Source organism: Mirounga leonina, unplaced genomic scaffold (assembly GCF_011800145.1).
Source record: "Mirounga leonina isolate KUSES-001 unplaced genomic scaffold, KU_Mleo_1.0 Mir_153, whole genome shotgun sequence".
Classification (NCBI taxonomy): Eukaryota; Metazoa; Chordata; class Mammalia; order Carnivora; family Phocidae; genus Mirounga; species Mirounga leonina.
In genome coordinates, this window is record NW_023270387.1 from 25,653,371 (window position 1) to 25,725,459 (window position 72,089).

Genomic DNA, 72,089 nt, shown 5'->3' on the forward strand with positions numbered 1-72,089 from the left:
CTTAGATAAGCTGTTAGAGAAGGTCTGAAATAAAGAATCTTAAATCTGGGACCAAAGGATTTCCAAGATAATTTTAAAGAATTTGGATAGCAAGCAAGCCTTTCTCTTCATGGTAATTGCTTTCTTACAAATTTGTGTCTGGGGCAGGAAAGAGTTGATAAAATTTCCCAAAGATTTTTGTTTTGTTTTCTGATCCAGTAGGTAAAGGTGAGGAGTAGAGAGTAGACAGGGTATGTTGTGTATTTTCGTGACTGGAGGATTAAAAAAAAAAATAATCTTCAAATCGGGACTAATTTTCTTTAAAAAGCTTAGTTTTAGCACCTCACGGCCCACATACTTAGACTGCAAACAGTACTGTTATAAAATGGTGTGGATTTTGGCACAGGAAATATAAAAACCAACTTCTTTCATTTGATATTTGCTGCTGAACAGATATAAGGTCAGAAAAGCGAAAATGTGCTTTCCCCTTGTCCCTCTCACACATCTTCTGCCCCCAGTAAATTCATTGAATTTATTAACATATTTTACCTTCTAAAAGTTAATAAGCATAATCTCCTTTAACTAAGTGAACTTCAGCATTTATTTGTACCTACTATGCATTATGCATTAGGTGTGTCTATGGGAAGGTTGAGGACTAGGGTTATAATGGGAATAAAACAGATTGTATGTTCTTTGCCCTTGAAGAATTGGAATCTCTTACTGAGGACCCCATAAAATGCACATGGATTTTGATCACACTGACAGGCAGTGTAAAGTCACACAGAGGAAGGCACGGTCAGATAAAGCTCCATGGAGACGGTGAAACTTGAACTGGCCCTGACAGAGGGTGCCCACGTGTGCACAGCTGGAAGAACATGGGTCAAAGGAAAGAAGTAGGAAAGAGCAGGACGCAGGCCCCTAGATTTCAGGGAAACCATCTCATCCAACCTCCTGCAAAACCATCTCCATAACACATTCTGTCTCCCAGCAAAAGTCCTACTGCCCACCAAGCCTACGTGACTCTCCCTGAGACACAGGAAGGCTTAATGAAAGGTGCCCTCAGCATTCTTGAATTATTTGCATTTACAGGCAAACTTTTGACACAAGGACACAAAACTGGAAAGGAACTGGCTTGCCATTCTTTGAATTTGGATTCCATGTTAGTACAGGTAAAGAATGTAAACTCCAAAAGGGCTTTTTTTTTTTTTTTCTTAGTAAGGTCAATCCTCCCTAAAGGCAAGATACGAAATGCAGATATTTTGCTAAATCTTTGTTAATCTTTCCATTGCTACTGGGGCAGGATGATTCTCTAAGGAGCACAGGCGAAGGGCCGATGACCTGAGCCTGAAGGTCACTAAATCCAATTCAACCCAGAACAGCGAAGTCTCGGCTTCTGCAGACATACTAGAGCCTTTCTCTGCAATCACGGACTTTCGGTTTATCTAACTTGGCCTTTTCCCTCATTGATTAACGCCAAGTGTCTGAAAGTAATTATAGCCAGCTCTCCACTGCTTGTAACAGGCTGCAACAGTGACCGGCAGGGGCGGGGGGCGGGGAGAGGAGCCCAAGTATGGATTTAGATATAGGACACAGACTTAACTTCTTAATCATTACAACACCCTAATATTAAAATTAGCTTGCATTTCCTAAACAAAACTCTGGGGACAAAGTGGCCTATTTTGAGTTGAAAGGAGTAGATAATGTCACTTCAAGACATGTTTTCTAAGTTTGGATTTTGATACTATTTTTTCCCCTTTCATTTTTTTTTTTTTCCCTCCCAAACTTCCACATCTCAGCAACAGGGTGGTGGTGACTTCTACTGAAGCACTTGTAGGTGAGGTTTGAAGAGTCAAGATGTGGAGAGAAACCAGCTTTTGTCATGTGGAAGAGACATCAGAGACAGGAGTTCTCGGGATTCTGTCACATGCTTGTTTGCGCTTCCAAGAAAGCAGAGTTCAAATGTACTTTCAGGCCAGAGACAGGTGAGAGGTGTAGGGAGGCGGCAAGAAGGCTCAGCAAGTCTGAGAATTGCACAGCGTATCTGCCCAGGAGGCTGTGGTGCCCACATTTCCTTGGCTTCAAACCCTGTTGCTGTTGGGTCACAGCAGGCAACGGGCTCTGATGATTTTCACTTGCTTGACCCATTCTTCTGGGGTTTTGTCTTTCTTTTTAAAACGAGCCAGGGACGTCCTTGTGTAAGAAATACCGGGCGAGTCAGGACACGGAAGTAAGACTCGGTGGTCTCCCCTCACTGGCTCTTTTCTGAGAAACGGTTCTGTGCGAAGCAGCCGCTCTCGTGCCTTACGCCACAGAGGAGTGATGGAGGCTTGTGAGCGGAAGTGCACCCTGCAGCGGTTTCCCTCTCCTGCCCACAGAACCAGTGCAGGCAGCTACTGCCCAGTGAGTTCTGGCGCTCTCGGTGGAAAGGAAACGGAGATGCCAAGTTAGGGAAGAGCTCGCCCAGTCGGGCCTTGGGCTACAAGAGCATCATGGTTTCCTTTCCTCCCCTGGTTGGTTCGCATTCCCATCTGTATCCAGCAGGGTTGGCAACCTTCCTTTCCTCCTGGGAGAACACATATTGCTCCAGTGCAAAGGAAGACCAAGACAAACAGCAGGTTCTGAGAGGGCTGGGCAACCGGGGCTCGCCAGAGGACAGCTCAGCTGCATGGTTCCTGAAGCAAGGCATCTCCAGAACGGCAGGAGAATGCTGCCATGGACATTTTTATAGCATAGCACTTGCTATTTTATAAAGCTTGTTCTTACGATTCACTTCTCAAAACGGTCGTAATATATTTGTCCCTTTTTCTAAGAGAGAAATGTTAAGTCCCAATGAAGCTAAGTTACCTGACCACTTCCTCACAGCTGATTAAGTGGCAGAACTAGGGTTTCAATCAGGCTGTTATTGCTTCCAGCTCATTATACTCTATAGACGCTGAAGCCATCTCATATTTAAGAAACAATGGGAACAGACTTGAAGAAATTAAGGTGGGGGGGATCAGAAAGTGACTGAGACAGGTGTCAAATCCAACGGCTGTTTACATGTGCAATCGAACTCCCATGTTTCCCATAAGCAGGCACTGTTAACTTCAATGAAAAATACTCTTCAGGAAGGTTCCTCAACAATTCCCCACTGCGGAGAGGAAGAACAGTGCCAGCTTCCTTAGCACGCCGCCCCAGACAGGCCCCTCTCCCGGCCCTTGCCCCTCCTTCCCTGCAGCCTGTGCCTTGTAGTTCTCCACAGCTTTTATTCATTTTACATGTCTTGATTGTAGTACAATAAACAGAATCTACAATTCGCCATCTTAACTATTTTCAGTGTACAGCTCTGGAGTGTCACGTCTACTTACACGGTTGATAAAACAGGAATCTGTTTTCATTTGGCAAAATTGAAAACTCGGTACCCATTACATGCTCCCCATTCCCCTAATTCCCAACAACCACATTTCTACTGTTTCTGTGAGGTTGACCATGCTAGGTACTTCAGATATGTGGAATCATACAGTATTTGTCTTTCTGTGGCGACTCTGTCTTTGCACACATTGTTCACTGTTTCTCTGGACACCCTCCCCATGTTTTTACTGGTTAATTCTCATGAATCTTCCAGGAGTCAATTCACATATTATCACCTCAGGCTTTCCATGGCCCTCTACTCTCAATGAAGTGCCCTTCCTATATATTTAATAGTGTATTAATCACACTTGAGAGTTGTCTATGTTTTAACCCCTTGATACTCAAGGTGTGGTTGAAGATCTGTATTCTCATTGGCATACATCTGGGAGCTTGTTAGAAATGCAGCATATACTTTACCACGGTCCCAGGTAAATCACATGTACACTAAAGTTTGAAAAGCACTGTTCTAACTCCTTAGAAAGAGGCCTGCAAACAACTCATGGGCTAAATCTGGTCAGCTGCCGGTTTCTGCAAACACAGTTTTGTTGGAACACAGCCACAGTCATTGATCTATGTATTGTCTATGACTGCTTTCATGCTACAATGGAAGAGCTGAGTTGCAACAGAGACCACCACCATATGGCCAAGCCTGGACTATTTATTCTCTGCCCCTTTACCAAAAAAGTCTGCGAACTTCTGCACTAGATCGTGAGCTCCTTAAAAATGAGAACCTGATCTTGTATAATGGTTATTATGCATGTAGGCTTGAGGGTAGACTGGCAAGATTTGTATCCAGGCTCTGCCATTTCTTTGCAAGTGACTGTGGGCAACTCACAATCTCTCTGTGCCTTGTGTTCCTCATCTATGAAATGGGGATAGATAATAGGACCTACCTTACAGGGCTGTGTATGGGTTAAATGAGTTACTCCAGGTGAAGTGCTTCATGTGGTGCCTTCAGCAAATGTTCTTAGCCGATTCCAGGTATTTTTAGAGTACCATGGGGGATCTGTTGATGTTGTACAGATGATGTAACAGACATTGTCTATTAACACCCATCCTCTGCTTCTTCCTTGCTAACATCTAATTTTTTTAGGTATCTAACTTTCCTGGAGCGTGACCTCCTCTCTGTGGGGGAAGGGGGTAAATACTAGTGCAAGCCAACCAGGTAATGCCATTTTCAATAGATTGGCTTAAGGATGCACAGTTCTGGCCAATGAGTCATGAGAAGAGCATTCTTGAAGGGTTTCTGGAAAAAGGTTTCCTCATTCTTTAAAAGAAAACATGGAAGAGATGACTCTGTTCTTTCATACTGTTACATATGAATGTGATGCTCCGAACTGCAGCAACCAGGTAGGCAGTCTGAGAACCGGACAAGCATGTTTACACAAGCATGTTTACAACAGCAGAGGGGAAAGATGGGAAGAATCTGGGCCCTTTATGAGGTCGGAGTTGCTGAATCCATCCGCCCCTGGGGCTTACCTACTCAGGTACTCATTTTTGGAAGAAAACAAAATTCCCTTTGAGTTTTCCTTCAGTCCAAAGCATCCTGACTCATATAACCATATACACATATTTTTACTCCACCTAGGACCTAACAACTGTTGTTGGGTGCTATAAACAAAGAAAAGAGTAGCAACTGGAAATGAATGTGCTGGGTAGGGCCAAAGAAAAATCACGAACATTCTGGGTTAGTGCAGGCCCTATTCTTCATTGCCTTTTATCACTTCTCAGCTGGGAGCATCTTTTCTTAATACCTGTGGCTCTCTCCCAAGTGCTGATCTCCCTTGTTGTCTGTGCCTGCTACCCAAACTTGACTATTTCCTTGGCGATATCCATGATTTCCCTTCTAGACAGGAGGAAGGCCTGAGGACAGATTATGTTTTGGGGCACAGACCACAGAGGTGGCATCTCTTATGCAACATTAAATATAAGAAGTTTTCTTTGGGTTGGAAGTGTCAAAAAATTGCTCAGAATTTATAGCCACGGGGATTTTATGGTGCGTCAGTTTACGTACTGGCTCTGTGTGACATCTGAGCCCTAATAGCAGAGATTCAAAGCAATGTAGGTGGCTAAGTACATATGAGGGTAAAGTATCAGAAGAGAAGGGTAGTGGAAATGAGCTGGCTACTGCATCTATCCTGAAGAGCATCCTGGCCCGAGCTGAAAAAGGTGAAGGATCGGCTTCAGTAAGTGAGGCTGGATTCCCTGCAGTCCCACACTCCTGCAAATACTTACTAAAGCTAGAAATGCTGCGCTCCTTCTGCCTGTGAATGTCCGGGGTGGGAGAAGCTCTGAAGCCATAAAGTCGCTGTAAAAATCATATTTTAAGGCTAGAAGGTACCATGAGACATGATCTCATTCATCTTGTCCTTAGGCAGTAATCGCCTACCTAAAGCCTTCCAATCATAGCATAACACATTTTATGGGTAAAAGCCTCCAGAGGAGTATAAAAAGTGTAAGACTGCACAACTTTCTCCCATAAACCACTTTGTGTGCACATCATCTACATCAGAGTCTGAGAACCTGATGCCCATTCTAGACCCATCCCATGCTCATCAGTCTAAGTCCAGTCTAAGTCCAAGATCCCCCTTCAAATGGGAGGATCCATAATTCAGTGACAGAAGGGCACTAATAGGCAGGTGCAAAGCTAACGGGATGAGGGGCACAAGGCAAGGGTCTCCCATGACCTCCTTAAACCTTTTCTGTCAGCTACTCACATGCATTTAATGTATAGGACTTCCCTTGTCAACACTGTCTGCCTCCTTTCCTACCAACAAGTTCTCCTAATTGTTCTATTCTTCTAAGACACTACAGCCTGATATAGCACCTTCGCCTTCATCTTCAAGTGTTCTTAAAGACTCATTAGATCCTTAAAGAACAGGAAGTAAAAAGCTTTTTGTGGGTAATCAATTCCCTGCAGGTTTGCTAATATTATTGGTTCAGTTTAAAAGTCCCCTGCTGGAGACTTGTGAAGAGAGAAGCCCCACAGCCCCCTGGGTTTCCTACTCTTTGGGCATTCCCAGCCACGGAGCAAGCGTCTCCATTCCCTTTGGAAGCGCTGGGCTGAATAAGCAATCCGCCATGCGATTCTGAAGGGAGATAGAGGGAAGGTCATAAAGACCCAAACTCAACTGCTCTTGGAGAAGGGTTAGGAGGAAAGCGAATAAATAAAATCTGTGATGCAACTCTCTTTCAGGAAAGGGTGTGGAGAGTGGGGTGGATCTACCAAGAAGCTTTGGCAATCTGCTTTGAAGTCTTCTGCACAGAAAAAGTGTAGCCACCCAGGGAAGCAGCCTTCAGTGACATCCTCCATAGGGCTGATGTGTTGGAAAATAGTCAATCAACAAAAAGTCCCTTGAGAAATGTTTTCCTTCCTTCTTCTGGAATTGTTGGGAAACTAGATAGAACGTGGGGGGTCTGGCTTTCAAGAGTGGTCCTGAATGAATCTGCAGTTTCCTGGTGGGAACAGAGAGCTCTAGAAAATTGTCTGCTCCTCCAAGAAATCTGGCTATCAGTTTTCACTTGGTCTATCTACAGCTTGTGTGTTGGAGGATTAGGAACATGTATGCACAGGACCAGGCTCCTGGCAAACAATCTTAGGGAGGAGGGCAAAGGAGAGGCAAAAGGGGCTCATTCTTCTACCTTACAGATTCCTTTTCCAGGATCTACCCACCAGCAATAATCCAAACACCACAGAAAAAGTATGGAAATGGATATGCATATGATTGGTACATATTTCCCCCATCATCTGCTAGGTCGCCTGCTCTGTGGAGTAGAGCTGGGGGAGAACTGTGCCCCTGGGACCCGAGGTCTTCTGAGCTACAGTTCAGCTGCAGAGGGCACAGGTTCCTGACTGGTCGCGGGGTGGCAGAGCAACTCTCCTTTCCCAGCCTTCAAAGAATGGGTGAATAACCTATGGCTAAGGGGAGACACCCATTCTCTTGGGGTTGCCTGGGGTATCTGAGGCAGAGGTGGTTACGGCAGACTCCTCAACGGAGGCACTGAGATCCAAGAATTCCAGGATGATGTCCCAAAGGCAGTAAATCAAGTGCCTGAAACAAATGGACAAAACTTAGAGGAGGGTCTGGCTTAGTCAACAGACACCAGATCCTGTTTATGACATTTATTTTCCCTTCCCCTCCTTGCCCATTACTGATATCCTTAGTGAACTCTAAATTTCAGTAGCCAGATGAAGGCTCTGCCATGAAATAAAAGTTTGGTGACTAAAGGTTATGACCCCAATAAAGGTGCAAATAGAACTTGAGACTAGATTTTAGGAAATTCTACATTTATTTATATAGCTACCTTAGCACATCAGCACTGCCCTGAAGAACTGTGAGGGAGGGAAAAAATCCCTGTGATATCAACTTACTAAGAATTTTCAGAGCTTCTGACTATGGCTGTTTCTCGTAATTAATCGTCACAGATCCACAGGTGACAGGCAGTGAAGCAAAAGCCAGCACCCTTGGGTAGTGATGGTGAATAGATACAGTCTGCTTCGGGACAGGGTTTGAGAAAGGACTGCAAGTCCTGAATACTTTTCAGAAGCACTGTATCCCAAGGTACCAGCCAGGGAAATACCTACTTCCTCTGGATTATTCTAGCGGTGTTCACTCAGTTATTTCCAGTCCTTTTATCAGAGCTCAACCTCATTATCTTGTCTCCTTCCTATTAAACAAAGACAATTCCTGATTCTAACGCTAAATCAGCTTTGCTGTGAGGCCTTGAATGTTGAGCTGAAAATCATTATCCAGCCTGTGGTATACAGGCCAGGTATACACAGTGGTATACAGTGTTCACAGGGGCTGGCACATGTTGAAAGAAGTGTTAAGCGCACTGAATAAGCCTGGAGGGTGACAGGACGTTTTCAGTAGCTCACATGGGGGCCTGCATCGAGTTCTTCCACATGCCAACAGTGGCGGGCCCAACACCGGCTCACTGCTGCATGAGAACCTGCTCAGAAGCAGGCAGTGTGGGTTTTCCTTCGTGTGTGCGGACCCGGGCATCACACTCTGCAGTCAGGGCCCAGGGCAGAGAAAGACTGCAGTTCCATTCGTCTCAGTGTGCGCTGCTCACTTAGAAACCGTGGACACCTCTGAGACCAGAGACAGCTTCAGCTGTGGAGATGCTGCGTACATGCCTTTCAGCCTACCTGTTGATGAGGGGTTGCCGTAGCGACTCCAAGACGAGACTCCAGCTCAGCCGGCATCTGTTCACCCCAAGGATTTCTACCACAATATCTGAAGAGGAAAAATAAGCATGTGGTTGCAGTGTTACCACTGAAGCCTTAGATTCTAAGGAGATTATCTTGTGGTATCTGCTCTCTTTGTCCAAATTGGGTATTTCTGGCAAACTTCTGAACCACATAGCCAAACTAAAACAGGGAAAAGCTAAGAAAAATGTTTCTTAAGTGTTTAAATAAGAATGGACCTGAGGAAATAATTCTGTAACCTGTCACTGCAGGTACATCTGATGTAACAGTTTAGGGTGGAGAACGGGGGTTGATAAGAGTATATAAGGAACTAGAGGGTATTATGCTAAGTGAAATAAGCCAATCAGAAAAAAACAATTATCATATGATCTCACTCATATGTAGAATTTAAGAAACTAAACAGAGGAGCATATGGGAAGGGAGGGAAAAACAAAACAAGACGAAATTAGAGAGTGAGACAAACCATAAGAGACTCTTAATCATAGGAAACAAACTGAGAGTTGCTTGGGGGGTGGGGGGATGGGGCAACTGTCTGATGGGCATTAAGGAGGGCACGGGATGTAATGAGCACTGGGTGTTCTATGCAACTGATGACTCACTGAATTCCACATTTGAAACTAATAATACACTATATGTTAATTAGTTAAATTTAAATAAAAAAATAAATACAATAGAAAACAGAGAGTATATAACGTTGTCCTAAGAGCTAACAGTTCACTGCTGTACCCTCATTACTATAGCACAGCCACAGGTAACAAACTGCCTTCCCTACCTTCTAAAAATGTATAGAAAGTAAAGAAAAAAAAAATGCTCTTCAGAGTTTGTTTTTATCTACTGCTAAGGATGATATACCTTATTCAATGACCCCAATTTATCAAGGCTGAACTTCTGTGGGACATATCATTTTCTTCCTGGTCCAAATACCATGAGTTGGCAGAGAACCTGAAATCTTCCTCTGGTGGGAAGAGTTCTGAGACCTGCCTCTGTGGTGTAGGCAGAGCTGTTATTACTCTAAGTATCTGTAGGATTCTCACCTACTATTTATGGTGTGGTCATAGGGATCCTTTCCATTCCCTCAGCGTCACTTGAATGAGGGGTAAAAGAATCACAGCTCTGATCATTTACCTATTAGCCTGAGAAATGGTGGGTCGACAGGTTTTTGAGTCCAGGTTTTTGAGGGGTGTGGGGTAATGGTGGCAAAGCAGGATGGGAAAGGAATAATTATCAGTATAACCAATCTCATTGTGCAATTACCTGGCAAGATTCCCATGAGGCTCTGCAAGGCCTGTTTTTCAGCAGCCACTTTCTGCTCCTGGGTCCTCACAGGCCGTGGACACTTCGGTAAAATACCACCAGGCCAGATGGACTCCTGAAGAAGTCGGAGGTACTGCACCCAGCGCTGTGGACATGTTAGATTAGCCACCTGCACCTCTAGCCACCTGTGGTGGAAGAGAGGAGAAGGTCAGATAAATCTGAAGGCAAGACTGTGGCAAGGCAGGTGAGCAATCAGAACAGGGCAAAGCAAAGAGAGTGCCAACTCTCACAAGTGACATCAAGCCAATTCGACAATTTGGGACCAGAGAATTTGAAGATGAGTAATAATAATAATTTGTTATTTACTGTCTACTAGGAGCTCCATGTTGTATCAGGGGTTTCACAAAACAGAGCACTAGAAGGGCCCCTGTCTCTGGGCGGGACTGGAACTTGCCAACTATCCTCTGGTGGGAAGCACTGTCCTCTCAGCAATGTGCACACATAGCCTTCAGAGTTAAGGGTTTGGTGATTTTACACAAATCCTTCTGCTTTGCCACCCTGTCCATACCCAGCTGCTCTTCACGTCCCCATGAGCTGTTCTGAGAGTGCCCTTCATCTGTCCTTTGCTCATAAAAGTCCTCTCACTGACAAGGCCCTCTTCTTTCCAGTAGAAGTCTGCCATTCTCGCAAGACCTGTTGAGCCCCACCTCCTCCACAAAATTCTTCTTGATCATTCTAGCCAGAAGCGCTCCTCTTTCTCCCCTCAGACCTCCTCTGGCACTTAGTTCTATTGCACACGTTTGGAACTCATATTTCACTTTGGAATATAAATTATTTCCTCATATGTTTACCGCTCTACTTTTCCAACTAAATTATAAGCATCACAAGAATTCTAGGTCTTACACTTTTAAAAAGTTTCCCACAGTGCCTTGGTGCTCAAGAAATGTTTGTTGACTGACTAGCAATTGTTCTTATGACAATGAAAATTTCCTCCTTTATCTCACATTCAATAAATGAGGCAATAACTCTGAGGGGGCAAACATACCAAATCTGCAGTTCCTGCAAGGCATTTTCACTTTCATTCTTTATTTGTTCCTGCATGTTTTCAGAGTGATATGGTTACTAGCTGAGGTTCAAGGCTGCCCAGGCCTCTTTAGTACATAGCAGGGCTGAGACTGGCAGGGCTCTGCCTATAACGAACGGACCATCAACCATGTCTACTCTGTTTGGTACTGCACCACATGGCAGTCCATGCCATTGCTCCTATACCCGAGTTACTTGTCGCCCATCCAAGAGCAGAGGGGGCTGCCAAGGCAAACTTTATTTAACCTCCACTCTGCCAGACAGTCTGCATTCCTCTCAAGCTAGGCATTCCAGCCTTGGGGGCTGCAATCCCCCAAGCTGAGGGCTCACAAAGGATTCTAAGAATAGGAAGTCTGAAAGGTAATGGCAGGGCAGGAATGGCAGACACCGATGGAGATCAAGGGCGGCACAAAGCTGCTCTTGCCCAAAATAGCCATCAGGATCGTATTTGTTATTATTAGGGCCACATCTCCTTTTTATAGGGCTTTTCATTCAGGGAGCCTAAGACGCCTGATGAAAGGGATCCAGTAGCAAGAATTTCTGTTCCTGTTTATAGAAGAGGGTCAGCAAAGGGAGGTGGATGCGATGCCCTCATCAGATTCTCTGCAGGGGATCAAGTGACCCAACTCTCGTTCTTCATCTCAAGCCATAAATGCTTGTGTGACTTCTGCTAAGGTGAAGGATGTGTACCAGGGTCTCATCTGAGTGACTGGAGGGAGGGGGCGAACACCTGAAAGCCAAAATCTTGAACTCCTCCAAAAAGTCAGGAGAACCTTACACCAGAACCCTTCAGCTGGAATTAGTTCTAGCTCAGTTTCTCATTCGCATGTGCACATAAGCCAGTGTGCCCTGATTCTTGTCCTCTGGGGCCACTGACGCCTGTGACCCCACTCTTCAGAGGCACCTCAGCATCCACTCAATCCTTCTCAGAGCAGAACAGTCACCAGTAAATCTGGGTACTTCAGTCACCTTCTGGGCATCTTACAAAAGAGGAGACTGACCGTTGTGAACTACTGTTAATTCACGGGATAGGAACAGGCCCCCGTGCGGCATCACGCAAAGGATGTCCTCTTTGTTCTCTTCCATTGTGACTTGGTGACTCAAGCACACCAGCTGGGTGCAAAACAAATTTTAGCATGTGGCAAAACATGAATGTATAAATGTATACAAATCTACAGGACGACAGCTTATTAAACTCTAAAATGGGAATGTTGGGAAGAAGAACCAAAGTAGGGAAAGTAAAAATAAGCCCTTTGATAATGAGGGTGAGTCAGTGAGTCAAGCCAAGTTGCGGGAGTTATGCAGAACGGACAGACAGAACTCAAGCCTCCAAGTAAATGTCAGCTGCTGATAAAGGAACGGTCAAGCACTATAAATCCTGAGGCACAGAACTGATCAACAGAAGGCCCTAGAAGAGTAGGTCCCAGGAATGTAAGGAACATAAGAAACCTAAGAAAATATAAGACTTGCGAAAACTGGTGGAAATGAAACAAACTACATGTCTAAAAAGAGGCACATAATGTAGAAAGTGGCTTCTACCCATGAGCTGCTGTGGTTTCTGTTACCCTTACTCTTCTCTATACCCCAAAGGTGAAAGACGCCAATCACACACACTGGTACCATGCAGATTTAGACATTCACCCTTTTCAGGATTCTCCTCTTGCCCAGGTTCCTCCCACCCTTCCTCCTCCACGAACACAGAGGCTTTCTCCTGGACATCTGGGGTTAGGCAGGTTTCATTTCCAGCCCCAGGCAGCCTGTGGAAAAGAGGCAGGGCAGCAGTTCTAGCTCACAGAACTTCTGAGGTATGCTATCTCATCACAAATGATGAGCATCCCAAAGCGGAAGGAAAAAATGATACAGCCCAAACCAAGAAAACGACCAGGGCCAACTACTTCCACTACCCAAACTGCCCTGCCCCTCAGACAAAACAGAAAGAATCTGTGAGCTTTAGAACAATTTCCAAGACATTTTTTGTTATTCCACAAAATGCCTTTTTAAAGTTGTAAATGGCCAGACTCGGGGCTCCCATATTATTTGCCTTGCCTAACACCTAGCATAGAACCAACAACTGATGACAAGGAAGAGGGCAGGGATTTCTTCATCCAATGAGCTCTTCTCCCCCTTCCATCCCCATTTTCCCTTCCTCTTCTTCTATCATCCTTCTCCAGAGTGGAGCTCCACACATCCCACCACAGTGCTTTATCTAGCCTTACTAACTCCCTTCATCCTGCTCAGTTCACTGAAATTGGGTTAGAGTAGAGAAGGCGAAGAGATTAACATTGGTAAATTAAAAAAGAGACTGACGCCTTAGCTTCTTATTAGTTCCCTTCATCTCTCTATTCCACGTGTTGTCTTTCTATTCTTAACCTACAAGTGGGAAAGTTAAAAAGAAATCTGTGTCCCTATAGCTCTCTTGAAGCAAAAGGAATGGAATGCATGTGTCTGAAGTCCAACGTACCACAGGCGCTTTGCCACTATAAATTTCTGGAATCTGCTGGTACTCCTTACTATTATGTGCTCACAGAAATCTTTTTTTTTTTTTTTTTACTATTATGTGCTCACAGAAATCTAAAGTTTCAAGGTGGACACACACACACATCCCTTGATTTATTGTAAATTATTTATAAGAATTCATTTACCAAATACAAAAGTTATTGTTATGTAATTCAATACTCATGAGATAACTACACTAAAATAAATACGGTAGAGAATAGCCACAAATAGCATTGGTTTTATTTTCTACTACTATTCCAGTTCTGATATTTGATTCAGAGCTATCTCCTTCTACCGTCCTACCTTTTTTCCCCATTAGGAGAAGAAGGAAAAAAGCCAAACCAGGTCTGTTCTGTCAGGCAGCCTTACTAGTGGGCCCAGAAATAGCCAATAAAATGAGAAAAAAGCAACAGCAGATTGACACTGAGATGTCCAAGAGCTTCTCTTGATGCCAGACATGGAAGGAGGGAGGACGTGGAGATTAGGGCTCTCCACTACACTGGGAGTGAATGTCTAGTCCGTGTTCACAAGAACCTGGTCTGAAATAGCTACAGATAGAGGAATGAAGCAGTGGCTAAAAAGGAGACAGTTTAATGCTAGGGCTTAAGATGGCACCTCAAGGTTAGCAGAAGGTCATTTCCCATCAAAACAACAGAATCAAATCTCATGAGTAGGGGGAGAAAGCTTTATAGGGACCATGTCTAATCTAATTAGCCACGGTCCCTTCACTTCTTTCCTAAGAGCTGCTATGGCTAAGTGAGAAGGGGCCCTGAATTAGTTGGTCTAATGGGGAGGTCCGCGAAGTCATAACACAGAAAATATTCCTAACAGCAGTAACAATCTTCTAACAAAAATGCCTGGTGCAGTCCAGATGAAAGAAAACAAGAGACTTATTCCTCATACCCTTTTTATCCACCCGGCTACGTCTGTGGGCAACCCAAGGGCAATTACACTTCCACATCACTTTAAGGTACCAAATACAGTTCAAAGAAAAAGAGAGAGTAAAAGAAGATCAGGTTACAGCTCCTACCATTCCGGACAGGTTTACAGTAGATTAGAAGTGTCAACTCATTTTATTACCCTTAGAGTAGGGTTTTCCAACCTTGGCACTACTGACATTTTGGACTGCTGATTCCTTGTTGTGGGGGGCTGTCCTGCACACTGTAAAGTGTTTAGCAGCATTCCAGCACTCCCAGGTACCTCTTTGGTGACAATCAAAGATGTTTCCAGGCGTTGCTGTGTGTCCTCCGAGAGGCAAAATCATCCCCAGTTGGGAATCACTGCCTTAGACTAGGGTATTGGATGCCATGTGTTGGGCCATTTCCAGTCATTTCAATACTCGTGGCTGTAGCACACTATTTCTCAAATTGTGGGCTGAACAGCATTAGAGGTGGCCACGCGCTCAACTTCGTGGTTTGTGACATTTAACAACATCTAAGTAGGAAAAATGAGAAAACATGGACGTGTATCTCATGTTTTGGGACCCTTCTGTTTCATACATGGATGTCTATATGTATCTATCGGATGTGTATTTGTGTGTGCGTGCATGTACCATGTGGTCACAGTGGGTCATGATGTAAACGTATTTCTTACTGTGGGTTGAAGTTTAAAAATAGCTAGAAAAACAGTGACATAGTATAAGGAATTAGGAGTTCCAAGAAAGGGGGAAAAAGCCCAAGCTACATTTTTAGCCTCCTGGAAACACTCCCCACCTCCACCCACCCCCAAGTACCCTGTAAAATGTTTACAATGGCATAAACCATGAACATTGTGTTCTGTACCCATAGTCCTAGCACAGTCCTACGAGTATTTGCTCATTAAATCGGTAGCCCCAACGCATAGGGTGGAGAGAAAGGCGATCTTGAGGATGATGATGTGGATCCAGGGCATTTCCCATTAAACAAGCTGTTTTTGCCAATTTCACACCTGATAAAAGTAACACTTCTCGTCCCTCTGATTCCTTTCCTAGGCCTCTGCCTTCCTGCCATGGCCCCTTCTCATGTTTACAGACAGTTCCTCCTTGTCAGCTCTCGGCTCTAGCCTTCTCAGTCCTAGAACTGGCCAGGCCCAGGTTACTCAGCTGTGTCTGAGAAAGTTCAGCACTGTTGCCCTCTGACTATGTATCTAGGTCACGATACTTTCCTGCCTTGTGTGGGGGAGAAGAATGGGGAGGAAATGAACTTCAAGGGCAAGAAACCCCTGTTTCTTTTTCCCAATAACTATGGTGAAATCTAAAACGGCTCATAGAGTCTACACAGTTTCTTCTTTGATTTTTGCTTTCATGTTTTAAATCATGGATCCACATCTTTAAAACATGTGCTTGAGGGAAGACTACATACTGCCTAAACACCATGCTTTAAGAATCTGAGTTCCATACTTCTATATCTAGCCACAGTTTTTGTTTTTGATTAGTAACGTACAAGTTACAGCTACAAAACTAATATGGCATTAAGAACTGAAGCATTCTGAATCGAGGAAGGAAGTTAAAGAAATCATCTGTTCAACCTTAGGTTATCTATTCCAATAATCTCACCAACTGACACATGAAAACAGAGAGCCAAAAAGGAGCACTGCATAGCAAAAGGCTTATGGGAACATACAACTTCATAACTAGAAGGAAACAGGTGATCCCTACCTCACTTCCTCCCAGAGTCGAAGTCGCCTGAGTAACATCATGGCAGAGCCAAGGGTTCTTGTCCATGAATCCAGAAAGTTGGGCTTTTATCTTAGCTCTGCCACCAATTAGGAATGTGACTCTGGGGAAGTTGCTTAATTCCTGAAAAGGATAACTGCAATTTATTAGAGATGCTCCTTAAATACGGGCAACCAAAATCCGCCTCGTTGTAACTTCTAGTCATTGTTCTTACTTCTACCCTCTGGAGTTAACAGGAAGTACTAAAGTTACTAGGTCGTATCTCTTTCAAAATGTACCAAAGACCTAAATGTGAGACCTGAAACTATAAAACCCTAGAAGAAAACATAGGCAGTCATTTTTTTCACATTGGCCATAGAAACATTTTTCTGTATATGTCTCCTCAGGCATGGGAAATGAAAGCAAATTAAACTATTAGTAACACACTAAAATAAAAAGCTTTTGCAGAGAAGGAAATCATCAATAAAACGACAAGGCTACCTACTGAACGAGAGAAGGTATTTGCAAATAATATATCCAAAAAGGGGTTAATATCCAAAATACATAAAGAACTCACACAACCCAACACCAAAAAACCCTAAATAATCCAATTAAAAATGGGCAGAGTTCCAGAATAAACATTTTGCATTTTTGAATTCAACTGTTATTTTCCCCCTAAGTCTCTTTTATAAGCTACACATCCTCAATTCTGGCAACCTCAAAGTTGAGCACACAGAATATACTCAATAAAGTCCTGAAGAATGAAGGAGAGAAATGAACCATTCCACATCCTGGTGCCATCCCCTGGGTGTGTGCTGCTTTTTATTCTCTCTTAAAATGGAGTACCCAGAACTAAACACAACCTCCAGATGTGCCCTGACCAGCGAAAAATGAAAGAATGCAGAGGATTAGTGCCTTCCTTCATCCATACACTATACTTCTATTAATATAGTCAAGACTGTGTTGCCTTTTTGGGCACACACTTCAAAGCACTGACTCATACTGAGTTTTGCAGTCAACTAGGACCCTAGTTCCACATATGTACTTTAACAAAAAATCACATGCTCCTCTGTTAGGCCTGGTCTTGCCCTTCTGTACTTGTGCAATTTTTAAAAAAAATCTAAATTGTAATTACAATATTTCTATTAACTCCATCTTAATGGTTTTGATCTATTAGTCTAACCTTTTGAATCTTGATTTTTGTCATCCAGGGTATTAATTATACCTCTAATGTTACAGTTACTTACAAACTTAATGATGAAAAAATAAACCAGGATAAGAACAAGAAAAATGCTCTAACACTAGAAATTTCCCTCCAGGATGACATACATTTGTTAGACAGATACTCTTGGGCTAAAGAAACTCAACTAACCATGGATCACTTAAAAGTACTATATATAGTCCATTGGGGCACCTGGGTGGCTCACTTGGTTGAACGTTGGACTCTTGATTTCGGCGCAGGTCATGATCTCAGGGTAATGATCTCAGGGTTGTGAGAGCGAGCCCCATGAGTACGGAGTCTGCTTGGACTTCTCTGTCTCCCTCAGCCCCTCCTTCTACTCACACATGTGCTCTCTCTCTAAATAATAAAATCTTTTTTTTTTTTTTAAAGTACTATAGTCCAGGCCACGTATGTCCATTTTGTCTACATGGATGTTATGAGAATATGGCAAAAACTTGTTGAAATCCACCTACAATTTAATAACCAATGCATTCCTTTAATTTAATGGTTTAATAATTCTGCTAAAGAAAGAAAGAAACCATGCTAATCAGGCAGGGCGCATTCCCACTGAACACATACTAATTTCTGGGGCTTGCCATTTCCCTCTCCGAGAATGTTCACAAAACATCTATTTAATAATCTGCTTCAGAAATTTCTAGAAATAAATGTCAAGTGTTAACGACCTGTATCCATTTTTTAATAAGGCAAGATATTTGTCCATCTCCAACTCAACACATCCTATATGCCATTTTTTTTTTTTTTAATGATCTTAGGTCTTCAATGATAATACAAATTTTTAGTTCTGTAGAATATAATTCATCTGGGTCAGGTACAGGAGCCTTAAAATAGGTTAAGTGCTCTCTTATTTGCATTCCTATTTTAGTCTTCTAGTTTAATTGTGTCTTTCCAATTCCTGTCAAACCATTTTCCTTGACAGAAAAAAACCCAGAAATTAAACAGCTTAGCAAACAGACCAATTCACTGTTGAATAAATGAATAAATGTTTTCTCAATGTAGCTAGTGAATACTATAGCATCTGTTTCAAAAAATTTACCTGTATTTTCTTTGCTTTTTTTTTTTTTTTTTTTTAAGTCTTTTCTCCTAACATTTATTCACAACTTCAACTCTGAGTTTAAGCTTACTGGACACCATTCTTATTAGTTCTATTGCTACTATTTTGCATTACTCAGTATGTGTCCTCCCCTCTGCCCCTTTTTAAAATATATGCATACTTCTAGAATCAGTTAACTACCCTGGTTTCATCTGATCTTGATTCTTTCCTTTCCTCACTGGAATTCTGTGTTTGTTTATTCCATGTACTCCACACATATTGGTGGAGCTTCATGTAAATGCCAAAAGAGTAAGATTCTAAGGTTTTGTGGGAGGGGATCTTACCATTTTGATATCTTCCTCAGCATTTACCATAATAGTGCCAGTCATATAATAAACCACCAAGTACTGAATGAATCAGTCTTATTCCACAATTCTCAGTGATAACTTTGAGTGTTAGAATTTTAAGTTAACTCATTATTATGGCCTATAAAATGGTATTATTTTTTATCTCATCCTCTGTTCTGTTCTCCTGTGAATTCTATTAACCTTTCATCCACCTCCACTCTCCTGTCAGCTGTTTTCCATAATATCCAGTGTTAGCTTTAACTCAAAAAAAACCAAAACCGGGCGCCTGGGTGGCTCAGATGGTTAAGCGTCTGCCTTCGGCTCAGGTCATGATCCCAGGGTCCTGGGATCGAGTCCCACATTGGGCTCCCGGCTCAGCGGGGAGCCTGCTTCTCCCTCTGACCCTCTCCCCTTTCATGCTGTTTCTCTCTCGCTCGCTCTCTAAAAAATAAATAAAAATCTTTAAAAAAAAAACAAAAAAAAAAACAAAACCAAAAAACTTTTTTTAGGCTTCTTGCTCTTCACTGAATTAACAGGTCTTCTGCCATGTATATTCTCTCTACATCCTTGAGTTATGCTCTATTTGAGTTGGGAATCTGCCTTGTGAGTATCATGTGCCAAAGAACAGAAACTGTGGAAACCTTCCCTTTGTACCAGCTTACACATTCTGCATTTTCCTTTTTCTTCCAAGGACAAAAGAACTTGCAGACAGAAGAAAAGATAAAAAATACAATCTGGGCTCCCAGGTCCTTAGTCCTAAATTACTAGGAATACAGTCCCTGCTTCCTCATGTGTCATCATTTATTTTTACACAATAGGAGATAATAATGTACTGATTTGATGAGCAGCCATGGACTTTTAATCACATGTCAGATATGCTGGGCAGAAAGATACTATATTATCCTCTTAATTATGCATCTCAATCTACCCGGTAGAAAACAGAATCACTCTTAGTTCCTCCTTTTCCCTGTTCCAAATACACATACCCCCCTGCAACCCCATGGAATTACTGAAACAATCACTAAATCTAGGTGATGCTACCTCCTCCATCTCAGGCACTTCTTACCCTTTCCCATTTTTATAGCAATTCCTCCTCACCTTTCATTTCTACCGGTGCAACCCTTTCCTAATTTGTCTCCTTGGTTCTAACTTTCCCTCCTTCTATTAATCCTCCAGGGAACTACTTAAGTGATTTTCTTAGTTACAAAGTTGGTCATGTCATCACCTGTTTGCACTGTGTAAAAGGCTTCCCTGCAAATGGAGGCAAACTTGATCTCTGAATGGCTCACTGGCTCGCTCTGAGTCCGCACCCTCTTCAGGGTAATATGGCCCCTCCTGTTGCACATCTTCTATTCCTAATCATACCTGACTTCTTTGAGTATCACAAATTTGCCAGGCTGTTTACTGCTCTGCCACCAATACTCTGTTATCCAATGTCTGCTCTCAACTTCCCTTCATCCTTTCAATCCTGTCTCAGAAGTCACCTCTCCTGTGAGCTTTCTCTGGGCCTCTCATCGTCCATTACTTCATCCCTTCTATTCATCACCTATAGAGTCCTTTTTAAAATCCCAACTTTATATTCTAACTCCTTATTTATAAGATTGCCCCTCCAACTGGATATTAAACTTCCTAGGGTAGGGATTTGGGGTCTTGTTCTGTATTTTGATCACTTAACATCGTGTCTGGCACAGAATGGATAATCAACAAATATTAGTTACTATGGGAATTAATGCGCTCTGTGGGACAAACAATGGTCTTAAAGGATGGTGCACAGCTCAAAATAAGCTTTGCAAAAGGCAAACATCCCAATACTTAAAGCAGCAAAAGAATAGTAAGCTCTTCATTATTCATGCTTATGGAGGAAGGCAGTAAGAGATTTAAAAAATAGTGTACAATCTAGAAATCCTTTGTATTTGGCATTTTGTATGTCTTCATAGAAACATTTGGCAGATTTACTTTCCTAATAACCTTTTGTTTCAGATAACATTAAAATTAAACTGTGTGCCAACAAACCAGCTGTAGGGTAAATGCGCTAAGTATCCTGGGCAGTAAGTCAGCTGAGCTAGAATTAAGAATTCATCATGAATAATCCATGCAATTCACACCTGGTTATATATTCCCCTGGAAGGTAAGAGAGGTAGAAGGAAAGGAGTGGGTCAGCCATGCTTTGTATCTGGCACTTTCTATAAATCCTAGAGAAGAGAGACACCTGCCAGCAGTCTATGTTTTTGTCACTTTTCCTGGCAAATAGGCCCAGAGGATAGAAGAAACTGAAAGTCAAGCAAAAGCAAAGGGGTTATGAGGACTGTGAGTCACACTTGTATTTTGGGAAGTGCCCCTGATGGATGGAACATCATCAAACTGATTCCAGACCATTACTTGAAGCTAGTAAGAAGAAAAGAAGATAGCAGAATGTTTGGGTAAAAAGTGACCAAAAGCAAGGGTCAGGTTACCTTTCTAACAAATTCAGAAGGAGAGGAACACATTTGAGAAGTTCTGTGTTCATGGGATAAATGAGACTAATTGCAAAGGGAGAGCTCTAGAAATTTGTTCTAGATTTAAGGATTGTGATAGCCTTAGGATTCCAATTTGAAAGTTTCTTACACAAATCTAGTGTACCTCTGAAGACCTTCAGATTAACTTTTCTCGGCCCCTTACTATGTTGCTAATGCACCATAATCCAGCTCTGAAACATCACAGCTGATGGACTTGAAAGCTAGGCACAAAGTCATGCTTCTTGGATGGCTGTCTGTGCTCTACGTTTGATCCATGTAAAAGCAGCAGGACATCTGCCTCACAACCAGAAACCCCCTTAGAGTCTCTGGAACAGTCCACGCTTCTGCTCCAAGCCCAAGAGATTCCTCTGTCACCACACTTTTCAAGGCAATACTGAGTATAAAACTAGTTCATACTCTTCTAGGGAAAAGACACACTGAGTGGTCAGAGAGCCTCACACAGGCAGTGTGCAGTAATGAGTGGAAATAACACCGGGAAGCCGCAGTTTTGAGCCTGGCTTGACCACTTGAGTGAACTTCCTTCTTAATAAAATGGTCTAATTCTTGCCTTGCCTTCTTCACAAAGTTATATCAAGATCAAATGAGAAAAATGAAAGCATTTTTGAAAGTGCTTGTGTGTTTGTGCATGAGTTGAAGGCTCCTTTGGGTCCTCTTAAAAAACTCTACCAGGTCCTAGAAATGATAGAAAGATCCTGAGTGAGCTTTGCATTTCATGCCTCAATTGTCCCTTTTGCAAAAGGGACTCCCCTCCTGGCAGGCTCAGGGCTATACATATTAGAACAGTGAACCATTTCTGTCCTGTATGTTTAGGAAGATTAGGGAGAAACCCCAGGGGATTATGGGTAATGTGAAGATTATATTCCAGAATTCTTCCTAAAACAAGACCCCTATATAACAGTAAAACTTCAACTGCAAGGACTGGACTGCAGGATCCAAAATCTCTCTTTTCCCGTCTTTCCTCACTCCCGTGTGAACAGCAAGCTTGGGTCATTCTCAGTCACCAGGCAGCTATCATGAGCCTTTCTTTCTCAGCACCTAGGGCTCGAAGACGGGGGGAAGAAGGGGAAGGCTGATTAAAATGGCCACCCATTCAGAAGAATATTGAGTCCACGGAGGGGCAAAGGGCAGAGAGAGGGAGAGAAATGCTTAGAACTGGAGCACTGGAAAGAAAGGCAAGACACAAAGGAGGGCAGAAGGCACGGATTTCATTGTTGTCTTGACAACCAAACCCCTGTTGTTCTTGGTGAGTTTACCTAACAGCGAGCTGTCCAGGCTCTGCTCTGGGCAAACCCCACCACTGCAGGAGAGGAGGGAGGAGGGAAATGTGGAGGATGGAAAGATGGTAACTGTGTGCTCTAGCATGATGGGACTGGCTCCCGACGTCTAACTAGATTACAGGTTAGAGTATGCTCAGCCATGATCTGGAAGAGAATTAGGGACTGGGTTTAAATAAGCACACATGATAGGGTTCCAAATTATGCTGTGAAAATGGTTAGAGGAAGCTGGAAAAGACCAGCCTCAAAGAGGACAAGAGACAGACAGAAGCAGATGTCAAAGTTAAGGAAACAGGGAAAATACTGGAAGGAACACAGGGAAAAGGAACTATAATGAACAGAAGCACCTTGGGGAAGAAGGGGTAACCCAAAGGTATTTGTTTCCAGTTTCTTATCTATAGCCTGAATTTTACAACCTTTCCAAAAAAGACGGTTATCCATCCTGATACTAAGGATATGTAACAGAGCTGTGGTGATGACTCCACAATCTCCACATACTAGTAGGGATTTGGGGGCGACCACCTATGGTTAGAAAACAAGGGGGACAGGGTAGGAGGTAGAAAGGGGACTTATTTTGAAGCTGCATTTATATAACAAGCATACCATGTTTACACAGATTATGTATTTATTGGGGAAAGGCTAAATTCCCCCCACGAAAATCTCTGGCACCATACTTACATCAGCACTAGATTAAGGTGTATTTCCTACTAGTTCACCCCTACTCCCTCCCTGCACTAGTACCATAAGGTCTACTCCTCCACAGGGCACTTGGTGAATCTATATCTAAAGACAGAGGTAGGGGTGCCTGGGTGGCTCAGTTGGTTAAGCGGCTGCCTTAGGCTCAGGTCATGATCCCAGGGTCCTGGGATCCAGTCCTGCATTGGGCTCCCTGCTCAGCAGGGAGTCTGCTTCCCTCTCTCTCCCTCTGTCCCTGCCCCTGCTTGTTCGCTCTCTCAAATAAAATCTTTAAAAAATAATAAAAAATTAAGACAGAGGTAAAGATCGAACCTCAAGAATTAACATATGGCTGTGTCTCCAACACCAAGTTAACAGGAAAGAGCCAAATGATCTCCATCCATGGCTGAAAGCAGTAAGAAACACCCTTAATCATTTAAGAGGTGGATAAGATTCCCAACATCAGTGCAATCTAGCACTGACAATGTCTACCTCAGTGAGATGGAGATCTAGGATTCTGGTATCCAAAAAGGCCTTGAGTATAGGACCAACTATCTTACAGGGAGGGAATACCAAAAGATTTTTTTCAAATAGCTTATAGAGAATACCAGCAGATTTTTTTCGGATGTCCAGCTGGTTTAATCACCGTAGACTCTCTGGTTTACTGTAGGTTTCTGAGTCAAAATGTTCTCAAATGAATCAGCTCTAGCACTGACTCCTTGAGGGGTGGAATGCACTCAAAGGGGCAACTTCTGGCAGTACATACTGCTCAAAGAAGCAAGTGTCCACTGAAAACTGATCGGAAGAGAGGGGAGAAGGGTAAGAGATAAAAGAAACTGGGCTCATCTAAAAGTCACTGGCCTGGAGGAGAGGGCAGGTAAGTAGCTTCTAAATCATGGAACAAGACAGGGAATGGTTTCCATTACTATCACCACCAAGACGAGGACCTGTGATTACAAAATGAATACTCCCTCAACGAAGGCAAATGGGTATAGTTTAACCTGCAGTGCCACCTTGTGCCCAGAGGGAGAATTCCTGTTCTAACTCCCCAAGTTGCAATACCTTGCTGTGCTTTCCAAGACATATTTAACAAAATGATCTTTCTGTCTTCTGTGCGCATGAACACTCTCTCTCTCACATATACACACTGTCTCTGTCTCTCTCAGAGAGTAACTAGATGAAGATATTAAAAATATGTTTAAAGGTTACTTTTTATTTAGAAGCAGAAATAATGCCCTCTCCTCTCTTTAAAATGCTTCATGTCTGGAATATTCTTTACATTAAATCTATCTAAATGATACCTATCTTACATCTAGTTCTAAACACTTATTTTCCTCTATAAAGCCTCTCTAATGTTTATGCCCAAGAATCCTAATTTTTTTTTTTACTGTGTGTACAGTCATCATTTAGCTTCACATTGTTCAATATTTCTAATTGATTCATATGGGTTCTCTCTTCTCTTAGCCTGAAAGGACCTTGAAGTAGAAACAGTCAGACATTAGATCTGAAGAGCTAGCCGGCAGCTGCTACTTAGTAAGTACACACAGGCATCAAATCTTACACAGACTTTTCAAAAATTATTTGTAAAGAGGTCACCATAACAAGAACTACATAAAGTTAGTTTTCTAGGAAGCAAATGAAGAGGGTTGGGAGCACCTGGATTAGGCAGTTCCCTGGTTCTGAAGGAACTCTGACGTTCTGCTCTGGATATGACCAAGGAAGACTTTAAGTATATAAGGCAGGACGGAAGAGTGCATAGTTAAAGATCATATGAAGAAAGGGACCTGGATTTGAAGGATGCAGAAAAGAATTTCTGTCTCCCAGGGTCTTTTGCTACTAACAGATCCCAAAGCAAGCACACTATAAGGACTTTTCCAAAAAAACACATTAAAATGTAAACATATTCTTTACATCAGATATGCTCTGCCCTAGCAATTTAGAGTTCCCAAGGAAATGGAACATGGAGCTTGTAAAGATGACGAGAACTCACAGTTACTGAGAGCTTCTATGTGCCAGGTATGCGTCAAGAGGCTTTCATTATCATCTCTTATCTTCCAACTAACTTTATGAGCTGGGCACTCTTATTCCCATTTGGAGAGTAATGGAGGCAGAGGGAGGTTAAGTGACTTGTTCTAAGTCACACATATAGTAAGACACAGAGGAGGATTTGAATTCAGATCTGTCTGACCTCCAAGCCCATATTCTTATTTCCCTGTGTGGAAGGAAAGAGGCTGAGAAGCACAACAGCAGGACATGCTTCCAGAGAGGGCCAGCTTAGATGGGCCTCACAGTGGGAGGCCCATGGCAGAGAGGACACTATGTTCTTCTGGAAAAGAGAGTGCCGCTAGGATAGGAGAGGGCCTAAAGGGCCCAAAGGAAAAACCTCTTCTCAGGCTCAACCATGGCCCTGGGAATTTGAGGTGCTCACTTAAAGAGCTGTGGGGGAGGGATATAACAGAGACTCAGTTTACACTGGTGTTTCTTGTCCCCCAGCATGACTGAGGAATCCCTGAGAACTTCACTAGTGATAAAGAGAGGGACTGATTTGATTGGAATGGCATGTGATGTTCATTCGACCAAATTTGTTAAGTGCCTTCCATGTATATGATTAGGTGCTTATGACAGAATGATGAATAAGACAGAGTCCCCGCTCTGAGGATACTGAAACTGTCCTTCAGAACTGTCCTGGGTTCCTATTTGTAGCTACAGATGGGCAAGAGGTACCAGTAACTTGACCTGAAGAAAGGTACTGAGGTCTAAATACCTCACGAGATTCTGTTTTATTCTTAACTGATGCAATAACCAATTCTGCCTGAGTGTATGAGAATCTACACGCAGAAGTGCAAAAACACACAGACACAGGCAATCAGGTACCATGTATCTTTTACAACCTTAAAGCTGTATTCAAGTAGAACCTGTCAGTATAGGATAGAAAAGACAGGGTATCTTCATTTGAAGGTGGGTGTAGAGTAAGTGACACCCAAGAAATATGACAGGGAGGCCGCTCATAATAGGAGAGACTCCTGGGGCCCTTCTTGGCCCCATCTACAGAAATTGAGAACTTCCCTTTGTCAAGGTCTAGTGGGAGAGGCATGAGACAAGCAGCGTCCCTCTTCTCCCAAGGAAGCACAATACAACGTGAGCAAAGCCATCAGTGCAAAAAATTATTTTCAGGACCTCTAAAAACTACTCGAGTCAGTAATGACTCAAGTCAATAAAGGGCCAGAAAATAATCTGACAGGAAAATCTGGAGACTTGGTTTGAAAGAATTTTGAGATTTAGTTTGTATCTGGGGCTCTTGCAAAAGTATGCTATTTTCCTACAGAAACTGCATAGAAAGAGATCAGGTGTAAGAAACCACAAGGCGCCAGAACTGAATTACAAGAAAGAGAAATTTATGGAGCAAAGGAGAAAAGCTGTAATCTATGTTCCTTGAGAAACTCTGAATCTTAACTCTGAAAATCTTTTTCTCACTGAGAACAGGATGCAGAAGAGGGATACCCAAAGGAGACTATGCAATCTCTGATCCAGGAGTGTTTTAAGAATAAAATCAGAAATATGTAGATGGAAATAAATTTATATACTACTTAAATGTGCATGTGTCCTTGAGTCCAGTCAGATGGAAAGCAAGAGAGACTAGACACAAATAAGGCAGAGGGACTTGCAAGTGAGGCCAGTTCTAGTGGGCACAGCTTGGTGAGAAACCCAGCAGAGTGGGGAGGCAGTACAGAGTAGCGGAAATTGCATGGGCTTTGAGGCCAGGATGACTGAAGTAGAAATCTTGGGGCTCATACTTCCTAGCTCTATGATTCTGGGAAGCTTAATGTGAATATCCTTTTCTTCACTTTTAAGATGTGTAAATATAGGTCCATCTCACAGAACTGCACTGCACATCAGTCCAAGAAGCACAAAGCTGCTTAGCTGGGATAGTTAGTATTAAATGTCAGCTCCTTTCCTGGGGCACTTGCTTGTATCCTTTGGTGGCAGGCCTGGAGTTTCCCTTAAGATCTAACCAAGGTCAGAGAGGCCGTTTATCTATCTGCTGCCTAGACATGCCCATTGAGAAAGACGTAAGGAACACCTCAGATTCTGGGGTGACCTATGAGAATTAGTGCAGAGGACGTAGTCAGCCATTCGTAACGGTCTTTCAGGAAGACGAACACATGTGCCTGGCAGCACAGCCCTCTGCAGGGGTCCCCTCCTCTCTCTCCACACTCCTCCTGACCTTTCCTGGGAGATGGTTTGTAGGGACTGCATTTCTAAGAAAATGAGTCCATGGCCTGGCATAAAGTCCAGAGCTTGCCATTTAATTTTCTCCTGGGTCCACTGCTTGTTGGACTCCTTAAACCTGACACATTCTTTCTTTTCTCCTTCATCTCTATAGAATTCCTGACTTCACATACTTTTCTATTCTCCTTTGCCCACAGATTACAGAACTTCTTTTCTTCCTTCCTCTTTTTACGCTATTCCATTCTCACGTGCCCCCCAACCCACACCACATATGCACACAAATACACACACTCACTCACTCTTTAAGAAATCCTGATGTAGATGCCAGGAATGTGTCTACTGCCCTTTTGACACAGAGTCTGATGTCATCTTCGGGGCCATGGGGAGGGCAGAGCCACAGGACGTGGCATTCGTGTACTCTACTGCTAGCCTGCTTCATATTTTTATCATGGCATTGCTCTGGGCATCCAGGCAGGGAACCAGTCCAGCTTCTTCTCATTCCTTTGCTCTCCATCAGGACTCCATAATAATCTCACCCCTTACCTTGGCTGGAAGTTCCTGCCCCAAACCTTCTACTATCAATGGAGCACAGTACATCCCTCCTCTTTCCCTCCAACCTAGTCATGTCTGAGTACTTGTCCAATTTCCTAACCCTGATTCTGATGCATGCAGGAATACTGGTAAGTTTCTTCTGTTTTCGGACATGAGCAGTCTGCACAAGCTGGATTCACTCCTTGGCTTAGCCTGCTACCCTCACTCCTCTGCCCCTCCCTTTGTCTCTAGTTCCAAACAAGGAGTGCTCCTTCTTACATAATTGGATGTTCCCAGCACAGAAGCTGACACACGAGGTCAGGCGCGCATGCGTCCAAGATTTCCCTTTGACTTAACAATGCCTTTTTTGGGCATCTAACTTCTCTTCAGCTCCCTTCCCCCACTCTCTCCACGCCATCAACAATCAAGGGAGATTTATGAAGCCTGGCTCAGCTCAGAACTCTTCCAACCTTGGCTCAGAAGGAGGGGTCATGAGGTTGAATTTACTCTCCTTTTTTTTTTGCAGGCTAGAGCGCAAGCTTGAGAGTGAGGGAGCGCACACTCATGACTTGGCAAGAGTTCCTGGCATCCAAGGCAGTTACGCATATATAGGTCTTTTAAGGGAGCAAGGAGAGTAAACAAAGCTGAAGGGAGAACTTATCTTTTTGGAGATGATAATGCAGGAGGTTGGAAAATTAGGACATTTTAAGGAGATGAATGCAAATCTAGATGGCTGTACAGTCCCTGAAGCCCCAGCTGCAGTGTGTTCATGATACTAGAGAAGCGGCAGTAACTATCAGTGGCCCCAATACCGACTATCCTCTTTAAAGTGCAGAGCTCAAAGGAGAGCCCACGTAATCTGCAAAAGGATACAGCTCCGATCCTTGTGGTTTCAGAGACACAGCAAACATGGTGCTCCCTGGGCAGCGGTGACGGGGACAGTCTCAGAGAGGCCAACACCGAAGCAGGAAGCAGGCAGGGACCACACCATACCTCTTCTCAGAGTAGCAATGGTAGGTGGAGTGGCAGGGAAGGTGCTGTAGCTTTGGGGGGATATCAAATTTCAGCTTCTTTGCTTACCAAAGCAAGTAAAGCCCAAGAATGTAACACTGTATGAACCTCTTTTTAAAAATAAAAAGAAATGTAAGCTGTCCAGGGGAGAAGTAACATGGGCTGACCTTAGGATGCTGCAGGGCCCTTTGTGTTACATGTGAATGTGCATACACAGAACCGTGGAGTTTACAAAGTGACTGATAATCTCCTCTTGAGGAATGTAGACTACTCTGAGGCAAAGATATCTGTTGGTTTTTAATCCCTTCAAATCCCAGGGCAATCCATGAAAGATAAAGTCATTATAGCTGAAAATCACATGAACATGGGTTCGAATTCTGCCTGTGGCATACTTACTAGCTCTGTGATCTGGATTAAATAACCACAATTCTTTGTAAGCCTCAGCTTCCTCATCTTTGAAATGGGGATCATAATACCTCTTTCACAGGGCTTTTGAGGGGATTAAGTGATACAATACGCTTGTGTGTTCAGCACAGTGTCTGCACAAAGTAAACTCTCAACAAAGGTTTGCTGGATACTAAATATCCTGAAGGTGACAATGTGATCAATGTCTACAATTTGAGTCCTGAAATAAGCCCTGTCTTTTCCGTGTCTACCACACACAGGGGAACTTGCTGGTACGAGACCACAGACCACAGATCCTTCATGCCTCTGGAAGGGGAATTGGGATTCTTTTTCCAGATAGCCACGGTTTCTTCTTGACTCCTATTGTAAAAAAGCTTCAAGAGCACTGTGAACCCAGCACAAGATATTTGAGAAGAGGGTCATGTTTATATATCATTAAAAAGATGGAATGATTTCTAGGGAAAGATGAAAGGCCTTGACCAGGGAAGGATAAGACTCTTAGTTCTAGTCTGTGGAGACTCAGGGTGAGAAGGGTGTCAGCCGGCTGTGTTCCTATTTCTATTGCAGCTAACACAAAACAAAATCGACTTAAGGATAAAATTTGGTTAGAAATAAGTAAGACCTTTTTGACAGGAAGGGATATTAGACAACTGAATAAGTACAAAATATCATCACCTGGAAAAATTTATAACAGACCACAGTTACAAAGAGTTTTCCAAAAGTAAGAGCCACAATATTCTGTTCTTGCACAAGATTCATACTGGCTTCATTCAAATTCACTAAATACATCCAGAATTTCCCTCCTTTAACAAAGAGATGCCACCTCATTTAAAAAAAAAAAAAAAGTAAAAGGAAAGTCGAGGGAAATTTAGCTGTAAGCCCTCTCCCTGATTTTGCTTATGGTGTGAGCTACCCGTGGGTTTTGCTCGTTTTCATTCACCTGACAGCTATGTACCCAGCTAACCAGAAGCGTGGTTCTAGTGGAAGTGTCAACAGATGGGGACATGAAGGATAAAACTTAGCTTGATTCAAAGTTCTTTTCATGAGGAAAGGCACTACTTGATTCCAGCAGCTCTCCCCACCCATGTAACCAGGAGCACTAGTAATCCTGGAAAATACTGAACTCTGTACTTAACCTATGCTTGTCTATGCTGGAAAGAGACGCAGGTAGTCTGCTTCCCGATGTAAGACACGGGAACACTCTGGTTGTTGCTTTAACAAATGAGCCCACTGGCACAAAGTCACCTTGAAAGGCCTTACAAAGTCTCTATTGTTTAGGAGCTCTATTCTGTGTAACTCACAGACAGGCATAGTGGGGACAGTGGTAGCTACGGGACGAGACTGGTATAGAGTGGGTCATCCTGAAGACACAAGTCATCCTGAAGACATAAAAGTAGAGCAAATTTCGGGCCACTAGCTGGAGCAATTAGAAAAAGAAAATACTTTTTATCCTTCTTTCCTTTTTCTGAAGTGCAAATATTAAGACCTAATATCTACTTGGACACTTTTTATGAACCTAAACAGATCGATACTATTATTATTCTTATTTTCCAGATGAGGAAACCAAAGCTCAGAGAGATTAATCATAGCAGAGAAGTAGTATATAATGTAGATAAGAACCTGGGCTTTGGAATACCTGGGTTTGATTTCTGGCTCCACCACGCATTAGCTTAATGATCATGGATAAGGCCCTCAGCTTTAACCACCATGAAACTGTACAAAATGTGAAAAGTAGGGACTGAGTCTGTTTCATTCCTACTGACCAGCCCGGTGAATAAAGGAGTCAGACCAAAACAATTTCCCAGCTGGACAGAGAGGTAAGAGTATTTCAAGGTAAAGTGGATGAATGCTACAAACAGCCTGGACAACTGTCTACTAGTATGCTCACACCAGAGGGCACAATATATTTACTTCTGCACATCCCACCCGCTCCACTTTATCTTTGTCTCTTCCTTATCCCTAGAGAATTTATAATCATCGCCCACTGAGGTAAATGCAATCTGGCTTAGAATTCTCAATCAGAAATTCCCTTATATTTAATTTCCCATAGAACCCTAACTATGTAAAATACTACTTCTTCAATGATCTGCCTATAATTCCCAAATATATTTCTCTTTCCTTACCTGTTAACTTGCTCAAGCCCTTTAATATTCTGAGTTGTTCAAACTTTAGGTAAACTTCTTCCTACCTGAATCTTAATCTTTAAAAAATTTCTCCTGACTCACCTATACTTTTCTGTTCCTACTGAATAATTTCTTGTGTTTTGAAACCAATTCATCATGTAAATGACTTCAAGGACAGGGGGTAATCAATTATCACATACTAGCTAGTTTTAGAATCTTCCAGTTTTGGGAAAGCACTTGGAAGATCAGCAAGGGGAAACTTAATAGAGGAAGAAAGAAATGAAGGCTCAGTGAGCAACATTCACAGATGACTGAATAAAAACAGAGAGACTCTACTTCAAGTTTGAAGGTAATGAGAAAGGAAATGTTTGTTCTTTTATCTAACATTTAATGAGCATCTTCTATGTCCTGGGTCCTGTGTAAGTTGCTGGGGATATATAGCCAGGTCTACTCCTTAAAGAACTGGTAGTCTAGGGCAAAGTTTCTCAACCTCTGCACTGTTGATATTTTGGGTAGGATGATTCATTGTTGTTTGTGGGGGTGGGGAGAATGCTGTCCTGTGTAGTGTAGGATGTTCAGCAGCATCCCTGGCCTCTACGCACTAGATGAAATAACTTCCCGCCTCCCTTCGCAGTTGTGACAACCAAAAATATCTCCAGATATTGCCAAATACCCCTGGGAGAAAATTGCCCCCCATGTGAGGACTACTGGTTTAGGGAAAGAATATCATTTCCCTAATACACTGTGATAAGTATAATCATCACAACTTTGAAAGTAGAAAAGAGGGCTCCTTAGTTCTGGGGGAAGGTGGGAGAGGATACCACAAAAAAGTTTCAGAATAAATGACATTTAATGCTTAATTTTTGAAAAATATTTAGCAGTAGGCCAAGCAGACAAGAGGGAGAGTTTTGGACATAGGGAAGGAGACAGAACGAGAGAGACATGAGATAGAATGAGTAGGAGAAGAATGAACAGAGAAAGACCATTCTGGTAGAGGTAAGAGGATGAACAAAGGCCTGAAGGAAGAGAGACCACTGAGTGTTCAGGTCACGATGAATGGTTTGCATGGGGGAGAATTAGAAATAAGGCTGGGACCAAACCATGTCACATAAGAAAGGAGCTGAAATTTTAATATAATAAATATATATTTTAAGCACAGTGGAGCCCTTTTTCAAACAAAAAATTACCCAGATCCCTAGCCTATTACACTGACCAAAATGAAATTTCTTTGATTAGATCACTGTCCACTCAGTTTTCGCCTTAGCTTCTAAAGCACCTCTGTGGAACCCTAGAACTCTGGCAAACAGTGGAAAAATCACTTTTGTAGGCAAGAGGGCACCACTGAAGGATATTAAGTGTGGACTATATGTTCATATTTGCTTTTCGGAAAAAGCACTCTAGTGGCAGAGTTGAGTATGGAGGAGGGACAAAGGGGAAAGTCAAATGGCATAGAGACTAGTCAGCATTTTATATGTGGGTTTCGCTTGGAGACCAGTTGTCAGCTACAACATGTAGGAAAAAGCACATTGGCTTTGGAGTTACACACATCTAGCTTCAAAGCGCAGGTGTCATTAACTATGACCTTGGGTATGCTAGCTGACCTTACCAACCTCTATTTTATTCTATAAAATGGGCTACCTACCTCACTTGGCTGCTACAAAAAAATGTATGTACACAGAGGTCAGGTGCTGGCATATGATGAGCGCTCAGCAAATATGAAAGTGCATCCTCTTCTTTCACTAGGTCTTTTTATTATTAAAGCTCCTTAAGCTTCCCTGATCTTAAGTAACTCTGAGAGTAGGAGGGAAGATTTACTTGCTCCTTGTTAATGGATTTTCTACTTGTAGAACTGACACATAATTCTGTTTTTAAAAACAGTTTTTCTTCTTGGTATGACCTATTATCATGAACCATATGCTAACAGAAGAGGTCAGAATTGGGCTTCTTGTTACTTTAGGACCTGCCAGGATGTCTCAAAAGAGAGAAATCAAAACAAGAATGGTCAAAACACAAGCAAGCACTGTTTATATCTGTCTGGTTCTGAAACCGTGTCTCTGGCCATCCTGAGTTTAGCAAAGTTTGTGTCAGTTTCATGGTTAGGAAGTTAGCACCTAAAAACTCCATCCATGTGCAGACCTTTCAGGAGATGCAAGTGGTGTTGGGATCACAGTCCACATTTTATATCTAAGTATACTTTTATTCCTTACCATCCTGTGTAAGTACTTCTTTAATTGTGAATATTTACACACCTTTTGGAGAAAACAATCTTTATTTTCAGAGCGCTGATCTGTTTTCTCCTTGTCTCATTGTTTATCATCACAGTAAATATATACTGTCAGTGAAGAGAAATGTCAATTTTAACGAGGTGAAAGGTATAGGGGTTGGGGGTATAACTGGGTGGAGAACTGATCCCCGAGCAGGAAGAGTTGAGGTGAAGTGTTTTAAGATCAGAGGCAGTGTCTATAACTCAGTGGATTATGCCAGAAGTCTTACAGAAGCAGACCCATTTATACTTTAGATGATGAGGTGATTAACACAAGCCTTTTGGTACTCTTCAGGCAGTCTTCATCCCTGTGCACCTATGACAGAGTCTCTGTCTTTCCTTATGGCTGCAGGTTTCCTGGATTCTACACTTTCCCTCTCCAGTGCAGAATTCAGCATCACATCTAACCCCTGTCCAACTTGAGACTCTAATACAATGGAGAACTCTGCCATCTTACCTCTGAACTAGGGTCCCAAACATAAGATGAAGAACTTTCTGCATGTTTTCTGTACATAGCCATCTCCACTGCTCCATCAGCAGCAAGAGGAGCAGATCTAGGGCTGTGTCAGCGAGCTCTGTCTCTGCTCCTGGGGTATGAAAAGGCATCAAAAGTAACTCAGAAGAGACCCATTCTGGAGGAACATATTTCAATGCACTGGATCTTCACCTTTATATCAATCATCTTGTATTTCTGTAATTCTTCTGTACTTAAATCAAGAGATGTTTATATCTAAAAAGTTCAGTGATAGGCTCTGTATTTCTTTATAATTCTTTGTTTATATTCCTTAGTCACTCAGTAATACTTATCCTTCTAAATGATTTTGCATATAATTATTTTACCTATCTAGCTTCTGTTTCTTTTGTATTTTCCCCAGGAAACTAAATACATTCTGTTCCAAGTAACTGCTCCCAACTAGTGACTAACTGGAACTGGCAAGGCCCAGTCTCTTCCATCTTTATATTCCACTGGCCTCCACAAAATATCATGGAAATGTTGTGGGCAGCAGATTTGGGGAAAGTTTTGGGATTCATTCTCCCGTAAACAAGTTGCTTTGAAAGCATCTCCATTACACAGAGCTGTTGGGTTGGGATCCAGAAGGCTTCAGTCTGGTTTTGAGAGAACATGTGGTTCGAGGAAGAGCACTCTACCTTTGGTAAAATATGCCATAACAATGACTGATTTCTTTCCTCTTTCAAAGACTGGAAAGACCACAAGTGACTTCACATGCATGCTAAGCTGAAGTCTCCTGAACAGATGTACTTTATGGATGGAAGCATCTGTTCTTTTAACCCCGTTCAGGGGGTCCCTTGTCATCTGTGATTTGCTTCCCAGGAGATGTCCCCAGGAATACATAATGTTCCAGAATGAATCTCAGCAATCTGGTGCTACTACTGTGATTAATATCATAATTAATCATCAACAGTAATTTTGTTAGTCTAGGACAAATGCGTATTGTCTCGGCCAGCTTGCCCAAGCTCTCCTCCCTGAAGAATTCTTTAGGACATTTAGTAACTTCAGATTTGGATGAATCTTCCAGAACCGAATCCTACTTTTTTCTTAATCCCATCTAATATATATATCTTTTCTGCGCTGCTTTTCAAGGGGGCATGGGAACTGATATGTTTTCTTTCCAATCATTTGCTCATAGACAGGATATTCAATTCCTTAGGAAACAGCACCATCCTGAGCATCAGCCACCCTTGTGGATTTTATGATTTTCTCAGGTTTAGCGTTTACCTAGAGCTGCCACCATGTGGTGACAGCTAGTCATAGCAGTAAAAAATAAAGCAAAATGAGGCACTGAGTCCTCTGAAGAAAATGGTAAATTTCCTGTCATGTGAGCATTATGAGTTTCTCAGGGCTAGAAGAAAAGCTCAGGCATAAACTATACCCTTAGAGATATGATGTTCAAAATTTACAGGCTTGACTTTGGCTAGAATTATACTGTTTTACCCATTTCCTCTTATTTGTAACTTCCTACAATTCTCTGACGCTTTTGCGGTCCTAACACTTCATTTACTTAACCAGTGAGATATGTGGGAAGAGGTGGGGTTGTGAACTTCATTTTTCACACAGTTAAGCTGAGGTCCATACAGTAGAGGTCAGGTGACGTCGTTCAAGGGCACCTGAGAAACAATGCTGAAATCAGCCTTTTTTTTTTTTTTTCTTCCCCTTCTGAACCCCGGGTTTTGTGATCTTTTCTTTTCAGTGGGAGCCTCTGTCTTGGTGGAACTGAAAAACCTTTTTATACGTTCTAGCTCAGCAAGCATACTAATATCCAAGGCTCCCACTTTTTCCTCTGTAAAAAAAACATCTGCACTTCTTCTGGGAAGCAAACCTCCCTGTCCTCACCTCTTCTCCCTTCCTGCTCTATGTTGGGGAACTAGGTGGCGTCATTTGCTATGGCAGTAAATAAAACAGAAGGAAAAGATCCAGGGAAAAGGAAGAATTCCATGTTGTACTTCAGTTGCCCTATGGTATATCTAAGTGGAGATTTCCGGTAAGCAACTGGAAATACGACATCCAATATTTAAGCATCGTCAGCACATGTTAGATTTAAAATCAAGAGTACAAATGAGATCACTCAGGGTAGTATGCAGGGTAAGAACAGAGCGCCAAAAATAAAGTTCTGGAAGGCTAGTAAGGGAACCAACAAAAGGGACTGACAAGGGACCACAGGAGAGGTGGAGAGAAAACCAGGAAAGGGGTACCACAGACACGAAAGAAAGTTTGTAAAGAGAGTAGTCCAAAAATGCCAAAGCATGGCAAAAATAACATAAATAAGATAATGATATGATAAGCATGGATCTTATTTTGCTGGACCAGAACTTCCCATTTTTGTGCCCTGCTCCTCTGTTTGACTCAGCTCTGGGGACCGTGTCAAATTCTTCTTTGTATCCCAGGACTCGACACAGCACCTCAAACACTGGTGTTTAACACATGGCTTGCTTAGCTGAACACAAGAGAAATTACATCAACAACTCCCAATGATCACATCCTACCTCCCTTCTCTGTGGGAGCGGAGATCTTGTCACGTACCTGGATCACCGTTGCTGAGGTCTCGGGCCGGCACAGCTGCATCTGACAAGTAACCATCCGTACAATCTTTGGGGATTTGTTCAGGATCTTTTTCTGGGGCTTCTGCTGGCTGCATTTCTAATAACTTTGTCTGTTTTTCAATAAAGGATTCCATCCCAGACATGGATAGGATTTCTGACTCCTAGAAAGAGCCAGCGGCACATCACATAAAGAATGAAGAAAACAGGAGAGTAACCGTGGCCCTTCAGCTTTTCCCTGTTCCTTCCCTGCATCAGTATCATGAGTACAGAACGTAACGTACTCTGTGACCACCTTCAGAAAATTTTCACTTTCTACCTAAGTTGCAAGTAAAACAGTGCCTTTTTTATTCTCACTCGCTGCAAATACATTTGGGTCATCTGTTCTCTCCCAAGAACTGGCTGTCCTTCTCATTCTGCCATCCTTTATTCCAAGGCCATGACCCTTGAGAAGCCAACCTACTGGCCCAGAGTGGGTAGGAATTAGAAACCACTAAGAGAAAATACTTTTAGAATAAAAATTAGAGATCCAGATGCTGGTTAAGTCCTTTAGCAAGGCACCTACATCTCTCCTGACTTTGGAGAATGTCTCAATTGTCCGTAACTGCAGTATCAACATCCCAGCTATTAATTCCAGGAGTTACCTAGGAAATTCTTACCACATTGCCTTCCTGGAGACAATAGAGAATCTTCTCAGGTGCCTCAGTTATAGTCAGTGCTGGAGCAATCTTACTGGAGGAGAACCTCAATCTGGACCTGGTATTGATACAAAGAGCAGAAACAGAACATGATTCATGGTTTTGATCTCCAAACAAGGGCTGACAAGTATTAATGCTTTAAAACAAGAACACCCATACTTATTCTTGGGAGTTTACTGTGGTCAGAGTTGCCAGGAAAGACCTGGCCCTGAAATTCCCAAAACGATATACATTCTGGCAATTCTTTATAAATAGTACAACCATTGCACTAAGCTGTGTCCACGATGCATTTGGGAAAGGGCTTTTGTTAATGTAAAACAGGGACCAGTCTATCATGGTTGTATTCCCATAAGTTAAAAGAATGGTGAGCATATACTACATACTCATTAAAAATATGTTGGAGATTAAATTGACAAGTGGCATAAACCAAGGTTTTTGTTGTTGTTAGTACCCTTTTCATACATCCACTTATTCTCCTAGTGTTCCAAATAAAAGTAGGGAAGGGACCACAAGTGCTAACCTCATGTTCAAGGCTCTTAAAAGCACAGATATCACGGTCACTCTTCAAAATATGGGCTCAGTAAAAAAAGGCTAAAAATTGTTTTATTGCTGGTCCATGAGACATGAACACAGAGACAAAGACAGTCAGTCAGACATACAGACACAAACATAGAAACTCTCCACCCCCCCAACACACACACACACACACACACTCTCTCTCTCTCTCTCTCTCTTTCACTCACTCACTCTTTCTCTTCATAACGGTCCAGATACAGATATGAAGTTTACAGTAAGGGTTAAGTGTGGTGTCCTTCCTTTCCAAATGTTCGCTTTGAAAGGGTGTATGTGGGACTCTAGTGCAGGACAGAATAGGCTAAAATAGGCCCTACGCATGTTTATTCTGGCCCTTTCCTGTTTATTGCTAGTACGTGCATCTTCTGAGCTAAGATTTCCAGAAATGATGACAAACAGAGATCAGTTATAAGCCTTAATTCTTAATAGGAAAGAAACACCTCAATTTTCCAGGAAAATAGAAAAGGAGAATATCCATATTCTATAGTTTTCCTTCTAGTCAAAACTCCCTGGTCAGTTTAAGTTCTGGGTTCCCATGGCAAGACATTCAGCAGGGATGCCTATGCTGGATCTCAGGCTCCTTTGGGTTGAGGATTGAGGAGTGTAGGTCTGGCTTTGTATAAAAACTGGTATGTATGACCCATCTCCTCTCTCTTAGGGCTGGAGAGTGGGGATAGGCTTTGGCTTAGGACTGGCAATCACCCTGAGAACTGGAAAGGGTCCCCGGGTGACTGAAGGGCTTCTCACTTGCTAGGCTTCTTGCCTTCTGTCTGGGGCTTGCTTTCTGTCTCGGCCTCACTCAGCTCTTCTGTGGGGCTTTGGGGTTCGGAGCGAGGAAATGCTGTCTTCAAGGTGTCCACGATAGCACTTACCACCATCTGCAGGGGTCAGAGGTGCAGGGTCAGACAGAAACCACCAAATGAGCAGTTGTCTCATGGTGCTTTATGCAATGAAGATGAGCAGATAGCTAGGGTAGCTAGTGGAGACTTTTCATCAGCACAGTCAGATACCAGGCACATTTACTGGCAACTATCCCCCCCTTTCTCGATGGCCATAAAAATCTGCTTCCTCACAGAGTTAAGACAAACAATGTCATGGGAAAAGAAACCAAAACAGTGAGATAAATAAAAAGCTGGGAGTTCTGCAGGCTGGTGAAATACTTTTCATTTTTCAATTTCTTTCCTTGTATATGAAAGAATGATTTTTAATTTCCAAATCAATAATACTTTCACCAAGATCTGAATAAATGGAAGTGATATAGGTAGGAATATATGGAAAAGAGAAAGAGTAAAGATTATCAAATGAGAAATACCTTCTAGAAGTATATATAATATTAACATGTTCAGAGTAAATTCACAGAGTAAAGAACTGGTTTTTCCAGTTAATCCAAACAATTTCTCTTCTTTACAGAAAGAGTAACAAAAATCACTCATGTCAAAATTTAGGAATCTGAATTTGATATAAACTACTCATAAAGACCAAATAAAACAATCCTCACTGAAGAGTAAGAGTTGTATTTCTCAGAATGGAAAAATGGCATATAGATATAAAATGTACATATAAAATGTACAAATGAAACCCTAAAATACCAAAGAAATGAGAAGAAATCTTTACTTCTCTTTTGGTGCTCCTTGCTAATTAACACTGCCGGCTCAGAGCAGCATCATGCCTTCCTTAATTCACGTCTGTGTTCACTCTCTACAAGGAGTAGAGCCAGCACAGCTGAGACAGGGCTGAAGTGTCAGAGCAAGATGACAGTAAAGCATAGGGGATAACAAACCAGGGAAAGAACACAGAGGACCGCATGAATAGATAACGCAGCTTAGAAAACATAACTTGCTCTCAAGGCTCACCAAATTGTAGTCTGTGGGGAGGGTCCTTGTCTGCTCTGTTCATTGCTGTATCACCAGCAGCTAGTCCTGTTCATGGTCAAGCTCGTACTTGACCAGGCAAGCAGTTAAGTGGCTGGTGAGTCAGTGAGTGAACACATCTGTGTGGATGGACACATCTGCATGGAATTCTGGGGATTCTACTTCATTCATCCCTTTCCAGTTTGCAGCTTTTTCCTCACAGCAGTGCATGTCTCCTAATTCCTACCACATGAAATTCCACTTTTTCATTTTATCCTCTGAAGTCTAGAGAGAGGCCCGCCTTCTGCCAATGAGTCAGTGTTTTCTAACCTTTTAAAACATATGCCATCTTTGGATAAACATAAACTGCAGACTTGTGCCCTGGAGACTCTAAAATCAGCTGGTAATCACTGCTTACAGGATACGTGTTGCACAAATGTCCTTCTCCTACCGTCTCCAAAGGTTCTGAGACACCCTCTCAAAAAAAGTGTAGTTCTTTCCATGCTCTGTTCTCCAGCAGAGATTTAGACTATACCAGTCTAAATCAAGCTTAGTGTCCTGTCTTGGGGCTCTTCTTCCTGAGTGACCAACGCCAGGAATGATCTTTATCCCCAGGAGAAACTTTCCTGCCCCCACCGATCTATGGAGGTACAGATCTATCTTCACCTTCCTCCGCTAGAATAACAATGTCATAATATCCCCCAGGAGGTAAGTGTACACATATAGTGTCAGACTTGCTCACTGTAATTCAGCAAGGTGATGGTCCAACCAATATTTGCAACAGGTCTTAAAAATTCTAGTCCACGTTCTATGGACTCCTCTCTGCTTTCTCTCTGTACCCGCTACTTCCTTTATTTCTCAATCACTGCCTACACTCTGGTGAGAAACTAAAGCTGAGCGCACACAGTGGCCCTGCTGGTACCTTGTCTATTCTGGACACCATGAATGGTTTCTTGACAAAGGCAATACGAGCATCTGTGTTCAGAGCAAGGAACTCCTGCATCTCCTCACTGTTAGCGATCTCCGGAATGGCACAGAGTTGCTGCAAAAGACACAAGAAGGATTTCAAAGAGAAATTCTGGTCCCCAAGTCTCTCCAACTTGGCTTGGGTATCTGATAATTAGAATGAGAGCACAGTCGAAACAGAAGGATGCTGACCTTTAGAAAGGATTCTAGGAGGCTCTTTCGGGCTTCTACTCTGTCACTATCCATGTTTCCAAATGGAAGGTCCGGAAAGAGCTTTTTAGGACCCTTCACATCTTAAAAAAAAAACAAAAACACAAACTCATTCACTTTACATTCACTGAGAGATATTCCATATAAAATACATCATATATGTAAAGAAAACAGAACTGTTGAATATATTCCTGAGATTTTTTTATTTCAGGAGTTCCAAATATACCCCAAGGATATAGTACACACAATCTACTCTCGTTATCAGTGTTCATGCTAAGGTGTAGGAGGCCATATGCTACGGTAGTTACAAATGAGGGCTCTGAAGTCTAGGTGCCTGAGTTTAAATTTTTGCTCCAATCCCTACTATAAGAATGCCTAATTCTTCTTTGACTTTTTTCTCTGTAAAGTGGGGATAATGATAGTTCTCTATCTCATAAGCTCTTAGGAGAATTAAATGAGCTAATATGTGTAAAGTGCGTAGAAGACAACCTGGCATACGTTTTCAAGCTTGGTTCAGTAGTAACTATTGTTATTAAGAAAGAAAATGCATAACTGAAATCCACAACTTATGCCTAAACTTATTAAAAAGTTTATTTGGGTGATCATCAGTTGTTGTTTTTTTTTTTAAACAAAGTAGCTGCTTACTAGCTTATTTTTAGAGTAAATTTTATTACATTTTCTTACTGTTCCTGTGCCTTATGGGTATCAAATAGCAAACAACCAAAAAGCCTGGTTGTTAAAGGAAGGATGGCAAGCATTTCTGGAAACTGTTTTTAGAGCAATTCATCTCTGTGTATGTGGAAAAGTTGATTTAACGCCTCATGCTACCTCACAGACACAGGTGGAAATGTGAAAGTTTCTTAAGCTTAAACTAGATGGGCCCAGAACAAAGCATTAAGTGGCAAAGAAGTGCCTCAGAAAGAATGCGATCAGTGCTAGCCAGTACTAAAACCCAAAACATCTGAAAGCAAACTGGGGGAACACGGGCCCCTTGATGCTGTGTTCTCCTCCCCCATCCTTCCCCACAAATAGTAGGCCTCCAGCCTCTCATATCAGGGAGCTAGATGTGTAAAGCGGGCTGGGGAAACTCCTGACTTTTTATGAACTTTCGGAGATCTGATTTCTCTTCCAGACGCGTCTGCAGATTGAGGAACTCGCGGTAGCGGCGATTCACAGTGTGGTAGGCCACCTGCTGCAGGCCACTGCTGTTCTCACCATCCAGGGCTGTCTCATACTGTTGAATGAACACATTTGTTTAGGGCATCAGTTCAATGGCCACACAGTAAGAGCAGAGTAGAGGTAAAGGGAGGGAGACGTTCCTATTGTTTCTTTTCTTTCTTTTCTCTTTTTAAACTTATTTAACAGAGAGAGAGAGAGAGAGAGTGCACGAGTAGGCAGAGTGGCAGGCAGAGGGAGAGAGAGAGGCAGGCTCCCGCTGAGTAGGGAGCCCGATGTGGGGCTCAATCCCAGGACCCTGGGATCATGACCTGAGCCAAAGGCAGACGCTTAACTGACTGAGCCACCCAGGTGCCCCTATTTCTGAAGCTAGTAGATGTGATTGCTGCTCTGAGTTGTAATGAATAACTCAAATTTCCAGGGCTGCTGAATTAAGGAATGAGATGTTTCCCAACATATGTGGCCCAGAAAGAGCAATGAGTTTTGCTGTTCATTCCCTCCTTCCACCTCAAAACTCCCTCCTGCAAACACTTTCTTTACTTATAAAAATGGCTATAGGGCTCCTGGGTGGCACAGTCGGTTAAGTGTCTGTTGGCTTTGGCTCAGGTTGTGACCTCATGGTCATGGGATCGAGCCCCGTGTCAGGCTCCACATTTGGAGTGGAGTCTGCTTGCGGTTCTCTCTCCCTCTGCCCCACCTGCTTGTCTCCCTCTCTCTCGCTCTGAAATGAATCTTAAAATGGCTCTATTACTATTTTTCACATCTCAAAGAGTATAAAACAGAAGGCACAAGAGCACCTCTTTCACTCCTAAATTATGGGTTGGATGTTATAAGAGGATAACCATTTGCCATTATACTTGACCAGTGATTATTTATGTTAGTTGGGGGGGGGAAGAACAAATAATCCAAAACAGCTGATGAATAAAATCATTTGTTTGCCTGGAACGCATTAAAGGAACATTTGTTTTTATTTTGCTTTGGACAGATTATTATTTTTGGAGCTAAACTGAAATTTTTTTTTCTAAGCACATATCATCTGTATGATTGGAAGTCACACGAAGACTGGAGATGTTGTAAGGGGTCAAAGTTTGCTGTCTTCATATGCGTAGAGGGCCAGTATGTGGGAAAAGACAACTTGTACTGAATGTTCCCCCAGAGCAAACACCCTGAACAGCATGAAAGCTGCAACTCAGTACAGGGTAGACTTTTTGACAGAGTAGTTAAGATGTAATGAAATGATGTGCAAGAACTATGTATGTACTTGTTCTCATTAGGGGTAGGTTACCATTATTGTCTGGAGGAGGTATTATACTGCGGGGCACGTGACGGAAAAAATGATCTCTTTGTTGGTGGGGCTTAAGGCTGTCTTAAAATTTTCTAGAGCCAGAGAGAAGTATTCATTATGAACTGACATGCGCAAAGTAGTAGTCCCTCAGACCAGCACTGAGAAGGAAAGCCCTAGGTAAGAGACACAGATAGAATTCAGGGTGGGGCTCTCAAACTTGGGGCACCTGGGAGTTTCTGTGGAATATTCTGCTCCCTGAGCGACACTAATCAATACTCAGACATTCCCAAACCTGGCTGCACCTCAAAAATCAATTGGGCTGCTCTTTAAATAGATTCTGATAGGCTCTGATAGATCTGAATGAGAATTTACAAAAATCCTTCTTCAGGTGATTGGGAGGCAGTCTATCCTAAAGCCAGTTTTAGGGAGCCGCTGCTGTAACTGAACTCACCACCTGATACATGATGATACATATGATACCTTCATATCATCTCTGCCAAGTAGTTCCTACTTCTGTGCTTAAACAACTCTAGGAATTAGAAACCTGGTACCTTCTGAGATATTATACATATATATATTTATTTATATGTAAATATGCATATTTACATATACATGTAAATAAACTTCCTTCCTAAACAAAGTACAAAAGACACTAGTAATTAAGAAAGGAAAGAAAGAAATTAACAGGGAAGTTTGGTAAGAGAATTTCTGGACAAGACTCTACATTGGGAAGCACTGAAAAATATGACCCTCAGTATCCTAAGAACCCTGAGATTCTAGGATTGTTTGCATAGATACTAAACAGAAGCCAACTCTGCTTTACAAATGATCTTCAGACCATTTACATATGGATTCTTGTCAAATTAAACATAGTAAATGAAGAGTAGCCTCTCTCCCTGAGAATACTAGCTTCATTGACTCTGCTTTCCAAACCCATTCCCAGCCCAGAGTGGGTGACCATAATTCTAATCCTATTACCTTCACCGTGTAGAGTGTGTATGGGTGGAATCCAGTGCCACTGTGCTCTCGAGCAGTAATGGTACCAGTGATACGAAGGTTCTGGATGACAACTGGGCCATCTGGACTGGTCAGGGGCTCAAAGCTGAAGGTGGCTGAGCTGAGAGGACCAGGTGGAGAGGAGGAAAGCAGAACCTGTGGCAGATTAGGATCTACGGAGCTCACACCATTGGTGAGAGCCTTCTCTAAGCATGAGGGTCGTGGGGGGCAGGTCCTTTCTGGATCTGTCAGCAAAGCTCTAAGAGAGGTGACATCTCCTTGCTCTACTTCCTTGTCTGCTGTGTCAATGTGGATCTCTGGGCAGGAAGTCAGCAAGGAGACCAGCAGCCCTGTCTCTGTTTCTGTCCCTGGACCCAGCTCGGCCTCTGCTCCTTCAATTCCTTCGGATCCCTCAACATCCTTAGACTCCAGAGACTGGGGACCCTCCAGGGTACACAGGGCATCCTGGATCCTGTCAGAGAGGAAGTTGCCTGGGGTCATGAGCATGATGGTTTCCTTGCTCAGTTCAGACAATGGAGACTCCAGCTCTGTGTCTTCACATAAGAACAAAGGGCCTCGAATATCTGGCTGTAGGAAATGAGATGAGTTGCTTCCTACTTTTCTTTCTTCTGGCACTCCACCCAGTTCACCCTCTAGTGCTTCATGGCCTTCTTCAACTTCTGGGGAGTGATGGGAAGGCCGGTCTGGCTCATTACAGTTCAGGAGCACCGGCGCTGCTGCTGCTGGAGAAGGGGCTCTCACTTCTGGCAGGCTCTGTACCTCAACAATCAGTGGCAGAGATGTGGGCACGGAGGGCTTTTCCAGGGCACTGGCTGGGGAAGTTGGTTTAACCACTGCTGTTGGATTATCTCTGGCCTTGGAAAAGACGCCCACAAGTGCGAGGTGGATCCAGTCAGGATCTGACAGCTTGCTAATCAGTGGTAAGATTACATTGCAGGTAATGAGTTCCACCACTACATGGCGACCGGTCCGGGTCTCCAGGTGGGGCTTTGGCACTAGTCCTTGAAGCAACAAATTTACAATGCCACGTGTATAAGTGACCTCAGTGCTGGCGCTCTGCACAGCAGGATGCGGGGCAGTAGCTCGGCAGTAAGCCTCCCAGAGCTGGGAGGGCTCAACTGTACCACTCTGCCTCCCAGCCAGGGCTTCCTTCGCCTGAATATAGCTCTGCAGGTGACAACCGCAGAGAGTCAGAACCCTCTGGGCAAGGGCATGACTGTCCACCATGCGCATCCTCCTCCGGAGCTCCTGGACCAACCCTTTCATGGCGGCCTCCATTTCTTCCTCAAAGGCTGGCTCCTGGCTCACTGAGCGATACCAGGACGACACAAAGTCCCGAAGAATCATCTGGATGGTACGGTCGATCTCCAGTTCCAGGTGCCTCTCTGCCTCAGGGTTTGGAGGGCAGGCGGCCACTGGGATGAAGCGTTCCAGGTGCAGTCGACCTGAAGCCCCCACAACGGCGTTTGAGCCCAGCCATCCTCCCAGCACCGCCAGCAATGCAGACAGAAGGCACAGGAGCCACACGTTGACCAGAAAGTGGATGACCAGGAGCCAGCCGAGCACGATCCCCACAGCCATCAGCTTCCGGCTACTCAGCAGGTTACTGAGGTTCCAGCTGGACTCAGCTGGAGCCTCTTGTAACGAGGACACTGTCTCTGCGTTCATGGCTAAAAGGGGCAGATGGCTACTCAGACGATCGATCACCCTCCTTCTACTTCACTTGAGCTCGGGAATGGGACGTTAACTGCGTACGGAGACAAGGCTACGTGGCGTGCCCTATTCAGGACCCGGCCGGGGCTCTGGGCCCCCGGCGTCCTACAGGCACTGCAAAGCCACAGCGGCGGTACTGCTTCTCCCCCTCGCGCCAGCCCGACCAGCGGAGATTCCGCAGCCTTTATAAAGCAGAGGTCGCAGAGCCGCCGCGCTGCCTGGGGAGGGCGGGGCAGGGCCTACGGCGCCCCGCACCCAACACTTACAGACGCCGAACACCGGGTCCTACACCGCTGGGGGGCGCGCCCAGACCGAGTCCCGATGTGCGGGGGACACAACGGTGTCTTGGCCGCCGCCCTCGGAGGAACCCTCCGCCGGGCCGGGGTCCCCGGGCGACTGCCACCAGCAGCCCGGCTTTTGTCACGGCTGCCGGCCGGCGGCCGCCCGGGACGACTTCCGGGTCGAGGGCGGCGGAACGGGGCATGATGGGAGAGCGGCCGCGCGGCCTGAGGCGCGGCGCTGCGCTGCGCGCTGCTCCCCCTGGTGGCGAGGAACAGCCGTGACAGCACCAGCGGGAAGTGGTCTCCCAAACTCGGCTTGCAGAACCCGTGCTCGACGGTGGGGCGAAGTTCCCACAGGGGTGTGGAGCAGAGAGCGGCCGTGCCGGCAGTAACGCTCGAGGACTGAGACTTCTAGCTTTAATTATTAAATGGAGTCGTCCAACATTTCTTACTGCTCAGGCAAACCCTCTGTAATCCAGTTTGTTTGAATCCCATGTGGGCATTTTTTTCATTGGCCCGATACATTTTAACAATTTACCCCGCTTCCTCCGGCGCCCCCGTGCAATCCCCAATACATAGCTCACGTACCTTGTTCTCAGGAATTGCAGAACACGAGGCGTACAATCTTAATACAGAGAGATTTATTCCTCAAATTTCATATACTCTGCAACAAAATCATATTTGTGACTTGGGGGTTATTTGCTGGTGGCATTACCCAAGCAATCAGATGTTTTGAGCATCTGCTGTATTCAATCACTGTGAATAGGTACTGTGGACGAATAGAGCAGTCCTTGTCCTCAAGGACCTGGCAGTCTATTGGGGAGACAAGTTCCTGAATCATGAATGGATACCTAATAATGCAAGTCAGTATGGTATATATAGTAAAATGCAAAATCTTATAGGTATTCAGGGGAAGGACAGGTCACTGGGGGTTGCAGTGGTTTAGAGGGAACCTCACAGAGAAGGTAGCCTTTATGTTGAATCTTCAAGGGTGAGAGTTGGTTTCTAACCCCCTCCATGTCGTCTTCCCCCTTTTTCCCAAATGTATAGGAAAAGAAGGCAGAGGTAGAGATGCGTTTTCAGACAATCCTCAAATATATTTGCTTTGAAATCTACCCGGACAGAATTACCTACAGGTAGATTGAATGCCTGACAGTAGAGCGGACCATGTGTAAGAATGTGTTGGTGTCATGTGAAGGCAGGTTTCTTCCCCATCTTGGTCCCTAGGAGCTCTGCCTGCAATGTGGTTATCCTTTTTATTTTGGCACAGGATGCATATCATTTGTATAGTTATTTATGATTGCTCATCTTCAGCTTTCTCTATGATGTTAGCAGGCTTCATCATTATAGCATTAGTTCCCAGATGTTAGGGGACTCTGCAGGCAAACTCCAACCAAAAATGTGCCAACAAGAAGCAAACATATTGTGGCTTCTCTCATTTCTACTGTTGTGGCAACGATTTCTTTTGAATACAAAAGGAACCATCATTTAGATGTGAAGCATAGTTAATGCCTGTCAATTCTAATACAAACAGTTTGATTTAGGATCAGAATGTCCACGAAGCTGACTGGACACATCCTTGAGAACCCAGAACGTGGTCCACTGTTTCCATGGCAGAGACCACTTCACTGCTGCTCTCCATTCCACAAAAAAGGAATATAAGAAGTGGGTGCTGCCCTCTTTGTCCTCCCAGACCATTTCATTGTCCTCAGTTAGAGAGACAGTTAGATCACAATGATGCTCTGGAGAAATATCCCTGCCACTCAGCCAAGAACTGAAAGAAGTGGATGAGAAAGAGACTAATGTGATTTTGAAGATTTTCCTGTGATAGGTCAGAGAGAAAGTTTACAGCATAAACTGGAGTGTTTAGGGCAGTAAGAAACTGACCTTGTAAGTGGGCGCTGTGCCACCTGACCAGATGGTCTGGAGTACGGAGGTAGCCAAGGGTGCCTTCCTGATTCTGAAGCGGATTTGATGAAATAGGACTCTCAGATGAACATGCCAGCACACTTGTCATTCTGACTGGAATGAGTTTCTGCCTAGAGATCTGGGACCAGCCTTAGTCTCCAAACAGATTTATCACAAGGAGGAGGCGAGAGGCACGACTGATGTTTGGTGGTGGTGACGGTGTGTATATGTGGTGGGAGGAGGCTTGCTGTCTGGCCACATCACTCACCATCTCACTAGGTCCTTTCTACTTTCCTTCTTACCATTTCTTAAAACATTACAGGCAAGTGCTCAAAGTACTTGGAGATAACAAGACAAATAATACACAGTAATTCACCTCAAGGGACTCTCAGTCTAGTTAAGGAGAAAGACACATAGATCAATGTAACAAAACATTATCATGTGTGGTATGACAGTTGCAGTAGAAGTATGTATAATAAAATGGGAACGCGAAGGAAGGGTGGTCAACCAGGGAATTGGGTGCTGTCAATAAAGTCTTCATAGAAAGTTGGAAAACGTTGGGAAAAGGTAAAGAAGTAAGTAAGTTATGTTAGGTGAATGGAGGATGAAAGTTTTGAAGGTGACAGATATATTAGTTATTACTGTGGTGGTGGTTTCATGTGTGTATATATATGTCAAAACTTAATCAACTTGCACAGAGAGAGCAAAGGGAAGAGAGAGGGAAGGTCTGTAAGGCAGAGGCAGCAGAGGGAAATAAGCAGGGACAGTGCAAGCTGGGGGGACTGCAGCAAGGGGGCATGCTGGAGGCAGCTCATGCTGCACCTCAGTTTTATCTCAAAAATAGAAGTCAAGGTAACTTACTAAAGAGAGAAGTAGGGCGCCTGGGTGGCTCAGTCGTTAAGCGTCTGCCTTCAGCTCAGGTCATGATCCCAGGGTCCTGGGATCGAGTCCCACATCGGGCTCCCTGCTCAGCGGGAGACCTGCTTCTCTCTCTCCCACTCCCCCTGCTTGTGTTCCTGTTCTCGCTGTCTCTCTCTGTCATATAAATAAATAAAATCTTAAAAAAAAAAAAAAGTAAAGAGAGAAGTAGTGATGGGGCAGGTGACTTGGTTTAGAACTATTGCTCTGAGAAAAAGAAGGCGCTCCTGAAGGTCATATAAAGAATAAAGAGAGACTGAGGACCTAGCTCAGGTTAGGACCTTGATGTCTTGAGAAGAGAGATGTTAGCATTTAAAATCATCATGTCTATGTGTCTAGGAAAGGAAATGTAGCCACAGAGAGAACATCAGTTGTGAAGATAGGGTTAGTTGTACTGAAAGAGACTGAGTGAGCCAGAAGAACAAAAGCCTGTGGCTAGAGATTGGTCTGTTGGAAACTGTGGTGCTTTCCTTTTGTTGCTCTATCAAATTACCATAAACTTAGTGGGTACAGCAACATAGGTTTTTTCTCGCACAGTTCTAAAAGTCATAAATCTAAACCCGGTTGGCAGAGATGTGTTCTTTCTGGAGGCTCTGAGGGAGAACCTGCTTTCTTGCCCTTTCCAGCTTTGAGAGGCTGCCTGCCTTCTGATTCTCATGGCCTCACATTACATTGACTTCTGCTTCTGTTGTCACTTCTCTCACTCTGACCCTTCTGCCTGTTTCTTATAAAGACCCTTCTGATTATATTGAGCCCTCCCAGATAACCCAAGGTTATCTTCTGATCTCAAGATACTTAAGTTAATCACATCTGCAAAGGTTCTTTTGCCATAAAAGGTAACATGGTCTCAGGTTCTGGGTATTAGAATGTGGACATCTTTGGGGGTCATTATTCAACTTACTACAGAGCCAAAATATCCAGATACGAAAATCTTTTTTGTGATGATGAAGTCTGGGTGTGGCCAAGTAATGAGTTCCTGAAGTAAGATGTAGATAACATGTTAGGGCTAAGGAAGAAATTTTGAATCTGTTTTTGAGAAGGATGATCTATATGTCATTGGAAGTCACTGATGTTAGGGTAGTGAAGACTGGGGTCTTGGTACAAAAGTTCTCAATAAATGAGGAGGATGATCAGAAGTTGATGGATGATGTAACAAGAAGAGTAGATTGTGGTAATACCAAAATATGAGGGGGGAGTTTTTCATAAATTGGAAAACAAGTTACCTGGAAGAGTCCATGAACTGCCTAAGATACAGTGTTGTAGAATAAATAGCTACCAGAGGGCAGCAGGGATTACGGCATCTTAAGGGGAAATTGCATCTCCTATACTCATTCATTCATCCATTCATATACCCATTCATCCATTCATCCAACAAGCATTTAAACTCGGTATTGGGAATTCAAATATGAACTTTGTATGGCTGATCTTCTTAAAGGATTCACAGTCTTGTACAAGAGACAGGCACTGACACAATGTTAAAAGTGCTATAAAAGAAAATGTCAAAATACGGGAACACAGAGAACTTGGAAAAGTTTCACAGAAGAGGTGACAATTGAGTTAGCCTTAAAGGATGGGTTAAATTTCTCAGGAAGACAACACGTCTTTCCAGGAATAAGGAAAACATGAGGAACACTGAGAAAGCTCCTGTATCAGTTTGCTAGAACTCATAATAAAACTGCAGACTGGGTAGTTTAAACAATAGAAATTTATTTTCTCACAGTTCTAGAGGTTGGAAGTCCAAGATTAAGATACTGGTAGGGTTGGTTTCTCCTGAAGCCTCTCGCATTGGCTTGCAGATGGCTGCCTTCTTGCTGTGTCTTCACATGGTCTTTCCTTCGTGTGGGTGCCTCCCTGGTGTGTCTCTGTCTTTTAAAGACACCACTCCTATAGGATAAGGGCCCACCCATATAACCTCACTTAACTTTAATCACCACTTTAAATTTCTCTAGTCAGGGTTCTCCAGAGAAACAGAACCAGTATATATGTGCATACACACACACACACACACACGTACACACACACACGTAGATGTAGATTCATTATGAGGAATTGGCTCATGCCAGTGAGGCTGAGAAGTCCCACGGTCTGCCATTGGCAAGCTAGATACCCGGGAAAGCCAGTGGTATTATTCAGTCCAAGTCTAACAGCCTGAGAACCGGGGAGTTTATTATGTAAATCCCAGTGTAAAGGCTGGAGAAGATGAGATGACCAGCTCAATTTTTGAGGCAGGAAAAAAAAAGGTGAATTCCTTCTTCTTTCACCTCTTGTACTATTCAGACCCTCAATGGATTGGATGATGACCACCATTTGGAAAGGCAATCTACTGAGTCCAGTGATTCAAATACTAATCTCTTCCAGAAACATCCTCACAGACACACCCAGACATAATGTTTAACATGGCCACCCTGGGGCCAGCCAACTTGATACAAAATTAGCCACTACAAGGCTTTATTTTTTTAAAATTTTTATTGTTATGTTAATTACCATACATCATTAGTTTTTGATGTAGTGTTCCATGATTGTTTGTGTATAACACCCAGTGCTCCATGCAATATGTGCCCTCTTTAATACCCATCACCAGAATAACCCATCTTCCCACCGCCTCCCCTCTAGAATCCTCAGTTTGTTTTTCAGAGTCCATCGTCTCTCATGGTTCGTCTCCCCCTCCGATTTCCCCCCTTCATTCTTCCCCTCCTGCTATCTTCTTCTTCTTTTTTTTTTTTTAAATGTATTGTATTATTTGTTTCAGAGGTACAGGTCTGTGATTCAACAGTCTTGCACAATTCACAGCACTCACCATAGCACATACCCTCCCCAGTGTCTATCACCCAGCCACCCCATCCCTCCCACCCCCCACCACTCCAGCAACCCTCAGTTTGTTTCCTGAGATTAAGAATTCCTCATATCAGTAAGCTCATATGATACATGTCTTTCTCTGTTTGACTTATTTCGCTCAACATAACACCCTCCAGTTCCATCCACGTCGTTGCAAATGGCAAGATCTCATTCCTTTTGATGGCTGCATAATATTCCATTGTATATATATACCACCTCTTCTTTATCCATTCATCTGTTGATGGACATCTTGGCTCTTTCCACAGTTTGGCTACTGTGGACATTGCTGCTATAAACATCGGGGTGCACGTACCCCTTTGGATCCCTACATTTGTATCTTTGCGGCAAATACCCAGTAGTGCAAATGCTGGATTGTAGGGTAGCTCTATTTTCAACTTTTTGAGGAACCTCCATACTGTCTTCCAGAGTGGCTGCACCAGCTTGCATTCCCACCAACAGTGTAGGAGGGTTCCCCTTTCTCCGCATCCCTGCCAACATCTGTCGTTTCCTGACTTGTTAATTTTAGAACAAGGCTTTATTTCTAAACACAGTCATATTATGAGGTATACTAGGGGTTAAGACTTCATGGTATGAATTCTGGGGAGACACAAATCAGTCCATAACAGCTCCTTTCTGTCTGTGGGTTATGTGGATGGTTACATTTTGATGATCAGGATACTGAGAAGGAGGATGATAGTTTTAATAGTTGCCAACATTTGCTTTCATGGCATACAAAAATAAAAATAACATTGAACTACAAGTCGAAGAGACATAGATTTAAGTTTCACACCTGACCGCACATGATACTAAGTGCTCTAATAAGCCCTCCCACTGCAGAACAACTGGATCCTGAATGGAAACTCTTTTTGGTGAATTGATGGGCTCATCAGAGGAGAAGTAGGTGATGAGTTCAAAGTACACTATCCCGTTCCTCTCCTCAAACTAAGAGAACAGAAAACAAACTGAGATGAAAGCAGAATGGGAGTATTGGACAGGGTGGCCCTAGATACAGATGTCCTCAGCAGGACTGAAATCCAGGTTCTGAGCCTTGTTCCAGCAGAAGGTAGTAAAACGCAGTCCCTGAGTCCTGTCTTAGCCACAGTCCTTGAGGGGAGCTTGAGGAGGTTCCAGGCCAGTGGATTTCCCTAGCTTCTGGAAGACATAAATGCAAATCCTTTTGGAAGAAATTATTATCATTTTAAGTTCCCCCAAATTACCTCACATTTAATATAGACTGAATATGAATCCCAAAGTCATCAAGTATAAGGGAAAACAAGCCACCCTGAGTGAGAATCAGAAGAAATAACAAATAGATCAGATTTAGACCACCAGGACCATAGAAATGGAAATTAACTGATACTTATCTGTGTATGAAATGAAGCATAAATATGACCTAACAATGACAGATGATCAAATATGGCCATATAGATTTTAAAAAATAGCCAAAGAGAAATTTCCATAAATGAAAAAAGCTGGAGGAATTCAGAACATGCTACCCCAAAATATGCCACTTTGGCATATGGACTATTTTGAGCTAAATGAAAAAAAAAAAGCCTAAAATAAAGTTTAATTTCCCCCTCTTATAAAGAAAATTTACACTTAAAAATGAAATTTCCATTAGTAAATGTACCTGTACCCAGAAGAGAGCTACTCCCAGAGTAGTTATGCAGTTAACTGCATAACATGGCAACCTTGACTTAACATCTATTTCATCCTCTCTCCTTCCCATACTTTGTTTCCCCATCTGCAGAAGCCTGAAACCCCTCTTCCACTTCCTTAGCTCAGGATAGCATATAAGTCTCAATCATCTGGCTGCCTTCTTGAGTCTCATGTTTTTATGAAACTCCCATGCACACATACATAACTAAAATGTTTTTAGCCTGTTTATCTCTTTTATGTCACTTTAATTCTTTTTTTTAAGGTTTATTTATTTTTTAGAGAGAGAGAGAGAGAGCATGTGAGCAGGGGGAGGGTAAAGGGAGAGGGAGCGAGAGAATCCTTGAGCAGACTCCCCAGTGAGTGCAGAGCCCGAAGTGGGGCTCCATCCCAGGACCCTGAGATCATGACCTGAGCCAAAGTCAGGAGTCTGCCGCTCAACGAACTGAGCCACCAAGGTATCCCAATGTCAATGTTATTATTAAATCAGCCACAGAACCCAGGAGGGTAGAGGAAAAGTTTTTCCTCTATCACACTACTGAAATAAAAATCTTAATAGATGTCTTTAATAATTTATTATACATAGCTGAAGAGAAAATTAATGACCTGGAACATATGTTTAAATAAATTACTTAGACTGCCTCTCAGAGACCAAGGAGATAAGAAACATGATAATATATAGATAGAATGGAGAAGAGGAATCATTTAAAGAGCTACTGGCAGGGAATTTTCTAGAACTGGAATGAAGACATATATACACAGATTCAGGAAGCATTAGTAATAAAAGGTAGCTCAACAAAGCCAAAAGTTGATTGTAAGAAAGTCAAAAGTTGATTGTAATAAGAAAGAAAAAAATAAAGTGAGAATAAGAAAGAGAGAAACACAATAACAATATTGAGTCAAAAAAGGAGATATAATTACAGATATAGGAGAGATTAAAGATAAAAAAATTGTAAAGGCAAACTTAAACTCTGAGATAAAATGGAAAAAAATTTTAGAAAAATGTAAATTAAAAAATAATTTCAGGAAGAAATAGAATGTCTGGATAAATCTAATCTATTAAGAAATTAAATAATATTTTTAAAGTTTGCCACGAATAAAACACTGGAGAGTTTTACCAGCCAATTCTCCCAGATCAAGTCCAAATGTAATATGGTCATTCCAAATTTATATAATATTTTATAAACTTAATAAGAGGATAAAAATAAAATAAAATAAAATGAAAACAAAACATCTCATAACAAATTATAATAAGGGGACATTTAACTTACAGTATCATTTTGAATGGGAAACAGAGAGGCATTTTCCCCATGTAATTATTTTCTTATATTTAAATATTTTTAATTTGATTGAGGTATAGTTGACATTAAATGAATTTCACATACTGAAAGTGTGCAAGTTGATTAAGTTTTGACATATGTATACACGCATGAAACCACTACCACAGTAATAACTAATATTATCTGTCATCTTCAAAACTTTCATCTTGCCCACTCAGCATTGCTCGGCCCCCTCCCCCCCAGGCAACCACTGATTTGTTTTCTTTCACTTTAGATTAGTTTGCATTTTCCATAATTGTATATAAATGAAATCAGACACCATAAACTTTTTTTGTGTCTAGCTTCTGTTACTCAGCATAACTGTTTTCAGTTTCATTCATATTGTTGCACAGATCAATTGTTAGTTGATCCATTCTTCTTATAGCTGAGTCATGTTCCATTGAATGGATATGTCATAATATGTTTATTCATTCATCTGTTGATGGACATTGGATTTTTTAATGTTTATGATATATCAAATAAAGCTGGTGTGAGTTTTTGTGTGCAGTTCTTTGTATGGAGATGTCCTTTTATTTCTCTTGGGGAAATATCTATAAGGGTCTGCCAAAGGCTCTAAATAGCATCCCTATCTGCCACTGATACTTCAGGCACCATTGATCTGATGGATCATATGGCTCAAGTAGCAGAGTAGCTTGCATGTCAGCCTGGATGTGTTACAGAGCCTGTTCTTGTTCTGGGCCCTACTCAAAACAGCTTTTTGGGTCACTTGGTATATGGGCCAGAGTAACATGCTCAAATGAGGAATATGTTTCCTCTAAAATCTAGAGGGTCACTAGGCATTGGACCTAAGAGATATAGGAATATCTTGACATGGATGATAACACTGGACTTCTAGAAATTTCATTGAGGTGGAAGGCATCTGAATTTTTTTGTATTTATTTCCCAACCTCTGATACACAAATTTCTTACCAATAAGTCTAGAATAGTTGCTGTTTTTGGCTTACTAGCAAATCAGCGTCATCAGTGTAATGGGGCAGTGTGATACTTTGTGGAAGGGAAAGGCAATCAAGTTTCTGTGGACTGAATAATCACATAAGGCTGGAGCATTGATATACTCCTAAATTAGGACGGTGAAGGTATATTTCCAGCTGAAGGTAAATTGCTTCTGGTGGTCTTTATTAACAGGTATCAAGAAAAAAAATGCATTTTTCCAGATCAATAACTACATACTAGGTATCAGGGATGTGTTAATTTGTTCAAGCAATGAAATCACATCTGGAACAGCAGGTGTAATTGGAATCATTACCTGATTAAATTTATGATAATCCACTATCAGTCTCCAAGAGCCATCTGTTTTCTGCACAGACCAACTAGGGAGTTGCATGGGAAAATGTGGAATTACCACTGCCCCTGTATCCTTCAAGTCTTTGATGATGGCACCAATCTCCCAAATCCATCTAGGAATGTGGCATTGCTTTTGGTTTACTCTTTTCCCAGGTAGAAGCCGTTCTACTGGCTTTCACTTGGTCTTTCCCACCATAGCAGCCCTTCCTCTGCAGGTTAGGGAAGCAGGGTGGGGATTCTGCCAGTTGCTCAATATGTCTATTCCAATTATGCATTCTGGAACTGTGAAAATAACCATGGGTTGTGTTTGGTGACCCTCTGTACCCACTGTTGGATAGAGTTGAACTAGAACCTTATTGATAATCTGACCTGCACAGGCCCTGCTATGACCAGTGGGCCACAGTGACATTTTGGGTTTCCTAAAATCAGTGACAGTTCAGAGCCAACGTTTCAATAAACCCCAAAGTCCAATTATTTTCGTTTTCTCCAATGTACAGTCATCCTGGTAAAGCTTGACCAAGTTTGAAAATTGATTGAAGGGGCAGTACTTTCTGTTTTGGTGATTCACATTAGATTTCTGTTCACTTGACCTAAAATTCCTCTGCTTGATTTAGTAGATTGCCCATCTATTTTTCTTTTAGGGACAATGATCAAATAACAAACAGCATAGGTCTCTGTGTCAGATTATTCTGATTACTGCCTTGACCATGCTGTCCATTTGTAACCTTACCCACCTTGTCTGTGATGATTAAGTGCTACCGCTGAACACCCTGCTACCTTGGGATCCAATTATATCCATTCATTTAAGTTTCCTAGTTCAGAGGCAGTTCAAATCCCATTGTAATTCCTGGCCTACAGAGAAGAATGACCATAGATAAGAATGTTAGGGCTCACCTCACAATTTATTTCCCATAGTTGTGGTGAAAGGGATATCACTTGGAACCTCCCAAGGCCAAACAGATCTTACCTGCTAAAAATCACTGTAACATTCTAATCTTCCTAAGCTTTTGGATACTTTCTTAAAACCAAACTCAGAGTCTCATCCTCAAAGTAGCTGAATTACAAAGCAAATTGAATTCTCAACCTCATAGGGTATGGTCTGTTAAACTAAGGACATTGTCTAGGAAGGAATAGGATCCTGAAAATTCGAATGGGGGCAGATGAGCAGATCCTGATGAAGCTGGAGATATTGAACACTTAAGTTCTGCTGAGTCTTCTTTGCCAGCTGACTTCTTTGCTGCCCCTACCCCTGTCTGAAAAGATTAACCTGCTTTGCCCAAGGGAACGGTAATGGCCTTTCCTGAGGTAGTTGCCTTGTAAGACACTACTAATTCTTCTCAAGGTCTACCCCCATGGGATCCCTCATTGCTTCTAGACCTACAGCAAGATTCAAGTCCAGCAGGCCCTTAAAGATGAGATAAAAGGAAGTGTATGCACTCTAAAATAACTGCATGGGTTTCCAATTTATACAGAGAGAAATCTGGGGAATATGTGTGGGAATAGATATTAAGGGTGTGGAAGAATGATGGAAGGAACATAAAATTGGATCAGATCAAATTTATTGATATGGTCCTCTTGCAGAGATTCTCATTTCAATGGTACAGCTCCAGGAGTTGGAAAGGGCCCTAATTGTTTGGTTTCTTAGCTGAAACACTGACCAAAAATTGGCCAACATTGAATGAAATTGACATGCAGGAACTGCCTTGGTATACCATAGAGTAAAGTATCCATATTTTCTCCTTTGTTGCCTCATTTGCAATTTTTGTGTGTGTTTCATTTAAGGTTTTAAAAAATTTTTATTTATTATCTATCTATCTATCTATCTATCTATCTATCTATCTATCTATCTATTTATCTATATATAATCTGAGCTTGAAACCGAGAGGTGGCCGTTTAACCAAATGAGCCAGCCACCCAGGCACCTCTCATTTAAGGTTTATACACACATCTTTAAGGCAGTATAGTCTATCCTCAGGTAATATACCACTTTATAATGTATAAAATTGTTGAATCACTATATTGTACACCTGAAACAAATATAACACTGTATGTTAACTATACTGGATTTAAAATTTAAAAAATATTTAAAAATACTATATCACTTGGGGCGCCTGGGTGGCTCAGTCGATTAAACGTCTGCCTTCAGCTCAGGTCACGATCTCAGGGTCCTGGGATCAAGCCCCATGTCAGGCTCCCTGCTCGGTGGGGAGTCTGCTTCTCCCTCTGCCCCTCCCCCCACTCAAGCTCTCTCTCTTTCTCTCAAATAAATAAAATCTTTAAAAAATATTATACCAATGAAGCAGGGGAAATCGGAGGGGGAGACGAACCATGAGAGATGATGGACTCTGAAAAACAAACTGAGGGTTCTAGAGGGGAGGGGGGTGGGAGGATGGGTTAACCTGGTAATGGGTATTGAGGAGGGAACATTCTGCATGGAGCACTGGGTGTTATGCACAAACAATGAATCACGGAACACTACATCTAAAACTAATGATGTATGGGGATTAACATAAGAATAAAAAATAAAACAAACAAACAAACAAAAACAAACAAACAAACAAAATATTATACCGAGGGGCGGAGCAAGATGGCAGAGGAGTAGGAGACCTGGATTTTGTCTGGTCTCAGGAATTCAGCTGGATAGGGATCAAACCATTCTGAGTGCCTACAAACCCAGCAGGAGATCGAAGAAAAGAATAGCAACAACTCTCTGAACAGAAAAGCGACCACTTTCTGGAAGGTAGGACGTGCGGAGAAGTGAATCTGAGGCGATATTCGGGAGGATAGGCGGCGGGGAGGGGCCTCTGTCGGCCACTTCTGGCAAGCGATAGAACTGCTGAGCACAAAATCAGAACTTTTAGAAGTCGGCTCCGCTGAGGGATGTCGCTCCAGTGGCTAAGCAGGGGGTGGAACCCTCCGGGACAGTGTGGTCTCAGGACCCTCGGGGTCACAAAAAGACCGGGGGTGCCTGAGTGTGGCAGAGCTCCCAGGTATCGGAGCGGGGAAGCCGGCTGCAGAGGCGGAGCCCAGGCGCGGGCTCTCAGCTCGGGGTGGCCATAAACCGCGATCCGCGGCCCAGTCGGGCCCCTGCTCCTCCAGCAGGGACCCAAGAAGTGGCAGATCAGGGGACACTCCCCTTCCTCCCCTGGGAGGAGCGGCGTGGGAGCGCACTGCAGGGATCTGCTGGGTCTGGAGACTCCACACGGGGTCGGGTGCCAGAGATAGAAATGCGCGGTCACAGGCTGGGTGAGCACGGAATGCGGCCAGAGACCGGGGAGACGGGAGTGATTGACTGCTTTTCTCTGGGGGCACACTGAAGAGTGGGGCCCTGAGTTCTCGGCTCCTCTGAGGCAGAGATTGGGAGGCCGTCATTTTCACTCTCGGCCGGCAAATCTGTACGGAAAACTTGCGGGGAACAAAAGCTCCCGAGAGCAAACCCGAGCAGATTACTTAGCCCAGACCGGCAAGGGCAGGGCAATTCCGCGACCAGCAAAGACATTTGGGAACCATGGCAACAGACCCCTCCCCCAGAGGATCAGTGAGAATAGCCAGCCAAGACCAAGTTTACTGATCAATGAGAATGGCAGAACTCCAGCGGTAGGGGAATACTGCACATAGAATCCATGGCTTTTTTACCATGATTCTTTAGTCTTTCAAAGTTAAGTTTTTTTTTGAATTTTTCTTTTTCCCTTTTTTAACCAACATCTTATCAATCCCTTTTTTAAAAAACATTTTTATTTTTATTTATTTTTATTTTTTTTAAAGATTTTATTTATTTATTTGAGAGAGAGAATGAGATAGAGCATGAGAGGGGGGAGGGTCAGAGGGAGAAGCAGACCCCCCGCTGAGCAGGGAGCCCGATGCGGGACTCGAGCCAGGGACTCCAGGATCATGACCTGAGCCGAAGGCAGTCGCTTAACCAACTGAGCCACCCAGGCGCCCTATTTTTCATTTTTAGAGTCATATTCTATCCCTTCATAGTAGTTACCCTTATTTTTGGCATATAAGGCCAAAGTTGCTCTCTCTTTAAAATTTTGAGATACAGTTTCTTCTAACAGATCAAAATATGTGTATGGCTTTGTTCTACTCTCCTGCCTGATCACATTCTTGCCCTTTTTTTTTTTTTTAAATCCTCTTCTGTCTTTTTTCAAACAACTTCTTATCAATTCCTTTCATAAAATTTTTTATAATTTTCATCTTTACAGTCATATTCCATCCCTTCATCGTATTAACCCTTATTTTTGTACATATATAAGTATTTCTTTCTTTAAAATTTTGAGAGGCACTTTCTTCTAACAGACCAAAATACACCCCAAATCTAGTGTGTGGCACTGATCTATGCACCAGCCTGATCACATTTGATCATATTCTGTGTTTTTTTGTTTTGCTCTGTTTTTCTTTGTTTTTACCTTTTTCTTTTTTTTTTTTCTTTTTCTTTTTTCTTTCTTTCCCTTTCTTTCCCCCCCAGTTTCAGGTCTTTTCTGATTTGTTTAAGGTATATTTTTTGGGGACGTTGTTACCCTGTTAGCATTTTGTTCTCTCATTCATCTATTTTCCTCTGGACAAAATGACAAGACAGAAAAAATCACCTCAACAAAAAGAACAAGAGGTAGTACCAACTGCCAGGGACCTACTCTGTATAGACATTAGTACGATGTCAGATCTAGAGCTCAGAATCATGACTTTAAAGATACTAGCTGGGCTTGAAAAAAATATGGAAGTTATTAGAGAAATCCTTTCTGGAGAAATAAAAGAACTAAAATCTAACCAAGTTGAAATCAAAAAGGCTATTAATGAGGTGCAATAAAAAATGGGGGCCCTAACTGCTAGGATAAATGAGGCAGAAGAGAGAATCAGTAATATAGAAGATGAAATGACGGAAAATAAAGAAGCTGAGAAAAAGAGAGATAAACAACTACTGGATCACGAGGGCAGAATTCGAAAGATAAGTAATACCATAAGATGAAACAACATTAGAATAATTGGGATCCCAGAAGAAGAAGAAAGAGAGAGAGGCAGAAGGTATATTGGAGCAAATTATAGCAGAGAACTTCCCTAAGTTGGGGAAGGAAACAGGCATCAAAATCCAGGAGGCACAGAGAACCCCTCTCAAAATCAGTAAAAATAGGTCAACACCCTGACATCTAATAGTAAAACTTACGAGTCTCAGAGACAAAGAGAAAATCCTGAAAGCAGCTCGGGAGAAGAGATATGTAACCTACAAGGGTAGAAACATTAGATTGGCAACAGACCTATCCACAGAGACCTGGCAGGCCAGAAAGGACTGGCAGGATATATTCAGAGCACTAACTGAGAAAAATATGCAGCCAAGAATACTCTATCCAGCTAGGCTGTCATTGAAAATTGAAGGAGAGATAAAAAGCTTCCAGGACAAACAAAAACTAAAGGAATTTGCAAACACAAAACCAGCCCTACAAGAAATCTTGAAAGGGGTCCTCTAAGCAAAGAGAGAGCCTAAAAGTAACATAGACCAGAAAGGAACACAGACAATGTACAGTAACAGTCACCTTACAGGCAATACAATGGCACTAAATTCCTATCTGTCAATAGTTAGCCTGAATGTAAATGGGCTCAATGCCCCAATCAAAAGACGCTATCAGATTGGATTAAAAAATAAGACCCATCCATATGCTGTCTGCAAGAGACTCATTTTAGAACCAAAGACACCCCCAGATGGAAAGTGAGGGGGTGGAAAACCATTTACCATGCTAATGGACACCAAAAGAAAGCTGGGGTGGCAATCTTTATATCAGACAAATTAGATTTTAAACCAAAGACTGTAATAAGAGATGAGGAAGGACACTATATCCTACTTAAAGGGTCTATCCAACAAGAAGATCTAACAATTGTAAATATCTATGCCCCTAACATGGGAGCAGCCAATTATATAAGGCAATTAATAACAAAAGCAAAGAAACACATTGACAACAATACAATAATAGTGGGGGACTTTAACATCCCCCTCACTGAAATGGACAGATCATCTAGGCAAAAGATCAACAAGGAAATAAAGACTTTAAGTGACACACTGGACCAAATGGACTTCACAGACATATTCAGAACATTGCATCAAGCAACGGAATACACATTCTGGTCTAGTGCCCATGGAACATTCTCCAGAATAGATCACATCCTAGGTCACAAATCAGGTCTCAACCGGTACCAAAAGATTGGGATCATTCCCTGCCTATTTTCAGACCACAATGCTTTGAAACTAGAACTCAATCACAAGAGGAAAGTCAGAAAGAACTCAAATACATGGAGGCTAAAGAGCATCCTACTAAAGAATGAATGGGTCAACCAGGAAATTAAAGAAGAATTAAAAAAATTCATGGAAACCAATGAAAATGAAAGCCCAACTATTCAAAATCTTTGGGTTGCAGCAAAGGCAGTCCTAAGAGGAAAGTAAATAGCAATACAAGCCTTTCTCAAGAAACAAGAAAGATCTCAAGTACACAACCTGACCCTACACCTAAAGGAGCTAGAGAAAGAACAGCAAATAAAGCCTAAACCCAGCAGGAGAGGAGAAATAATAAAGATCAGAGCAGAAATCAATGAAATAGAAACCAAAACAACAGTAGAACAGATCAATAAAACTAGGAGGTGGTTCTTTGAAAGAATTAACAAGATTGATAAACCCCTGGCCAGACTGATCAAAAAGAAAAGAGAAATGACCCAAATCAACAAAATCATGAATGAAAGAGAAAAGATCACAACCAACACCAAAGAAATACAAACAATTATAAGAACATATTATGAGCAACTCTATGCCAGCCAATTAGATAACCTGGAAGAAATGGAGGCATTCCTAGAGATGTATCAACTACCAAAACTGAACCAGGAAGAAATAGAAAACCTGAACAGACCTATAACCACTAAGAAAATTGAAGCTGTCATCAAAAATCTACCAAGAAACAAAAGCCCAGGGCCAGATGGCTTCCCAGGGGAATTCTACCAAACATTTCAAGAAGAATTAACACCTATTCTTCTGAAACTGTTCCAAAAAATAGAAATGGAAGGAAAACTTCCAAACTCGTTTTGTGTGGCCACCATTACCTTGATCCCAAAACCAGACAAAGACCCCATCAAAAAGGAGAATTACAGACCAGTATCACTGATGAACATCGATGCAAAAATTCTCACCAAAATACTAGCCAATAGGATCCAACAGTACATTAAAAGGGTTATTCACCACGACCAAGTGGGATTTATCCCTGGGCTGCAAGGTTGGTTCAACATCTGCAAATCAATCAATGTGATACAATACATTAACAAAAGAAAGACAAGAATCATATGATCCTCTCAATAGATGCAGAAAAAGCATTTGACAAAGTACAGCATCCTTTCTTGATCAAAACTCTTCAGAGTATAGGCATAGAGGGTACATACCTCAATAGCATAAAAGCCATCTATGAAAAACCTACAGTGAATATCATTCTCAATGGGGAAAAACTGAGAGCTTTCTCGCTAAGGTCTGGAACGCGGCAGGGATGTCCACTATCACCACTGCTATTCAACATAGTATTAGAAGTCCTAGCCACAGCAATCAGACAACAAAAAGAAATCAAAGGCATCCAAATTGGCAAAGAAGAAGTCAAACTCTCACTCTTTGCAGATGATATGATACTTTATGTGGAAAACCAAAAAGACTCCACCCCAAAACTGCTAGAACTCATACAAGAATTCAGTAAAGTGGCAGGATATAAAATTAATGCACACAAATCAGTGTCATCCCTATACACCAACAATAAGACAGAAGAAAGAGAAATTAAGGAGTTGATCCCATTTACAACTGCACCCAAAACCATAAGATACCTAGGAATAAATCTAACCAAAGAGGCAAAGGATCTGTACTCAGAAAACTATAAAATACTCATGAAACAAATTGAGGAAGACACAAAGAAAGGGAAAAACGTTCCATGTTCATGGATTGGAAGAAGAAATATTGTGAAAATGTCAATGCTACCTAGAGCAATCTACACATTCAATGCAATCCCCATCAAAATACCATCCACTTTTTTCAAAGAAATGGAACAAATAATCCTAAAATTTGTGTGGAACCAGAAAAGACCCCGCATAGCCAGAGGAATGTTGAAAAAGAAAAGCAAAGCTGGCGGCATCACAATTCCGGACTTCAAGCTCTATTACAAAGCTGTCATCATCAAGACAGTATGGTACTGGCACAAAAACAGACACATAGATCAATGGAACAGAATAGAGAGCCCAGAAATGGACCCTCAACTCTATGGTCAACTCATCTTGGACAAAACAGGAAAGAATGTCCAATGGAAAAAAGACAGTCTCTTCAACAAATGGTGCTGGGAAAATTGGACAGCCACATGCAGAAGAATGAAACTGGACCATTTCCTTCCACCACACACAAAAATAGACTCCAAATGGTTGAAAGACCTCAACGTGAGACAGGAGTCCATCAAAATCCTAAACACAGGCAGCAACCTCTTCGACCTCAGCCATAGCAACTTCTTCCTAGAAACGTCACCAAAGGCAAGGGAAGCAAGGGCAAAAATGAGCTATTGGGACTTCATCAAGATAAAAAGCCTTTGCACAGCAAAAGAAAAAGTCAAGAAAACCAAAAGACAATGGACAGAATGGGAGAAGATATTTGCAAATGACATATCAGATAAAAGGCTAGTATCCAAAATCTATAAAGAACTTATCAAACTCGGGCGCCTGGGTGGCTCAGTTGGTTAAGCGACTGCCTTCGGCTTAGGTCATGATCCTGGAGTCCAGGGATCGAGTCCCACATTGGGCTCCCTGCTCAGCAGGGGGTCTGCTTCTCCCTCTGACCCTCTTCCCTCTCTTGCTATCTGTCTCTCATTCTCTCTCTCTCAAATAAATAAATAAAATCTTAAAAAAAATAAAAAAAAAGAACTTATCAAACTCAACACCCAAAGAACAAATAATCCAATCAAGAAATGGACAGAAGACATGAACAGACATTTTTCCAAAGAAGACATCCAAATGGCCAACAGACATGAAAAAATGCTCAACATCGCTCAGCATCAGGGAAATCCAAATCAAAACCTCAATGAGAGACCACCTCACACCAGTCAGAATGGCTAAAATTAACAAGTCAGGAAATGACAGATGTTGGCGGGGATGCGGAGAAAGGGGAACCCTCCTACACTGTTGGTGGGAATGCAAGCTGGTGCAGCCACTCTGGAAAACTGTATGGAGGTTCCTCAAAAAGTTGAAAATAGAGCTACCATATGATCCAGCAATTGCACTACTGGGTATTTACCCCAAAGATACAAAAGTAGGGATCCGAAGGGGTACGTGCACCCCAATGTTTATAGCAGCAGTGTCCACAATAGCTAAACTGTGGAAAGAGCCAAGATGTCCTTCAACAGATGAATGGATAAAGAAGAGGTGGTATATATATACAATGGAATATTATGCAGCCATCAAAAGGAATGAGATCTTGCCATTTGCTACGATGTGGATGGAACTGGAGGGTGTTATGCTGAGCGAAATAAGTCAACCAGAGAAAGACATGTATCATATGAGCTTACTGATATGAGGAATTCTTAATCTCAGGAAACAAACTGAGGGTTGCTGGAGTGGTGGGGGGTGGGAGGGATGGGGTGACTGGGTGATAGACATTGGGGAGGGTATGTGCTATGGTGAGCGCTGTGAACTGTGCAAGACTGTTGAATCACAGATCTGTACCTCTGAAACAAATAATGCAGTATATGTTAAGAAAAAAAAAAGAAGATAGTAGGAGGGGAAGAATGAAGGGCGGGGAATCTGAGGGGGAGATGAACCATGAGAGATGATGGACTCTGAAAAACAAACTGAGGGTTCTAGAGGGGAGGGGGGGTGGGAGGAATGGTTAGCCTGGTGATGGGTATTAAAGACGGCATGTTCTGCATGGAGCACTGGGTGTTACGCATAACCAATGAATCATGGAACACTACATCAAAAACTGATGATGTAATGTATGGTGATTAACAACAGTAAAAAAGTAAAAAAAATATTATACCACTTTACATATAGTTTAAGAATATTACAACAGCATACTTTCATTTTTCTATTTCTGAACATTGTGGTATTGTCAGACATTTAATTTCAGCATATTTTGTAAATCCCAACATATATTTTAGTATTTTTGCTTTTGCTTTAACGAGTGAACTGTCTTTTAAAGAGAGTTAAGTAATAATAATGAATTTTATATTTACACATGTAGTTTCCAAATCTGGTGCTCTTCTTTCTTTGTGTACATTCATATTTCTTTCTGGTATCATTTTCTTTCTGCCCATAGACTTCCTTAACTTTTTTTGTGTGTGTATGGTGACATTCAGTTGGTAATAAAAATTTTCACTTGTTTATGCCTGAAAATGTCTTTATTTCACCTTTGCAAGATATATTTTCTAGGTATGGAATTCAAGATTGTTTGACAGTTTTTTTCTTTCCCTCAGTACTTTAAAAATATGGTTTCACTTTCTTTTGAGTTTCATCGTTTCTGATGAGAAATCTCCTATCATCCTTATCTTGTTGCTCTGTATGAAATATGCCTTTTATCTCTTGCTGCTTTGAAATTTTCTCTTAAGTTCTGGCTTTAAGTAATTTGATTATGATGTGCTTTCTTGTAGTTTCCTTCATGTTTCTTGTGCTTGGCTTTACTGGGGTACTTGGACTTCAATATAGTTTTATAGATTTATCAGCTTTGGAAAAAATTTGGCTATTATTTTTCAATTTTCAAGATTTCTGTCCTTCATCTTCCTTTTTCAGACTGAAAAAATACATATGTTAGGCACCTTGAAATCACCAGATACCTCACTAATCCTCAGCTCATTTTGAAAATCTTTTTCCTTTCTATGTTTTATGTTGGATAGTTTCCTCAAATTTACTAATGTTTTCTTTTGCAATGTCTAACATATTGTTAATTCCACCCATTATATTTTCTATCTCAGACATTGTAGTTATCATCTCTTGAAGTATGGAAATTTAAAAAGTTTTCCCTAACTCTGACATGTTAACTACTTCTCTAGTTTCTGGAACATATAGAATATAGTTATGATAATGTCCTTGTCTACTAATCCTATCATCCATATCATTTATGGGTGACTTTTTTTTTTATGGGGTAGCCACAAGATTAGTTTTATTTTATTTTTTAAATTTTATTTAAATTCAATTAATTAACACATATGTGTTATTAGTTTCAGAGGTAGAGTTTAGTGATTCATCAGTTGCGTGTAACACCCAGTGCTCATTACATCATGTGCCCTCCTTAATGCCCATCCCCCAGTTACCCCATCCCCTCACCCTCTTCCCCTCGAGCAACCCCCAGTTTTTTTCCTATAGTTAAGAGTCTCTTATGGTTTGTCTCCCTCTCTGATTTCATCTTATTTTATTTTTACCTCCCTTCCCCCATGATCCTCTGTTTTGTTTTTTAAGTTCTAATCATATGATAATTATCTTTGACTGACTTATTTGGCTTAGCATAATATCTTCTAGTTCTATCCATGTTGTTGCAAATGGCAAAATTTCATTTTTTTTGATGGCTGAATCATATTCCATTGTATATATATGCCACGTCTTCTCTATTCATTATCTGTTGATGGTCATCTGGGCTCTTTCCATAGTTTGGCTATTGTGGACATTTCTGCTATAAACATTGGGGTGCAGGTGCCCCTTTGGATCACCATGTTTGTATCTTTTGAGTAAATACCTAGTAGTGCAATTGCTGGGTCGTAAGATAGCTCTATTTTTAACTTTTTGCGGAACCTCCATACTGTTTTCCAGAGTGGCTATACCAGCTTATATTCCCACAAACAGTGTAAGAGGGTTCCCTTTTCTCTGTATCCTTGCCAACATCTGTTATTTCCTGACTTACTAATTTTAACCATTCTGACTAGTCTAAGGTGGTATCTCATTGTGGTTTTGATGTGATTTGTTATTTATTAGATTTATTATTTTCTTTATTAACATATTTTCCTGCTTCTTTGCATGCCTGATAATTTTTAAATTTTTTTTATTAAACTATAGTTGACATAATACAATGTTATATTAGCTTTAGGTGTATAACGTGCAATGGTCACCATGATAAGTATAGTTACCACCTGTCATCATACATAGTTATTACAAATTATTGATTATATACCCTATGTTGTACCTTTCATTCTTGTTACTTATTTATTTTATAACTGGAAGTTTGTACCTCTTTATCCCCTTCACCTATTTTGCTCATCTTCCCACTCCCTTCCTTCTGACAACCAACAGTTTGTTCTCTGTATTTGTGAGTCTATTTATGTTTTTTGTTTATTTGTTTTGTTCCTTAGATTCCATATGTAGGTGAAATTATGTGGTATTTGTCTTTCTCTGACTGATTTCAGTTAGCATAATACTCTCTAGGTACATTCATGTTTTTGTAAATGTGAAGATCTCACTTTTTTATGGCTGAATAATATTCCATCACACACACACACACACACACACACACCCCACATCTATCAATGGACACTTAGGCTGCTTCCATATCTTGGCTATTTTAAATAATGCTGCAATAAACATAGGGGAGTATATATCGTTTCAAATTAGTATAAATTTTTATTGGCTGTCATAAGTTCTAAATTTTATCTTGCTGTATGCTAACTGCTATAAATATCTTTGAGCTTTGTTCTAGAACACAGTAAGTTACTTGGAAATAATTGATTCTTTTGGTAGTTAATGTTACAGCAATGTTTGGCTTAGGATTAAATTTGCTCTACTACTTAGGCAAAAACCCTTCTGGGTACTCTGCCTGATGTTCTTTCAATTATTAGGTTTTCTAGGCTGGTGGCAACAGGTACTATTCTCATCCTCTGTCAGTGGTGGGTACTGTTTCCTCTAATCATTTCTGGTGTGTTTTCCCTCTGGCCTTTAATAGTGTCCTCCCCTGCATGTGCTGATCAGTACTCAGCTGAAGATTTCAGTAGGATCCTTTGCAGATATTCAAGTTCTCTCTTTGTTCAACTTTATCCTCTCCAGTACTCTGTTCTGTAAGCTCTAGCCATCTTAGCCCTCAGATTTCCAGTTACATCTTTTCAACTCAGGAAGGCTGCCTGTTTTTGTCTGGGGTGTGGCCTGGAAACTCTCTTCAGGCCATTAGCAGGGCAATTATAGAATTAGCCTTGTTTGTTCTTGTTGCTCAGGGATCACTTTGTTTTGTTGTCTATATTCAATGTCTTAGAAAGCATTGTTTTGTATATTTTTTCTAGTTTATTGTTGTTTTGGAGGGACAGTAGGTATGACCTCTGTTACTCTATTTCAGTAGTGAGAGTCCTAGTTGCTTTCTACTCCTCTTTCATAAGTCATTCTTTTTTCTTTTCAGACCTCTGATTCAGAGGGTGGTTAATCCTTCTTTGCAGTTCATGTCAGGAAATAACATTGGTATATATAAGGATCTTCTCTTATTTTAATTTTTCACATTTTTATTTTGATCTCTACTCTCAGTTCTTTCCCTCCCATAGGTAACCATTTTAACAAGTTAATTTGTATATTTTTGTTGGAATTTGTGCATATATGTATTGTTAGATTTTGAAGTATATTTTACAGTTATAGAAATGGTATTAAGATATAAATCATTTTTTTTTACTTAGCACTATGCCTTTAAGATGCATCAATATCCCATGTATGCATGTAATCTACTGCTGCTCTCTGCTCGATAGTAAACCTTATATGCATCTACCACATTTATGTATTTATTCTCCCAGAGATTAACACTTAGATTTACTTCTATATCCTGTCCCCAAATAATGCTATGATGAATATCCTTGTACATTTTCCCTTATAGACTCGAGTGAGAAAACTGTCATAATTTTCCCCTTATGGAATCTAAGTTTTCATGTGTTCTCTCTCCCCACTCCCACAGAGTAAAACTCTTCTTTAATAACCCAAATTCTCATTCAGTTAATGTACCTTGTTCAAAATTCAGGTAATCTGGATGATGCGTGTTTTTCTCCATGAGGCCTTAGCTTCTTATAGTTTACTGATGAACAAATAAAGGGCAAAGTAACTTCATCCCAGTACTTCACACTCAGTATAAAATAATGAATTAATGTGATGGCTTATTGTCTCAAGGAATTCCTTCTCCTTTTCCTCCTTCAGTAGTGGAGTTTTACATGGGGGACATAACCAGTCAGCTACAGACCACATTTTCTAAATTCCCCTGCAGCTAGGTTCAGACAAGTGACAAAATTTGGGTCAATTAAATATATGTAAAAGGTAATGTGTGTACCTTCTGTGATACCCCCTTAAAGATAGCATGCTTACTCTGGACTTGTAGCTAGCAAGGCATTCATAACAATTTGGGCACAGAAAAAGAGGTTATAATCATGTATTAAGGATAACCATTCTACCTGACCCACCTAAGACCTTAGGTTGCTTCTAGAGTCCACTTTATTTGGAATATTAGCTCAGAACAAAATAAATTTCTATTTTGGTATCTTTTACGATAAAAGCTTAGCCTATAGCTTTACTAATACAAGTAAGAAAAATAGAATGAAAACTCCCACTTGGAAAGCAAAGAATGAGAAATACCAAAGGTCATCAAATCTTGCTGGGCATGAATCATGAGACTCCCTGTCCTGGGAGTAGAGCAGGTTCCTTGCTTAGCAGAGCTGGCTGCCCTTGCTTCTGCCCTCTGGAAGTAAGTTCATTGTGCATTTTCCCTTGTGTTGCCCTCTGGGTTTTTGTTTTTGTTTTTTTCCCCCCTTTCCATGGGTCTCTATATATATGTCTAGAATCAGTATTAGAAAGTGTGCCTTTTTTGGAACTGCACAATCTTCGCAGCCCAGTTCTGTTAGTGCAAGTTTGGGGCCCAAGTGTGGCTTTAAGGATTGAACAGTTTTATAGTTCTAAGAGTTTCGCTTTTTGCGTTAATATAATGCCCCACAAACTAAATAGCTTTCAATTTTTGAGTTTCTAATCAATTCCATGTAAAAGTTCACACACCCAATGATCTCTTCAGATTGTAGTTTTTATATCTTCCAAATCTCTTTTAGGTTTTAGCTTTTGTGCTCATAACTCAGTCAATTTAGTGATAGCTGTATTGAGGCCATTTGCAAAGACTGTCTGGTATAGGGAAGCACCATTCTTAATCTGATTTTTGCCACTAGATTATCTCTCATTCTCGAGTTGATGAGAACAGTTAATGGAAGGTTCTTGAGAAAGTCTCTGAGTATCAATCTCCTGCCTGCTGTTTGGGGATACAGAATCAGTTGACTTTTCTAAAATAGCCAAACCCTAAATTCGTCTTAGTCAATACTCAGTCCTTATGGTTATGATGTGGAAGTTTCACATATCATTTCTGCTCACAACTCACTGCCCTGAACTTGGTCTCTTGCTCATACCTAGCTACAAGGCAGCAATTATCCCAGCTGAAATTCACAGTGTTCTATTACTAAAAAGAAGAGAAGATATATACATAGTACAGTTAGCAGTCCTTGCCACATATGCAGATTAGAAAAAGAAATAAAACTGTTATTGTTTTCAGAGACAATAACTTGTCTATATAGAAATTTCAAATAATTTATTGATTATCTATATAATTAGAAATAATGAGAGGGTTTATCTAAGTCGTTAAAGAACAATGTATAGAAATTAT

At 41.9% G+C, this 72,089-nt stretch overlaps 1 protein-coding gene across 2 annotated transcripts; it reads right to left on the reverse strand.

Moving 5' to 3' along the window:
* Nucleotides 1-3,204: 3,204 nt before the first annotated feature.
* Nucleotides 3,205-46,678, reverse strand: SNX19 (sorting nexin 19). 2 transcript variants are annotated; one of them, XM_035009312.1, is made up of 11 exons: nt 44,488-46,678; nt 42,144-42,282; nt 41,031-41,131; nt 40,795-40,914; nt 38,770-38,900; nt 37,411-37,507; nt 36,735-36,915; nt 34,152-34,281; nt 9,836-10,020; nt 8,522-8,609; nt 3,205-7,421 (listed from the first exon to the last, which is right to left on the reverse strand). In XM_035009312.1, exons 1-11 carry the CDS (start codon nt 46,192-46,194, stop codon nt 7,289-7,291), a joined length of 3,012 nt encoding a protein of 1,003 aa, XP_034865203.1. In that variant the 5' UTR covers nt 46,195-46,678; the 3' UTR covers nt 3,205-7,288. The 2 variants fall into 2 exon arrangements, with proteins under 2 accessions (XP_034865203.1, XP_034865204.1); XM_035009313.1 differs by lacking the exon at nt 9,836-10,020.
* Nucleotides 46,679-72,089: the final 25,411 nt, after the last annotated feature.

What these genes read in the sequence shown, in the direction of transcription:
- SNX19 (XM_035009312.1), bottom strand. Translation starts at nt 46,194, where the DNA reads ATGAACGCAGAGACAGTGTCCTCGTTACAAGAGGCTCCAGCTGAGTCC. An exon ending in TCCTAGAATCCTTTCTAAAG is followed by an intron (nt 40,915 to 41,030) that starts GTCAGCATCCTT and finishes TGTCTTTTGCAG; the next exon opens with CAACTCTGTGCCATTCCGGA. An exon ending in GAAGGCAAGAAGCCTAGCAA is followed by an intron (nt 37,508 to 38,769) that starts GTGAGAAGCCCT and finishes TATCAATACCAG; the next exon opens with GTCCAGATTGAGGTTCTCCT.